The 65,233-nt window shown below is 32.4% G+C and overlaps 6 protein-coding genes across 6 annotated transcripts; all 6 read right to left on the bottom strand.

Annotated features, from left to right (window-relative positions):
- Positions 1-1,947: 1,947 nt before the first annotated feature.
- LOC131939373 (uncharacterized) lies at positions 1,948-5,111 on the bottom strand. Its single transcript, XM_059297659.1, has 4 exons — positions 5,088-5,111; positions 4,258-4,274; positions 4,107-4,143; positions 1,948-3,177 (listed from the first exon to the last, which is right to left on the bottom strand). The coding sequence occupies exon 4, from the start codon at positions 2,958-2,960 to the stop codon at positions 2,250-2,252; it is 711 nt and encodes a 236-aa protein (XP_059153642.1). The 5' UTR covers positions 2,961-3,177; positions 4,107-4,143; positions 4,258-4,274; positions 5,088-5,111; the 3' UTR covers positions 1,948-2,249.
- A 13,840-nt stretch (positions 5,112-18,951) lies between these two features.
- On the bottom strand, positions 18,952-26,998 carry LOC131939409 (uncharacterized). Its single transcript, XM_059297694.1, has 12 exons — positions 26,951-26,998; positions 24,488-24,559; positions 23,533-23,865; positions 22,165-22,256; positions 21,618-21,834; positions 20,861-20,896; positions 20,551-20,637; positions 20,272-20,305; positions 19,991-20,013; positions 19,544-19,586; positions 19,321-19,337; positions 18,952-19,001 (listed from the first exon to the last, which is right to left on the bottom strand). Exons 1-12 carry the CDS (start codon positions 26,961-26,963, stop codon positions 18,952-18,954), a joined length of 1,017 nt encoding a protein of 338 aa, XP_059153677.1. The 5' UTR covers positions 26,964-26,998.
- A 3,422-nt stretch (positions 26,999-30,420) lies between these two features.
- LOC131939385 (uncharacterized) lies at positions 30,421-36,744 on the bottom strand. Its single transcript, XM_059297670.1, has 8 exons — positions 36,666-36,744; positions 35,839-36,123; positions 35,181-35,365; positions 34,630-34,834; positions 33,150-33,542; positions 32,463-32,552; positions 32,327-32,357; positions 30,421-31,692 (listed from the first exon to the last, which is right to left on the bottom strand). Exons 1-8 carry the CDS (start codon positions 36,670-36,672, stop codon positions 31,350-31,352), a joined length of 1,539 nt encoding a protein of 512 aa, XP_059153653.1. The 5' UTR covers positions 36,673-36,744; the 3' UTR covers positions 30,421-31,349.
- A 3,131-nt stretch (positions 36,745-39,875) lies between these two features.
- Positions 39,876-44,084, bottom strand: LOC131939408 (uncharacterized). Its single transcript, XM_059297693.1, has 9 exons — positions 44,014-44,084; positions 42,949-43,171; positions 42,499-42,702; positions 42,177-42,224; positions 41,822-41,914; positions 41,518-41,602; positions 41,187-41,209; positions 40,949-40,997; positions 39,876-40,857 (listed from the first exon to the last, which is right to left on the bottom strand). The coding sequence occupies exons 1-9, from the start codon at positions 44,014-44,016 to the stop codon at positions 39,876-39,878; spliced, it is 1,710 nt and encodes a 569-aa protein (XP_059153676.1). The 5' UTR covers positions 44,017-44,084.
- Positions 44,085-44,326: 242 nt separating this feature from the next.
- Positions 44,327-47,056, bottom strand: LOC131939407 (uncharacterized). Its single transcript, XM_059297692.1, has 3 exons — positions 46,972-47,056; positions 45,461-45,533; positions 44,327-44,676 (listed from the first exon to the last, which is right to left on the bottom strand). The coding sequence occupies exons 2-3, from the start codon at positions 45,507-45,509 to the stop codon at positions 44,327-44,329; spliced, it is 399 nt and encodes a 132-aa protein (XP_059153675.1). The 5' UTR covers positions 45,510-45,533; positions 46,972-47,056.
- A 9,793-nt stretch (positions 47,057-56,849) lies between these two features.
- On the bottom strand, positions 56,850-61,218 carry LOC131939406 (uncharacterized). Its single transcript, XM_059297691.1, has 6 exons — positions 60,884-61,218; positions 60,565-60,656; positions 58,649-58,871; positions 58,041-58,232; positions 57,402-57,500; positions 56,850-56,887 (listed from the first exon to the last, which is right to left on the bottom strand). Exons 1-6 carry the CDS (start codon positions 61,170-61,172, stop codon positions 56,850-56,852), a joined length of 933 nt encoding a protein of 310 aa, XP_059153674.1. The 5' UTR covers positions 61,173-61,218.
- Between the last annotated feature and the right edge of the window lie 4,015 nt (positions 61,219-65,233).

The following is a 65,233-nucleotide window of genomic DNA, read 5'->3' as shown; positions in this document are numbered from 1 at the left end:
TTTTTTATTATATATATATATATATATATATATATATATATATATATATATATATATATATATATATATATATATAAATTTATATATATATATATATATATATATATATATATATATATATATATATATATATATATATATATATATAATTATATATATATATATATGCATAGATATGTGTAGGATATTGTGGTTCTCAAATTGAAGTGGGGTAGTTTGGGGTGTGGCTATGGTTACTGGTGTCGTAAACATTGTGTTACAGACTGATATTTTCCCTTGTCATAATAACCTCCCCCCCCCCCCCAGATTTTTCTATTTAATACTTCATTAAGATAATAGAGGTATAAATAAAATACAGTAGCGATTGTGTTTTGTTTTATTCATTTCGTTTTTGTCCTCCATATATATATATATATATATATATATATATATATATATATATATATATATATGTAATTATATTTACTTAAATACACACTCATAAACACTTATTCACACACACATAGAAGGCGCTTTATAAAAAAAGAAGGTTGGGGTCCGACACATTCCTCATTTTTGGTCGCGTGTCGACTGCTGTTCATTTCCACCAGGTCGCCCAATTTAAACTTAACTTTACACCAAATACTTGACATTACACCATATACTTAACGTCACACCAATTACATAACGTCACACCAAATACTTAACCTCACACCAAATACTTAACTTAACACCAAATACTTAACTTTACACCAAATACTTAACATTAAACCAAATACTTAACTTAAAACAAAATACTTAACTTTACACCGAATACTTAACGTCACACCAAATACTTAACACCAAATACTTAACTTTACACCAAATACTTAACGTTACACCAAATACTTAACTTTACATCAAAATCCTTAACTTTACACCAAATATTTAATGTTACACCAAATACTTGACGTCACACTAAATACTTAACGTCACACCAATTACTTAACGTTTTACCAAATACTCAGCGTTACACCAAATACTAAAAACTGTATGTCACACCAGAAGAAACTTTTAACTTGTATATAAAAAAATTTAAACTAGCGGTGCCTGTTTTTTAAAAAGTTAAGCAAGTTTAGCAAGTAATTAAATCTATATAAAGTTAGTTAGTAGTAATGAATAAAAACAGTTCGCGAGGTCATTATGACTTTGTAAAAATGCTTCGTAAATTTAAATAAATGGCTTCACAGCTTTAAAGACGATTGGGAGAATGTCTTGCATTAAATAAAGGCGCAAAAACCTGAGCAACAAGTCGAGAAGAGCCAGATGTTGCCCCTGTGTCAGGTCCCCTCTCTACACAGCTGATGGACCCAAGAGAGTGTCATTTCCTATACAAATTGACATTAGCTGAGTGACAAAGGGTGAAACGTTAAAAGAAAAAAAATATATTTATACTGCTCAACCATTTTGTTTATTTTATTCAACACATTCCAGGTTGGATAAATAATTTCGGAACAGTATAAAAGTAGAAACATATAAAATTGCAAGGTACGTGTTATACACATACTAATTATTTCATAGGCTTTTATTTGAAGTAGCTTTTTTAGAGAACTGTTAAATGCATGGGATGGGAGGGGAGAAAGCCATTCAACTTGGACACCGGACGGGGTCTAAAATTCCTATATATTTTTCACTAGACGACATAAATTGCCCCCTTTAATGCAAATCAAGCAACGTCTGCAAACATCACATATCATGCAGATAGATACTAATGATAACCAACAAATCAAGAATTACTAATTAATTTGTAAGCCTTAAAATTTAATAAAAATCAAATAAATTACAGCATTATTACGAAGGGAGTTGTGGACGGGATCGTTCAGACACATCATCATAATGTATAACGTGGATTTCTCAACAATGACGATTAGATAGGAATGACTGAACAGAAGCAGATGATTTCAATCAATAGTTATTGCACAAGCTCGATAGACACGGACAACTTCCAGAACTTAAATGAAGACTTTAATACATTCACAACGACAGACGAATACATTCACACCGTAGAACAATATTACGAAGATCGCCCTAACCTATTTCCCTCAACAGCTATATCCTTACGTAGCTCGCCACAATCGTTTATTAATTTAAATCATTTTACAATACACTCACATATTCTCATACCCTTGCAATACCTACAAAAAAAAGCTACATCCTTACGAATTTAAAAAATTAAAATAATGATTAAGTAATGTGTCTGCTTAAAACTACTTAGAAAATAATAAACGTGACTAAACGTTAGCTGTTACACATGTTAAATAAATTTCATCCAAATTGAAAATGTTGCCTAGAAATTTTGTCCTCTCAGATATTGATTGTTTTATATGGTCATATTTTACAGATTCCAAACATTTCTCAAAATCTTCGGATATTTTTTTGCTACTGTTTTCTGCAATCCCGGTTTCACATATTTCTGTTAAACAAAAATCGATAAGGAATTGGATGTCTTCAAATCTGCTTGTTGAAGGATCCATTATAATCTTCAGATTATCCCAGTTTTGACGTAAACATTTTTTTCTTTTTTCTCTCTTTTCAGCTCTTTCGTTACTTTGAAACAATAAAGAAATGTCTTGGATAATGTTTTCCAGCAAAATATCAGTGTATAATTGTGATTTCTCAAATCGCATTTTAAAAGAATTATTCACGTACAAATAATTCATGTCAACAACAAAAGTATGTATGATACGACACACATCTGGATTGGAGTCATACACAAAACACCTTCCATCGCATAGATATTTCAATTGTTTAAGTTCTTTTTGATAAAATGTTCTTTCCACGTCTTCTACTAAAATTAAAATTAAATAATTGAGCACATCTTTTCCAAATGCATCAACTAGCTTGTAAATAATGCGATTGGCTTCTTTGTATTCTTTAGCCGTAAAAACAATTATAAAGGCGCTGTATCCTTCTGGGCTTAGACAGATAGAATTGTTCAACATTTTAAGATAATGTGTTTTATCGTTTGCTTCATATTCAGGAACATTAACCACTTTAAAGATTCGATCTTTGAATTGAAAAAAATCCACTTGGATTATTTTATTGTATGTATCAAATCTTTCACTCTTTCTTTGGAACAGGTTTTTTGTAATGTCGAATTCATTTGTATTGCGTGTTCTTAAAAGTAATAAAACTGACTTCTCATCGTCAAAGGCTTTTCTGAAAAAATAGACATGTTAACAAACTATTGTGTGCAAAACTTCCATACGAAATGAAAGACTCAAGTTGGTTATATTGGCTTATGACCGAACGTTGTGCCTTGACATGAACGTCAAGTGGTTCACCGGTAGAGGCTGCAAAAAGACTGACTAATGCCCACTAGTACAGGGGTCGGCAACCTGCGGCTCGCGAGCCGCTTGCGGCTCTTTTGACGTCCAGATGCGGCTCTCCAGCTCCTTGCACAAATATTAATAGTTATATAATTTCATTTTTACTGAACGGTGGGGTATGACTTTACCCTGCGTTCAGTGGGATGGAAGATAAGCCTGGTGAGAACCAAAGGATAGAAGCGAACGATGCAAGTTATTCAAACCGATATCCAAGCCTGTTAGAAGGCGTTTGCCGTGTTGAGGACTGACTGGCTAATGGGAGACACCTCCTGAGCCGGTGATATCCGTAAAAAAAATTAACAGCTTCTAAAGTGATTGTTCTAGAATAATTATTATTTGATTACTAATTCTACAATTCTGGCGAAACATGTCTATGTTTTTATATGAATAAATATTATGTAATATTTAAAGCTATTTATTTTAAATAACAAATAACTTTATTTACCTAATCCTAATCAAATACCGAATATTGAACTAAAAATGTTGTGGCTCTTTAAAAACTGGGAAAGTTTGTAAAGTGTAACTTTGGCTCTTGCGTATCAAAAGGTTGCCAACCCCTGCACTAGTATATCAGGAGTGAAAGTAATTGATATCTCTTATTAAGTTTAAGTGACAATGAAAGAATGCTAATTTTTTAAATATCATAAAATATTAGGTAAGGCAATAAAATTTATTTAAATTTAATGTGTATAGTATACTGTTATATACGAAAGAAATTTAATATGTAATATAACTAGTGTGTATTTTGTCAATACTTACTTTGAAATTAGAACAGTTTCAGTAACGTCTATCTCAGCTGATTTAGATAAAAATGAGTGAAACGTAATTATAAAATAGTATAATATTAAAAATGCATTACAAACACTTAATATAAAAAAGTCTACTTAATTGCGTTTAATGCATTACTTACTTTTATTGGTATCGCTTCTGTGAAAAGTAGAATTCGAAACAGTGTTAAAATTTGGCAAGATTTTATTGTAATATTATGAGGAATTTTTGTTGTTAGAAAATTTAACATTGCCGTTATTCCGTTCCATCAATATTTATCAAATTTAATTGTGTGTGTGTGTTTATTGAATTTCGTGTTATATGGGGTCACCCATAAATGACGTCACGAATTTATTTTTGACGATTTTTACCTCCCCCCTTCCCCTCCGTCACACGTCGTCACAAAAAGCCAGACCCTCCCCCCTAAAATGACGTCACACCTCAACCTACAACCCCCTCAAAATTGCAGTTGAATTTTTTTTAAACATCGATATTTTTCTAAAATCTTGTCTAAACTATTACAATTTATTAAAACAGTTATCTAAAACGCGAAATAACGTCTAAAATTCGTTTTCTAACGTTGCTTTTTTATAATGCAAAAGTGTGACGTCGCAACATCTGAACCCCCTCATCACACATAGTCACAAAATTACGGACCCCCTCCCCCCTACGAGTGTGACGTCATTTATGGATGACCCCTATTCTAATCTACACTGAAGTGCTTTATTTTAGAGTTAAATGTATTTATTTCTTTAATAAACAGACACATTAATTACTTCAGTTTTCATAGATATTCTCTTTTCATTACAATGTTTCGATCGTTGTATTGTTGTTAAATAATTACAAAAAGGTATTTGATTTTTAAATTCATCTTAACAACGAAATAGTAGTTTACACTATTCAATTTACAATATAGTAGTTACTTACGTAAAGGAAACTACTATTTCTTTTTTATTGCTTTTCAATACTTACTTTGAACAAATAAAGGCTGCATTCTCCTCCACAGTGTATGTTGCAGCTATATACACAAATTATTTATATATATTTATCAACAAATATATATATATATATATATATATATATATATATATATATATATATATATATATATATATATATATATATATATATATCTAATATATAAAACTCAGTTCTGTATGTAATGCATTTGTATATCGTTGGAATTGTACGAATTTAAAAGTTAGAAAATTATCGTGCGCATTTGTCTAAATTTATGAGCTAAAAAATTACTATTGATAGTGTTGGGAAATAATTTTCATTTTTCAAATTATAGTAATAATTGTCGGCATGTTCATTAAACACAAGTTTTAAAAAAAATATCATCTTTTACAAAAATTCTAATTATGTCTTTATTTAGTCCTATTGCACTTACTTCCCTTTGATAAATTAGGAAAAACACAATTACTTCCCTTTATAAAACCATTGCATTCCGTGAAAATAATTTACTTTTTAATTACTTTGTTTTGGTGTTGGGAAAAAAAATAATTACATAATTAGCGGGGATTGATCAAGTGCAAATGTTGTAGGTATTTTACGGATAAGCTTGGAGTATTAAAATTGTTTATTAAATTGAAACAGGCGCGTTCGTTTAAGTGAGTGCAAAAGACTGTGAATAAGTTGGGGTACTATAGTCGTTCATTAAGCTAAAACAGGTGATTCCGCCCCGGGCGTTTATGTTCGCGTTAGTGTTTTCTTTGTGTTTAGGTGGGTTTGCGTTAGTGGTTGCGTTTTGATTTGGTTCGTTTTTGTTCTTTCTTTTTTCGTTTTTGTTTGTGTTTTTTTTTTGTGGGTTTGTATTTGTGTTTTTGGTTGGTTTTGCGTTTGAATTTGGTTTGTTTTCGTTTGCTTTTTCGTTGTTTTTTTTTTTTGTTGGTATTGGTGTTTGTGGTTGGGTTTGTTGTTAGGTTTTTGTTTTCGTTTGCTTTTTTGTTTGTTTTTTCTTTGTGTTTGTATTGGTGTTTGTGGTTGTGGTTGGGTTTGTTGTTAGGTTTTTGTTTTCGTTTGTATTTGTAATTGTGTTAGCGTTATGTTTGCGTTTTGTTGTTTTGGTTTTGGTTGGTTGTGGTTTGGGTGGGCAATGCCGGGTTTATGATGATTACTAAACACACAGGTAATGGTCTTTAACAGGAAGGTTTTTCACAGAAGCCAGAGCAGGGCCTGGCCGGGACGGCTAGTATATATATATATATAAAGCAAAGTGGTCGGGTGCCCGATAGGGCACTTCTCGGCGCCGCAGGCGCGTCAAATTTGGCACGATGGTGCCTTGGGGCGATAGAACACGATGGACGGTGAAGGTTGGCCGAAAAGTCTACGGACAGGGGGTCAAAACTGACCTCGACTGACCGGCGCCTTATATGGGATATATTACGAAAAAAAATTTCCTCCGACGACCCCCCTTGAAATTTTGTGAGGTAGTGGGAGAACGCCTTGGGGTGTCACAAAAAACTCGGCATATCTGGGAAAACTTCGTAAAGGGGTCAAAACTGACCAGTTGTATTTCCCTATATAATCTTTGTATTTTATGGGAAAAACAGAGGGTCATTTCAACGCGGATTTTAGGGTACTTAAACTCAGTATATCTGGCTAATGTTTTGCATACTCTTAGGTAAATGGATTGACCTTTAGGTAAAACTGTCGGTTTTACTCAAAGCCCTCGACGAGGGCTAAAAAGTGACCGCGAGTGAAATTCTCTTTATATGAGCTCTATTACGAAAAAAAAATTGATATTTTGTGAGGTGGTAGGAGAACGCCTTGGGGTGTCACAAAAAACTCGGCATATCTGGGAAAACTTCGTAAAGGGGTCAAAACTGACCAGTCGTATTTCCCTATATAATCTTTGTATTTTATGGGGAAAACAGGGTAATTTCTACACAAATTTTAGGGTACTTACTTTTTGTATAACTGGCTAATTTTTTGCATACACCTCTATAGATGACTGGGCCGTATGGAAAAATGTTGGTCAGCATCAAAGCCCTCGAAGAGGGCTAAAAATGACTGCGATTGAAATTCTCATTATACGAGATTTGGTCTTTTAGTCTATGAACAGGGGCGGTAACTTTTTAATGTAACAATTTTTTAATATTTTGTATACTCTTTTTAAGAAAAAACAAAAATCATAATGTATAGCATTGTTTTAAATGGATATTTTGTTATAAATTAAGTTTTGTATTGTATTGAAATTGTAAAATTAATTGCAAAAGGAATTTAGTATTATATTTGATTCATAATTTTTATGAAAGCCCTTTCAGCTCTAATTACCTTGCGAGTAATAAGTTTGCGAATATTCGATCAATTTACGGACACAATTAAAAGTAGCCCACTGTTTAAATTTAGGCCCTAAGCATTTAACATAACAGCCAATCACCTATTAATTAATCATTCAATTTCTCAACTTTTTTGAAAGCCTAAGCGAAGCTAGGCAGTATGCCTAGTATATATATATATATATATATATATATATATATATATATATATATATATATATATATATATATATATATATATATATCAATAATCTATAATATAACGCTGCCGGTAGAGTGTCAGTCATTCCGTCATTCCGTCATCGATACAGATTTTGGAACCATGTGGAAGTCTCTACCTGGGCGCGGACGCCCAGGTAAACGTGTTGTTCGGCGGCGGCTTAGATGACGACGCGAGTTCGGGGAGGAGTGATGTCTGGGCGGATTCTTAAATTTTTTAAACCGTAACTTAATGTTTGTGAATATCCATATTCACACCAAGGTGCTCGGAAGGAATATATTCGCCCCATTGCGGGGATTCTAATATCCATATCCATACCGTAGCAAAGCACGGGTATAATTTGTGAATATCCATATTCACACCAAAGTGCTACCGACACTGAATGAATATCCGTCCAAATGCGTGGATCCCCAACCGCGCGCAGCGCGGTAAACTCTAAGGTATTATCCATATTTACACCGTAGAGATGCGCGCAGCGCGATAAACTCTGAGGATACCGACACCCGCGCGCAGCGCGGTGCGCTTAAAAAATATCCGCCCCAATGCGAGGATCCGCACCAGTGCGAAGCGTGGTAAACTCTGAGGTAATATCCATATCCACACCGTAATGAAGCACGGGTATAAACTGGTATATATATATATATATATATATATATATATATATATATATATATATATATATATATATATATATATATATTACAAATTAATTACTAATTAATTTTTACCAAAAAAGTATATTAATAGCAGAACTTACGATGTTTAGTCTCAGGTCTGTAATAATAGAAATTTAATTTTTAAGTTGAGATTGTTGTAGATTTTTAAATTTAATTTATGCTTCTTTGATTTTAAAATGCAACCATTAGAATTATCCTATTATTTCTCTGATTATTAAATAAAATTTTTAGTTTTTGTTTAATAATTATAAAATAGAAAATTAAAAGTATTTTAAACTATGCAATTACTCATTACTATTTAATGTGTTGAATTCATTGAATTGAAGCATACCCGAAAGAAACATTGCAGAGCTAGACCTATGGTTTGCACAATACTTTAAAAGTTACACGAGATTAAATAGAACTTACTTGCAATAAACTGCATCATCTAAGATTGATTTAACAGATGTTTGTTTTTCTAAAAAATTTATAGATGTATATATATATATATATATATATATATATATATATATATATATATATATATATATATATATATATATATATATATATAAATGTACTATAATCACTTAAGTATTGATTTAAATGTTATTGAGTTAATTTATTGAAATGATAAATTTGTGTACGTTTTGAAAACTATGATGTTCATAGTAATAGAAACGTATAAAAATGAAAGGAAATCTATATACTTGATCCATATTTGCACCAAAGCGATAACACGATAGATATCATCAATAGTAAAACTAAAACAACCAATGCGTACACTAAGTCATAATCTGAAACAAAAAAAGTTTAAAATTGATTTACACATTAAATAATCTGTTTTATGTAAAAAAGTTACAACATATAAATGAGTCTAAAAAATAAATAATGTATTTAATTTTATAAATAATAATTAATTAAAGCACACTTTATTTTTATTTTCTCGTATAAAGAATATAGAGGAAGTATTGTAATAGTTTACAAAATGCACATGAAATGTTGACAGTTTTCAACGTATTACACCTGAGTACTTCATCATATACGGAGTATATGGGACTTATTTTAATCGGGCAAAAAAAAAATAAATGCAGATTTATCAAAATTTCAGCGTTCTATGCGTAATCGAAACGGAAAAACTGGGCTTTGCAATTCTGTCCGTATGTCTGTGTGTGTATGTGTGTCTGTAAAGACGATAACTTGAGTACTGTTAGAGCTATGTTGATGAAAATTCAAATATAAGTATTTATTTGTTGTTCTGTATCAACGTTTCAGCGATTTTCGGAAATCGGAAGTGGAACTTATCAAACTTTTGGTTTTTCAAAAGCCTATAATTTGACTACTATTTCAGATAGATAAACGAAATTTGACAAGTAAGCGACAGATCAAATTATCTGCATTCTGTTGAATTTTGAGTAACCTCCGTTGAGCGGAAGTAGTAATTTATGCTATTTCCGATTTCTCAAAAAAAAAAACGAATGTGAATTTTTAAAGTACAAATTATATTTCGCACTATTATACACTTTTTGTTTGGCGTTCCCTTGGTGTGCAATTCTTTTTCCTACAAGATTCTATCCTACTTTAAAAACTTTAAAAAATTAAATAAAAAAACAAAGTTTTAATAACAAGCTTTTATGTAATAATTCACTAAAATGTAGAAAATAAATTGTATAATACGATTTGAATAACCATAAAGAAAAGCGTAGGTAACTTTATTATTTATGGGATACCTTTACTAATATTTATGAAGAGACCCACGCTTTTCTTTATATTTATTTAAATGGTAGTGTATAATTTATTTTCTTATTTTTAGTGTATTATTATATAAAAGCTTGCTATTAAGTTTTTTATGAATGTTTTTTTTAGTACTTTACATGTTTTATTTACAATAGAGTTGCATGACTAAAAACCATTGCGCACCTATTGAAAGTGATGACGTGTGTATAACAGGGCGGAGTAGTTGGATAAACTGCTAACTAATTTGGTCAAAATTTTAATTTATTCAGAAAAAAATTAATTAGGTAACCGATTAAATAAAATTTAATGTCATGTTCCATTGTCTTCATGTCTGGACCAACACGGCAACTGTGAACCGAATCTATCAGTTAGAAGTGCCCGAATTTTCGCTCGGGCGTTTCGATCTAGACAGACTGACGACTTACAACTGGCGACAGAGGAAGCAAGTAAAAAATAAATTCATAAAAAAAAACGTAATAATAAATAGCTTTTGTGTAATAATGCACTTAAAAGTAGAAAATAAATTATGCACTACTACTTAAAAAACTACTTAGTTTCTATTGGATACCTTTACCAATATTTAGGAAGAGACCCACGCTTTTCTTTTTAGTTATTCGCTTAACTTTTTTTTCTCTATATATATAAATTTTATGTGGCTAAACTTCAAAGACTTATTCAGAAGTAACTTAGAGATAAACAAAATTAATAATAATATATTATATGTATACGTACAGTCGTCATCATCTTCCCACCGAAGTTTGCAAGCGATTCTATTGTAACCTGTAAGTATTAAAAAAAAATAGTTGTAAGTCAAAAGTTTTGAAAGATTTTGTACTACATTATCTGAAGATAATCAGCACCGTTCGTATTACAGGCTTTCGAATAATCTAAATTTAAAAACTTGCCGAAATTATTTTCTTGCTGCTGTTTAGAAAAATTTGCTTGAAATCCCTTGTTAGCAACTGTTGTGTTGTTCAGAAGCCATTCTACAGACTTCACATCTTGTCTCCCATATAACTTAATGCAGCTACATGCCACATATTGACCCTTATCAACACAAATGTTTCCTTGTACAGCAGGAATTTCTGTCAGATATATATTAGAGATACATATGATTGTTTATGTGTGTAAAGTATGAAATAATTTTTAAAACCAAATTGAACAAACATCTATTAATACATATAAACCAGTTTAGTTGTTGCGTTTTAGCTAAAACTTACCTAATGTAATATCTATTAAAATGTTGACTCCAATACTGTGGTAAAAGCCAATAATATTTGGATATACGTAAATATCTATTTCATTTTTCTTAAAATGAAAATCGTTGGTTGGAATTCTAAAAGTACATTCAGCTCTGTAATAATAAGGATCAGTAGAGATCCTGGTGTTTTCACAGGAAATAATCGAAGATGTTTTACTTTTTATGTCAACCTTCATCTTAAAAGAAAGAATAATGTTAAAATTATGGCTTAAAAATAGGATTTAAAAATTGTGGCATAATTGTTTTTAACAATTAAGTTACACTGTTCTTTATTCATTGTAAAACGTTTACAGTTATAAGCGTGGTATGAAATATTATCAGGACAATACAAGCCAAAAATTGTCTAATTATATCTATTTTACTAGGAATTAAAAACATTTAAAATTATATTTTAGTAGGCAATTTAGAATGGGTTAATATTATACCATAGCTTCAGGATAAATCCTATTTGTTTTACATGAGATGGTAAGTTCATCTGTCGTCCATTTTGCATCACAATATACCTGGTCTGGTTTAGCTGTAGATTTTTTATAGTTGTTGATATTGATGTTTAGGAATATTGAATAATAAAATAACAGGTAAAATCAATTTGGTTTTTACATGTAATAATCTTTTAAAAAGATTGTAATAATATCTTTTAAAAAGATAATAAAAAATTATATTGTTTTTAATCTAATAAATAATTATTTTAAAAACATGCTTTCAGAAATATTAGTATAACTTATTTTTTATAATATTACATTTTGTTTGTTTCAGTTTTTCAGTTTCACTTACCATACACATGCAGCATGCACGTGTATAAGATCTCAGAAACTGGGCTAGAGCTGTGTGTTTTCAGAGTCCACAGTCCCTTCGCGTTGCTGGAACTATTTCTAGAAACATTGGGAATATTTACAATAAACTCTACGCTGTCGTTCTGTCTGTCCACATTTGCATGAAACCAATTCACATCAACAGTGGTACAGTCTCCAGTGTCTACTGGACAGTCGGCCAGTAACTTGTCATCTTTATACCATGACAGCATTAATCCATCTTCAGGAGGTGATTTTGTTGTGAATCTTATTTCAAATGATTTTCCCTCTTCTGTTACATTGCATGAGAAGACTCCTGAAAAAGTTGGAAAATGGTGTAAGTTAAAAAAACATAATGTCAATATGGTTCAAAATATGTTTTAGATTAAAAGAACATTGATTATTGCTGTATGTTTGGTTATGAATTAAAATTGTTAAAAAAAAACACTAAAACTTGTAATTAGCTAAAACTGTGGAGTATTTTCAAAAGTATTTAAAATATTGCTTCTTTATTTAAGTTATTTATATCATTTATAAAACTATCAATCACGGCTCAATATCGTATCGGGAATCAATTCTCCTATTTTTGAAAAAAATTGTAAGTCGAGGTATAATCCTAAATCATTGTCAAATTACTAGAAACACACACACACACAAACAAAAAAAATAAACAACAAAATTATTTTACCAAATCTTGATATTTTAGTGATTAATGTTAAAAGAAAAATAATTAGTTCATTTCGTTTGTTTACAAACGATTCACCGTAACGTTATCACATTTTATTGAATATAAAATACATTAAAATGTGTTACCTAAAATAAATATGTATATCTGTAGAAAAAACACAATTTTCATTCTGGTTTTTATGTTGGAGATATTTACTTTGGATCTGCAAAACATAAAATTTAAATAAAAAATAAATCTAAGTCTTTCTATATATAACTTGTCAGTAGTCTTTTAATTATATATATATATATATATATATATATATATATACATATATGTATATATATATATATATATATATATATATATATATATATATATATATATATATATATATATATAATAGCGAAGTGTTTACTTTAATTCTTGTAGACACTAGTAGGATATAGACACGTTTCAGAATTAATGTCCATTTTGTATTACTACTGGACAAATTCAGGCAAAAAGAATACACAAATAATATTTTTTCTATTACTTTGAAAGTAAATTATACTTTGATAAAATACTAAACTAAAATAAAATGTAACGTTTTCTTGGTTTAATGTGAGCTTAGGACATAATGTTAGAAGAATAAAATATCTGTGTTCAGTTTCTAAGAATTGAATGCCTAAAATGTATTTTGAACAAATATCAACAATTGTGTACATGGATGGCAGATATAAAAAAAAATTATTTTCTAACAAAAGAATGGAGAATGTGTAGAAGGTGCAAATGCAAACAAATGCAGAATTACAGTAGATATTAGCCCGCAATCAATAGAAATGTTGTTTATTCTAGAATACTTAATAATAGCATTGCATATACTTACACGGGGATTGCTTACTGTGTACCATTCCTTTTGTGAAAACAGCTACTTGGCGAGACGTTTGTTATTGCTAGAAGATGTAATTCATTTAAAATCCATTTGTAATCGTTAGCAGAGTTTTTTCCGGGCATCTCTTCGGGAGGGAGGGGGGGGGGGGCGGATGTACTTTTATCAGTATTTGCCCCCCCCCCCCCCCCCCCACTTAGGAAAATTTAGTCACCCCCTCCCGAAAATATCAAATGCCCCCCCCCCCACCCGGAGAAAAAGTGTGAAAGAAACACTGATCTTTAGTCAAGCCAAATGAATTAATAAACGTGTATAGCAACAGAGACTAGAACAGGTAGGGAAGTCAAAGCTAGATACATTTGCAGCCAAAGAAAAAGTAGTGAGGATGATTGACAAAATTGCCGGTTAATCGGAGGCTGGAACTAAAGGTTTTCGATATTCTTGTTTTCTATTTCTAGCTTTTCCATTAACTTCAGATTGTCGGCGCAAAACAAAGGGGCGTATACTATCCCATGCTCTCATACAACTTTGTAGATGCTAAGACCCGTGGGACAAGGAGCCTCTTAAGATTCTTAAGTATTACAAAATACTAAATTATGTCCATTTAGTATGCGGCGTCGTGATTGAGTCGTAAGTGAGCTATGTATCCAAACAATGGGGTCTGAGGGTTCGGAACCCGTGTTTTTATTGTACGAGTTTTTCTTTTCTTTTACCCTAGCTAGTCCCCTGCAGGATATCCCACTGTACGCCACATCAAATACTAATGGAAAGGTTACCCGTTAAATAAAAGTTATTCTATTATATCAAATAATATTATGAATATAAGACGTTTTATTTTTAATAATATCTGTTACATGAAAACTAATACTGTGTTTCATATTATGAATATAAGAATTATTATTTCTAAGGAATTCTGTTAAATCGTAATTAATAATGTAAATAAAAATATGTATATCAGAATCTTTTAAAATTTCTTTTTATGTGCAAATTAATGCCATTGTCGCTCAGTGACCGACATGACTTCAAAATTTTGTAATTCTGACGCTTCATAATTCGTGTTTCGTTACATTGTCAATTGCAAACTACAAGTAGATAATGTACAATGATAAACATTTGAAACAATCTATTAGAGTATAACGCCCATACTGATATCATTATGAAAGTGGAAATGGCCAATACATCATTTACAATTGAGCAATCACAAATTAAACAATTAGATTTATAAGCGAGGACTATGAACCAACTCGAATCGTAGATTTATTAAAAGTAGTTTGAATGGAATAATTAGGTTGTCTGCAACTTACAAACATTTAAATGATCTTTTTTTCTATCATCACTAGTAAAATAAAATGTAACATACCTTGACAAGAAATGAACGCATTGTGATAACTATATGATAGCGACAGTGATGGTTTGATAAAACTGTATCAATTGTAGATAAGTATATATTAATAGTGTGCTGTGGTGTTTCGTATTGTTGTGTATATTTGTTATTATAATCTTCCTCCTGTATTTAACTCTTTATTTAATTTAGTATAGGAATTAGTATATTCGTGTCCATTGTATTGTGCTTAGCGTTGTGTTGTGCATGTACTATTATATTAGACAGAAGAACCCGACAATAAGTAACGCCTTGTAAATTAGTAAGGTTTTGTTTTTTATCGTCGATCGCATATCATACCTTGTTCTGTCTCAAATCTGTATCTTTATAGACTGTATCTAAGGTTTTTATTTTAACGCTGATGGCTTACAGTTGCCCAGTTTTCTTAACAATATTTATCTATATTAGACTGTATCTATTACCATACCCGCTTGAAGCATTCTTCTTCTTCTTCTTCGTCGTTGTTAATTTAGTGTTGGAAGGGATCCCCTCCAACACAATTAAGTATACGTGGCAACTGTTATGCGCCATTGAGGCCATTGACTCTGATTTCAGCCTGCTTTTCTTTTTGGATTTGCTTCCATTGCCTTTGTCCAACCAAGGACACACTACAATGCAGCAGTTGCTTGATTTTGTGGCTGTCTCCAGCTAACAAGCCTCATCTACCCCAGGGTTCCAATTCGAGACTTTTCGGTTAAGCCACCATGAGTTTAACCAACTCGACCACACCGACCCCTTGAAGTATTCAATATTTAATAGCTTGTGTTTTAATAATGTACTCTACTAAATAAAACTTTAAAATGAAGATATTTACGATAATAAAAACTGTTCTTACCACTTGGTTACTCAGTTGTTATAAATAAATGAATTATTATTATTGTTGGTTCCTTAAAACATCTAATAAAAATATGGATGCCCAATGGATTCTACCTGGAAAGGATTAAAATTTGAACTCAAGTTCCTTATCACGACGGTGACACCATGCCATAGGAAAAACAACTTTTTCGCTATAAGCGTTTTCATTTCTCTTTATAAACTTATATACCTTAAAATGTTTCTTATTTTTAGATAAGTATCAGTAGTCAGTTTACTTTGCTTCAGCAGATGTTTATTGATAAAATTACAAAATACATGATTCCCTCTATTATAGCAACACTGCATGACAATAATTATTGTGTTGTAACATTTTAAATTTTATTCTCAGAATATCACAAAACACAAAAGCATATTACGTGCATCAAATGAAATATATCGTCCCATACTATGTTTGACAAACAAGATACCCGAAATAGAGTAGGTCCTGTTTGTTTTATCATTTTATGCTGCCAAATAAAACAGTGTTCTCCTATGCTGTGTCAAAATACAAATATCATGAGCTATAACAATTAAAAACGTTGATATAATAAATACCAGTACAACAAAACACGCTAACCTGCTTAGTATATATTTTGTTATTTAAAAAAAAATTCTGTGGATAAAAAAATAGCATTTCTTTACATAAAAATCGTAAATCATCATTTAAAATATATAGATGTAAAGCAAGACAAAGCGTTAGTAAGTAAAATAAATTTAATAACTGTATAAAAATATTCTGTTCACAAAGGATTTTACATTTAAAAAGTAAAAAATGTGATCAGAAAATGCTAAATTAAGTGTATACTTTATTACAATAGATCTCTAGAAACTTATGTAAAAATTTAACCAGATGAATTTCTTCCAATAATACATTAAATTACATTTCTATATAATATCGATTTGTAATACATAATTATATTTAAGTCAAATGCCTTCGTCTATCTGTAAAATAATGAAATTTACTAAATTTTCTGATGCAGGAGAAGGTACGTACTGCGATCAACTAAACAATTTGTTTTCATACTAAAAAAAAGAAATTATTCAACATAACCAGTACTCAGCTAAAAGTAATATTATAATCAGTTATCTCCAGTATAAGTAAGTATTTGAAGGCAACGCTAAACCGATAAAACTAACAAAGAACACTATCAATGGTTATATTTTAAAGTAAAAAGTTAGAGGGTAGATAGGACCAGAGATTACAGTTAAGAAAACTGTTTTATACAATAAGATACACAGTTATATAGGCAACCGATTGTTCAGGCCCCGGGAATGGCATAGTTGAACATACTAAGATAATGAACTGCTTTTAAAACATTGTGTTCATGTTTTCAAGTACTGATATAAGCACATGAGTCAAAGTTAATATTATTTTTATCGATCTTTACATATAGTTTTGTGTTGTTTACAGGACAATCACGGAGACACTGCTTTTGAATGGGAGAGGCCGCAGCAGAAAAGAATACTTTTTACAAATTGTTTGATAATGGGCAGAGCAATCAGACAAATACTTCAATAAAAACTTGCAGAAAACAAAATGCCATACGGAGTAACTCTTCTTGTTGTCCCTTCTTTAATTTTATGATTATTGTCTATTTCCTTTGCATTTTTTAACAATATCTTCCCACTTTAAACTGTTACGGATGAGAGGTTGTCTTTCTGATAGTAAACATTTTACCAGCTCGAAGCGAAGGCTTTTAAAACTTTGCTCCGCCATTTGTAATGCTTTTTGAGATTCTATGTTTGATACTGCTGGTTTTGAAAATCCTTTAGTGAAGTAATCTAAAATACCTTGCAAATCTTCTGATGTACTACTTGATAAATTCATAATATTTCTCCAATCGCTCAAATTATTTTGTAACTGTCTGATCTCTGTTAGGTTATCCTCATCTTCCCAAAAGGTTTCTTTATTTTTTACACGTTGGAGCAACAGACATGTTAATTTACATATTTTTTCAAATAAAATATTTCCATCAGCTTTGTTTTGTTCATATGCGATTTTGAATTGATAATTGACATAATTATAACTCCAATCATCAATCAAACCAAAGACGGTTTTGTCAATATTTGGACTAGCTTCAAAGCTATACGGCAGACATCTTGTGTCCAATAATTCTTTTAGTGGTTGAACATTCGTTTTATAATCAGATCCGGGATCCTGAGTCGTCATAACGAAAACAAGAATGTAGTTGATAACTTCCTTACCAAACTTATCAGCTAACATGTAAATCATGAGCAATGTATCGTTCACATCCTCTACAGTCGATACTATGATAAATATACTGTAGCCTTCTGGGCTTAAACATAAAGATGATTTGAGATTCTCCTGATATTTAGTCGTGTCTTCAGGGTTGAAGCTCGGTACATCAACAAGTTTAATATCTCTAGAGCCTAAATGAGAAAAGTCAAGTTGAATATCGTTGTTGTGGGTTTTTCTTTCGTCGTTATCCTTCCTTTGTAGTAATTTGTTGGATATAATGTGTTTGTGGCTGTTTTTTGTCCCCATTAGAAGAATTACTGGAATCATCTTAAACTCGTTGACACTGAAGTACAAAAACATGTACATTAAAATAGTTGCTCAACAAGTGCAGTTTTTTTCCATTAAAAATTAATCTAGACAATTTTATGATACATTAATAAAAAATATTACACATTAATATTTTGTTTTGAAAATGATAAAGTTATATAATGTGTCAATTTATTCTCTTAAATATTAAATGTACTCCTCCAGATGAGCAGATTTATATAATACGTGATTGGTGTTTAAAACTGTATTTTCGATTGCGAAAAAGAGCTATTTTACATTCTTGACAATAATTTGATACATATTAAAGTCTATATTTTACTTTGGCAAAATGTGTTTAGTAGCTGTTTTAAATTGTTAGCAACAATAATAAAAAAACATTGCATATACTGCTTTGATTTATTTAAAAAAATAGATAACTAGCCGTTATTTTAAAAAACAACCAATCAGAAAATAAAATGATTATGTATTCACCTATCCAGTGTATAAGATTAAAACAATGACGTTACAGTTAAAAAAAACAACAGGAAATTAATTAATATTTCACTAAGAATTTTCATTAAGAAGCTACAGTTTTAGAAAAAAATACTTACTCCTCCGCCTTTGAAGGAGCCACAGGCCCCTGAAATTCCAATTTGCCTAAAATGTGAATAAGATAAGAAAAACTGATTTCATTTTGAAAATACAAAATAACAAACAAAACATTACTTTTAATAATGCATTATGATATTACAGTGAACTGAACTGATTTAGATAATATTTTCATTATTTTTAGAAACACGTTTTAATTGAGTGCCATTTCATTTAACCAGTACTGTTGTACGTAGTTTGTAAACGACCATTTTAACAACGCTATTAATCTACACGACCTTCACATGTTGAGACCAGTAAATTGTTGGTGACTTTGTTTGTTATCAACAAAGTATCTGAGAGCTTTAATAATGGAAACACAACTTACCATGATTTTCTCGATTTCTGAAGAAATAAAAAAAAAAACTTTGGAAGGAAATAAAAAGTAATTTTTATTGTTATTGTTATTTAATCATTCAACGTTTATCCGTTCCTAACAAACTTTGTTGCATTCTCACTTGTAAAATGGAATCGAAATGTTCAAGTATAACATATGCTAAAAGTTAATATACAAAGTTAAATCAATTACTACTTCTGTCGAAGTTACTTACCGTTCATTAATAAGAACTGTCATTTCCTTCATCTCATGTTTTTCTAAATATTTGATTTTAAAGTTATAAAATGATATTCTATACACAAACATGAAGGAAAGCAAAGGACTGATTTTGTAGACAGAAATTGGAATTGAAAAAAAAGTTTTGGAAACTAAATATTCATTATTACATTTTAAAAATAATTTCATAACACACATATTCACACCTTACACAGACGTACACACATACAGACATACACACATACATACATACACATTCTCTCTCTCTCTCTCTCTCTTACTCTCTCTCTTTTACACACATGTGTGTAACAAACATAAGAATTCAAACATTTCTACTAGAAATAATCCATGCAGTGTTAAATACCCCAAGGTATGGAGACCCCTCATGTTTCTATCACTAAATACACTCAAAATATTTTTTAAACATGTTTAACGCATAAATTACCTTCACTTCGTGTAGGGTGCTTTCTGCAAAGAATAACGCATGTAGTATCAGAGATTTTAGTATTTATATAGTTTACAAATAATTAATTCGTTTTGTATTTATTTATATGTTGATAAAATATTTTTTTATAAATGCAATATGAAATTTTACATGAAATGTTAAAACAACTTCCCAGTGTCCGTTTATTAAATAGTAAAACTTAAGCATTACTTTAACAATTATTTTAAAATAAATTACTGTAACTAAATTGGTATAAAACGTTTAATCTAAATATAACTTACCTTAAACATGGGCACGAATGACCTCGTCGTTTGCCTAAAACACAAGCAGATGTTAGTTTTTAAAAAAAAACCAAACAGACTGCATATTATAGCAATTTTTTGACAAAATATACAACTAAAAATATCAATATCCGTAATATTTGGGTTTCTTATCTGATAAGATAATCTAAAAGTCAAGAATATGTCTAAATATCAATTATGTAGAACTACATTACATTCGATAAAAGTCTAATAGCAGCTATATTACTACCGAATAATGTAGGTAAAGATGTAACATACCTTTTAGGCAACATAGTATCAATAAAATAATGGCAGCTGTAGTTGATATTGACGTTACAGCTGCTAAAGCAATTATAATCGGGCTGACTGAAATATATAAATATAATCTTAAAACGTATATATATATATATATATATATATATATATATATATATATATATATATATATATATATATATATATATATATATATATATATATATATATATGGAACATACATAAAAACATTTTTTCTTTTAATTATGCCATAGTTAGGATAAAAAAAAAACACATTAAAGACTGTATTTTAAAAATTTACTCATGTACGTACTGCTTCTGTGTAGTTCAATTTGGCATTTGATGTAACCTTCATTTGAAAAAAAATAACATTTCGTAGTGTTACATGTTCTATAATATAAAACAATAAGTAATTGAAAAGTTACATTTGGTGGTTATTTTTTTATTGATTTAAAAGCTGTATTTGAAATGTTAATTTAAAGTTTAATTTAAATATATTAATATGTTAAAAAAGTTTCTTTAAATAATTATACTGCTACCTTTAATATAATTGTGATAGATCTTTATGTAAGACATAAAAATCTACATTATAATTTGCATTTATATCAGACTGCGATTAATAGGAATTTTTGAAATCATTTACCTGAGTTGTGTATCCCATTGTGTTTATTAAATCTATAAGTTTGCGGTCCTATGTTGACTACAATCGTATCGTTGACTAACCATGTAACATCAGCCTTGCCTTGGTCGCTATCGAGCCTCTCACAACTACAGCTAATATATGAACCTCGGTCTATGCACGTTTTGACTACTACAGCAGATAAATCTATAATACAAAATACGGCTGATGAACTAATTGAATAATGGGTCTATCATGTTTTTGACATATTTGATGACATTTTCATGATTTTTGTTTATATAAATTGAAAAAGTTAAGAAATAAACTATTCGAATTTTATAAAATCATAGTAGATCCATAATACTAAACGTATAATATTACGTAAACACTTTAAAAAGTTTAGATCAGTATAACTTCTACATTATTTTTAATCAAATAAACTTGCAAGTACCTATATCTATTGAAATGCTAACATCAACTCCTATATCGCTGTGAGATCCAATCGTATTTGGATAAATGTAAACATCCATGTCATTTCGTTTAAAGTTGAGGTCGTTGGTTGGTATTTTTGCTGTACATTCAGCTTTAAAGTAAACCGGGTCGTCCAAAGTTCTAGTGTTATCGCAGGAGATGATGTTGGGTTGTTCTCCATGTCTTCTCACCATCATCTGGGGTTGTATGACAGATGAAAACAATATTTAACGATAATAAGTGCTACAGTGCTTTCTATAGACTGTAAGTAAATAGTTTTGAGGTAATATTTCAATTAATATAACGCAGACATATGCTGTTTTTAAAACAAAATTACAAATACCTAAACTAAAACAATTACACACACACATTCGCACACACACATATATGCACACACACAACCACACACACATACACACATACATACACACATGTATGTATATATATATATATGTATATATATATATATATATATATAATGTATATATGTATATATACACACACATTTTCTTTCAATGTTACCGTACCATGGCCTCAGGATAAATTTTGTTTGTCCAACACTTGATTGTAGCCTCATCTGTCGACCAGGTGGTACGACAAAGTACCTGTTCCGGTTTAGCTGTTAGCATGAACAATAAAACCGGTGATCATTTGATGTAACATACGGACGTAAAACTAAAAAAAATTGTGTAATACAGTATTTAATTTAAAAAAGCTATTTTCTCAGCATCCTATGTAAACATTTAAAAATGTTTGTGTTTTACAATATTTAATTTTAAAAAAGCTATCTTTTTACCATTTTTCGTAAAGAATTATAAATTTTAGTTTATTTTAGTCAGTAATATAATACTTTTGTCCTAAGGATATATTCTATCATATAAAATTATAAAAAAAATTCATGGTACTATTTGTTTTGTTTAGCTCGGGTTAGTCTAGATGCAGTATGACACTGTGTAGTTCCTATTAAACAAGACTACCGTAAAAAAAATTTAAAACTGTGGATATTTTGGTGTCCATTTTTTCTGTGATATGCTCGTTAAATACTTTAATACGCTGCCAAATTAACTGGATAAAGCAGATTAACAAGTTGTATTTATAAGTTTGTTGGCAGTCTGTTGCATGATGTCATACGATACTGTCAGCAAATACACCTTGCTACCCAACCGTGTACACCAGATCTTCAGAGTTTCTTCCAGGCATATCTTCGGGGGGGGGGGGGGGCTAAGCCCCTCCCCGCCAAAAAAAGCCTACCGCCCCCCTCCCCCGAACGAAATGAAAATTATATAGAAAATATATACTTTTAACAGTGTCCGCCAGCCCCCCCCCCCCCCCGAAGAAAGTCTACCCCCCCCCCCCCCCGAAAATTTCAAGTGCCCCCTCGCCAAAAAAAGCCTACCGCCCCCCTCCCCCGAACGAAATGAAAATTATATAGAAAATATATACTTTTAACAGTGTCCGCCAGCCCCCCCCCCCCCCCCGAAGAAAGTCTACCCCCCCCCCCCCCCCCCCGAAAATTTCAAGTGCCCCCTCGGAGAAAAAAGTCTGGAAGAAACACTGCATATCTTTTATAATATTGTATTACGTTGTATTTTTGTTCATATAGAATAGAACAACAAGACTATCGAAAAAAAAACTGTAGCCATTTTAATGTGTCCCCTCTTTCTGGGATATAGTCGTTAAATACTTTAATACGCTGTTAAATTAACAAGATAAAGCAGATTAATAAGTTTGTATTTATCACTGTGTTGTCATTCTGTTGCATGATGTCATATAATACTGTCAGCGAACACACGCTCGCCGTGTTACCCAACTGTGTACACCATGTTTTTTATCAGATTTTATTACGTAGTTTTTGTTCAAATTAGACGACCGAGAGAAATGCGGAGTTTACCTACCATAAACTTGTAAAGAACACATATACAATACTTGAGCAACAGGACTTGAACTGTGTGTCTTTAACAGCCAACTTCCCTTAGCATTATGCGACACCAGTCGAGACACACTGTGAATGTTAACGTTGAAATCGATACTGCTGTTATGTTTGTCAACGTTGGCACTGAACCAGCTGTAATCCACAATGCTGCAGTCGCCGGTGTCCACGGGACAGTCGGCGTACATGACGTCATCTTTCAGCCATGACAGCATCGTACTGTCAGTGGGGAGGGATGACGTGGTGTATGTCAGTTGAAATGGGGCTCCTTCTTCTGCTACGTCACAGGACTTAACACCTTCAGAAATATGAAAAGATTAGTCAATACTATTCAGATACATCAAATGAACACACACACACACAATAAGTACACTCACAAACACAGGCACACTCATCCACACATACACATACATATAGAATACAAACACACACACATTTGTATATAAATATAAGTAAATAAATAAGTAAATAAATATAAATAAATAAATATATTAAAACGTATATATTTAAATATAAGTGTACATTTAATATATTATTTAGATTTCTATTCCTGATTTTATTCCTGTTTAAAAGCAAACTATTTTTTTTTCAAGCAGCATATCTGTAATAACTGATCATGACGTAATAGATTACTTACTTAGTGTTGCACGTTTTCAAACTTTTGTTGATCAAGTAAAAAAAAAAACTTTAAATATGTCTCTATCTTAAACTTGAGCGTATATTGTGTAGGTGTATCATTAAGGTAGATTTGTGCTTACCACTAACTAATCCTAGCAGTTTGTAATGTATATGATGGTTACTTAAAAACACTCAGCAACTTAAAAACCCATAAAAGTACAATAATTGTAATTGTAATCATATAAATGATATTTATTATCACAAGTTAAATTTAATATTGTTAAAAAATAAAAAAAATCTACCTGAAACAATTATAATCATCCGTAGAAAGATGTGAAAACATTTAATCGTCATGGCTGTGAATCCTATCTCGGCTTTAAAAAGAAAGAAAAAGTCAGTTAACATCGGGAAATGAATATAATGAAAAAAGGCAATTACATTGATTACATTTATTTTCCATATACCCTAAAGTGGGGAGGTGTAAGAAAGCGAAAACTTACATAATCTCATTACATTTTTGTGCACGACTACACTACTCTCTGTAAAAATCTGTGTAAGAGATTATAGTATAATTTTATAAAAACTCGGCCCGAGTGCATTTGTATTGATCTCCCTCTTAGTGTAAATATGTTATAAAAGTTTAAGGGAGATCACTCACGCTATATTTTTAATGCTGTAATCGGACATGATTTGTTGATTGTTTTAACCAGTGGCGTAGCGAGGGGGGTGGGGTTGGCGGGAGGTGCGGACCGCACCGGGTGACACCATTTAGGGGGGTGACAACAAGTCAAAAAATAGCAAAATATATAGAGAAAAATGATAATTCCACTGAATTAAGTGATTAATTCGAGTGTTAAATAGTGTTTTAAGAGCAAATTTGACAAATCCCGACAAGGGTGGAGGGGGGGGGGGTGCAAATCGAAAGTTGGGAAGTGTCGCTACGCCTCTGGGGGTGACACCAGTAAGTGCCGCACCGGGTGACACCCGACCTCGCTACGCCACTGGTTCTTACTATGCACCAACACCAAATTTGAAAGCAAGACAATCTGAGGGAGGTATCATTATACATTTTAAAAATTATCCTCTACATAGGACCAGGTGTAGGAGTTTTGACAGGATGAAGGTTAGGGTTAGACGGAGGTTGGGTGTGAGCATAAAGGTGGTTGTGGGGATGGGGCAATTATTTTTTTTAAATGCCGACTTTTAAAAGATTTCTGTTCTTTTGAATCTTTTAATAAATCCCAAGAGGAAGAGGAAAGTAGGGCGGCCAGGGAAATCCTGGAGGAGTACAGTAGAAGATGAGGCAAGGGCTGCCGGGGTTACGTGGGCGCTAATAAAGAAAACCGCCCAAAACCCAGTCCGGTGGAGAGGTGTGGCTGTAGCCCTTGACTCTATAGGGGCCACAAAGGAATGCCAAGTCAAAAACTTTTTAAAAGCTTGCGTTAGGTTGATCTGACCTACACTGTTTACCTTTAAGCCACTGAACAGGAGACGATCCCTAGGGCCACAAAGACATAAGTCAAGTCAAGTTCTTGTAACAAGCGTGCGTTAGGTTGATCTGACCTACACTGTTTACCTTTAAGCCACTGAACACCAGAACACACATGAAAAAACAGGGTACAAGTTCGTTTCAAATCCATTCAACCGAATCACGTGGCTATGCTACTTACAGCTGTACTGCAGGTGGGTGGGTGGGTTTCCGGCACTGTGTACCTGATCGGTTTACACAACTTCTGTATGTAAAGTTAATTATAACAACTGACGTTACAACTACGTAGTTTCTGTAGGCTATTGTTTGATGGGGGAGCGTAGGGGGAGGGTTGGGGCAGTTATATTGCTAATAAACCATCTCCGATCTTTGAAATATATAAACTTTTACGACCGACCTCTCTTCCAACAAACATGTTTGTAGGCAAAGTTCAGCCATTATTTTGTTTGTCCTCTTATCTTTCACACAAAATACCCTCGTGTCTAACCGTTACCAACTAATCCCTTAACAATCATTCACTCCAGCCTTTATACCCGCGTCGACCTTGCGATAACGATAAATAATCACACATTAACTACACACTAGGGTAAACTCAACGCACACACTAACTCTACCCTAAGTTCTAGACTATTCTAGCCTATTTCTATCTAACCTACAACTGACCCGTAACATAACATTTGTATCGGGATAAAGTTAATTACCTAAATAGTAATTGACTAAATTATGATTAGAAGAATAAAAAAATAGTTATTTGCTTTTGTCATTGATAGTATTTATTTGAATATTTGTTCAGATTTTCAATGTTTACAATTATTAGAATGATTTGTGGTTATATATAGCCATGCTATATTTTCCATGTCATGTGATGCATTACAGGTTTTCCCAACAAGTAATAGCTAAATTTATAACTTAGTTTCTACTTCCCTCTATCTGTCTTTACGTATTAAAATGTAACGCTCATTTCATATAAAAATACAAAAATAATTATTTAATAAAATAACCGTATACGAATATTAAAATCAAGCCAGTTATTTTTTCAAGAAAATATGTTATCAGATAATATTCTTGTCTCTTCAAGTCAACAAGAGCACTTTAATAATCAACGAAGCACTTCAGTCTAAAATAATCTAGGCTGAAGCACTACATAGTGCGATTAACTACAAACAAAGTATAGTTGTCTTCTAATAAATAATCCTCAATTATATGAACACAGGTACCCACACACTGAAAAACATGTTGACAAAACACACTGAAAAAAACAAAACAACCTTCTTACCTGGTACAAACATTCAGAAAGTGTGGGTCACATGATAGGATTTCTCCATTCTATTTTTATCTTATCTTCATTGCCCATCAGACTTCCTGGTTATAGCTGCTTTTTCTTTATTCTTTATTTTTTAAATTACAAATGCACATTCTATTTGTACCACATCTAATCGTTATTTTACAAGCATAATCGTAATCAGTGTTTCTTCCAGACTTTTTTCTCCGGGTGGGGGGGGGGGGGGACTTGAAATTTTCGGGGAGGCGGTAGTCTTTTTTGGAGGCGCGGACACTGTTTAAAGTATATATTTTTTTTATAAATTTCATTTCGTTCAGGGGGGGGGGGGGGGGGGGAGACGGGCGGGGGTTAGACTTTCTTCGCGGTGGGGGTTGGATAATGCCCGGAAGAACCTCTGATCGTAATATTTTATTGCATACTTGAACACCTACCTTAGCACAAAGCCACTCCAATAACCGTAACGAAAAACCACAGCATTTAAAAAATATAATGCCACTGTTTGAATACACACGAGGTAGTTAAAAAAAAGGTTAATTGTAATCGCCTCGCCTTAATGGTAAATTAAAACATAGATTCGTACCTCACAGTCAAACACCATGTATCTCTAAGTGCAGCTCTTAAGTAAACTCAATGACACATACCTGATAAAGCTCTGTAGTTAGAGGAGTCAGAGGCCTCGTGAGGCGGGGGTGGGGGTGCGGACCACACCGGGTGACACCATTAAGGGGGTGACACCAAGACCAAAAAATTGCTAGATATATAGAATACATATGTTTTTTACCAGTTCAATGAATGATTTAGCTACACATTATTTAATGTACATAATGACGATTCCTTCAAGAGAGAAAGGAGGGTGGTGGTGACACCATGACGTAAACATGCAAACTATAGAGAAAACGATGCTACATCCAGCTGTATTAACACCTGACGATGGATAAACATCGTTAGTATTAAATAAAAAAACCTTTAAAGCTTTTAACTGGGGGGGGGGGGGTTGGGAGGGATGGTGGGGGGTTGACACCAACCGCAAAATTTACAGAGACAAAAAAGGAGAGGGTGACACCGTGCGATGCCGCACCGGATGACACCCAACCTAGCGACGCCACTGAGAGGAGTACCTTAATATGGTCAGCATGATAGAAACAAATACTTCCAGCTTGGAAACACTTCTCTAGTTTAATCCGTTTATGTCAAACCTTGTAGTTAATTGTTTATATATAAATATTAACTTTTATAAGCTTTTAATTTATTCACAATGTATGTGTCTTAGTTTGTTGTGTGTGGGGGATGTGGTACATTTTGTAACTCAATTTTAATTTTCTAACTGATTTAAGGAGCAACCTGACACGACGGCACAAGACATTTGATGATTAAACCGAGCCAGAGGCAGTACGCGTCTCTCCTGCGGTATTGTAATCGGGTGCTCACGTCCCGACACTTAATGGCTGAGTGACTAAGGGTGATATTACGGTGAGTGATTAACGTGCATTCAAGGCTTTCATACAGCACGTCCCATGGCGAGCTAGGCGGCAATGGAGATAAAACTAGGACCCGCTAAATAACTCAATTTCAGAAAACAAGATCATACCTCTAAAAATATAGGATTGGTAACGTATTGATGAAACCTTCTTAAAATATTTCGTCAGACTTTATTCTAGCCCCGCGACAACGCACGGGAACGGGCACGCTAGTAAAAAATAAAAGTTGGATGCAGTTAGACACCGTTCATCCGAGTACTATGAAACTTTGGTGAGCAGATGATAATACTTCCGAGAAGATTTCTGTGAAAAAAATTGTTATAGGCGGCGCCGGGAGGTTGCGATTTTCGTCAATACACGGTTTGGCGCCAGAGTTCCAGAGCGGCAATGGTAATCTGTTAATCGGGCGTCCTGCATATCGGGTAAGGGGTACTTCTAAATTTATCGGTATAACTGCAACAGGCGCAACCGCCGATAAGATGGGGTGTTATTGTCATTCACTAAATTTAATCATGCGGGTTCGCCGGCGCCACGGCAGCGTGCTATTAGTCGTCTTGGGTTATCCAGTGAGCACAATGGCGACTACGTTAGTTTTAAGGAGCCCGGAGCCGTATGCAGCGCCCCTGTGGTAGTGTAATCGGGTGGCTCTACGTACCTGACACATGGGCGGTCACCGAAGTGTGTTATATACCTCACTATTACGGTTTGTGATGAACGTACACTCAAGGTTTTCATGCGGTAGTGTAGTTAAACCCATGTCCCGATAAATCTGATCCAAGCGCAGGCATTGTTTACATTAAGTTTACATTTTAGTTTTAGTAAACGAGTTCACACGTCTAATAATATAAGGTTAGTAAAGCAATGATGAAACCATCCAAAAATAATGCGTCATACTTTCCACTATCTAACTTTCCGCTAATTAGTCATTAAAATTGAATTGGCGTTAAGAAGTGGCAGATGTCTGTCTTTTAAACATTTCGAGCTATTGATGGGGTATTAAAGCAAATGGTTTAAGTCGTATATTGTGTTGATTATATTTAGAACGAATAATCAATACTAGAAAACAAATATCTAAAAAGATAACTTTATAATAATAGGCTTTAAGCACTTAAAACCCCTCCATCTAAAACGCTTTCTATAATAAAAGCGTTGGTCGCTCATGAGATCTATTATATATTTAGTGATCAAATGTTTTATTAAAGAAATCACATTTTTAATTTTTAAAAATGTATATTTTAAGTTGCATTTAAAGGCTTATTTTTCATACATTTTCTATATTTGTTTTTTTTAATTTGGTCTATTCCGATTCTGGGTGAGTTATCGGACTTTTACATCCAAAATATGTTATTGAGTTTGTCATTTATAATCTCAATCTCCTTTGTCATCAAACAATCTCTGCGTACCTTTTATTTGTATTTGTCGTTGGTAAACATGATTTTAGTGTAAAGTGTAAAGAAAAGGAAATAAAAATTGAAATGTGAAATTTCGTAAAAAAGAGAGTGGTATAATACATATATACGAGCCGACCAGCAATGTATCATGCGTCGCTATTTAGTTGTTTTTTCTATATATATATATATATATATATATATATATATATATATATATATATATATATATATATATATATATATATATATATATATATATATATATATATAAATTAATAAGAAATATTTTGGAACCGTGGTTTTTTTTTTCACGAGTTGAAGATTTATTTACAAAAAACCTATCTTTCTTTTACTAAATTATTTATGGACATCTTTCTCTTTATACACATACAAACATTCAGCAATATATTTCTATGAAACATTTTGCTGCATTTAATTTATAGAAGTCGTCTTATTATTTTCCTATTATTTGTATTTCCTAATGAATAACATCTTTCTGGAAACTACAACTTGACCATACCATTTCACCTAGCAACAAAATCTCTCTAGAAAACTGCAACGACAATAATGTATCTTCTAGTGACAATATCTCCAAAAAATCAACAACTTGATCATAACTTTATCTCTATCTCCGGGTACACCATCTCTATAAAAAACTACCAGTTGACCATAACCATATCACCTAGCAACACCATCTCTCTAGAAAACTACAACGCCGACGACGACTCAGCATGATGGTCAATGTTGCGGTGTGAACCTGCTATATTCAACACTAGTAGTGAGAGAAGGAAGGAAATCATAACCTGTCGCTACTAACGTTATTGAACGTATGGTTCCACTTGACTTAGTAAGCGAGGGAAAATTCTAAGTATAACGTTATAGTTATGTATATCACATTTCCATATTACGTAGAAAGCAACGAAAATAACTGGATATAAAGTTATATATATGTTATACATATGTTTATCATAATTCCATGTTTCGTACTGAAAGTAGATAGTCACTAAAAATAAATAAAAAAAAAACAATAGTGCATTAAATTTTAGAAAATAACTGACTGTCTTTAAATATGTATCAATGAACCAATATTTAAATAACAAAAAAAGAGTAGCGTTGATCGCTTCATAAATCAATTTTAAGAAAGGTAGTTAATACACATTATAGGCACACCCAATTTTTTTAATACAGTAGAATTGCAGGACTAAAAACAATTGCTCAACGAATGAACACAAACAATGTGCTCATATTAGCCCGAAAATGAGTCCTTCATATTAATTGATTCTTTAAAAGTTAATTACACTTAAAATTAAGCCAAATTTTATGTCACATTGTATTGTCTTCCAAATTTGACCCACTTGCCAAGTTTAAAGATATTCGGTCCGGAAGAAATAGTCTAAATTTCGCTCTACTTTGTTGAGCCATGACGGACTACAGACAAAAAGCATGAGGCCGCAAGTTAAATAAAAGCCTTTTAAAAACTTGTTCCACACAGTTGTCTGTCCCCTGTGTTCTCATAGTTCCATACTACTTAGGAATTCTAGGCAGAGACCTGGAATAACTATGATGAAAATCAATCGGGGCCAGGTACCCAACATCATCCATCGATCTACTCATCCTCTTGTGTAGCACCGTCATGGGAGGCAGCCTCCTCTGTCGGTCGTACAGACACTCCTCGCTGTCGAAGTAATCAGTGCCTAAGTTCCTGTAGCTGTCGTCTTTGGCCATTCGCTTCCTCATAGACACATGTTGAACCTGTGTAGTGTGTCGTGGCGGTGTGTCGTCAATAGACTCGTAGATGTGTAGACTCTCGCGTTCTTGTCTGACGGGACGTGATGAAGGGAGAAACAAGACGGAGTACCTAGAGCCGCTGATAGGAAGAAAAATCAACTGTCAATTAAATTGGGGGACGGCGTGGCCTAGCGGTAGAGAGCTACACTGCTAACCCGAGAGTCTCGAGTTCGAATTCGAGTTCGAGTTCGAATCTGGGTTCAAATCAGTGGAACGTCCCTAAGTCCACCCAGCTCTGATGGGTACCCAAATTACGTTAGGGAAACAAAGGCGGCTGGGCATAGTGCTGACAACACTATTCCCTCATATTCCGAGGTCAATGAATCCGATGAACTCAACCTCATCTGTCCCATGTATCTTGGGCACGAACGGGATTAAGAAGAAAAATAATTTAATTGGTAAATATGTCAATAAAGAACACAAAGTTAAATAGTTCTGAAAAGTTCCGCTATTTCCAATGATCTTAAAATCGTCTAGTAATTTATATCTGGATTATTTATTGACTGTAATTTTTTCAGGGATAGTGAGAGTGTTATATTACGATTACAATCAAGCCCTCCTCCTTACGTTAGTTTTAGAGTTATAGAGATACCCTTAAATTTTTCTTCGATACTAGATTTCCAGACGTTCAATATTTTCTTTACACAATGTAAGAAAACTAAAAGGTGACAACAGTAAATATTTATTAATTATTTTAGAAATTAAGAACTTACTTTGCACTAATTTTTCGACAGGTTTGTTTAACTGTTGAAATAAAAAAAAGTAGCTTTGTGATTGTAGTAAAGCTAACAAGGAGGTCTGAAAAGTATTTGGATTAAAACAAAGGAAAATAAATTAGCCTACACGTACCCTGAACACAGTAGACCAACAAACTAACCACGGAGATGGGTACTAGTAGCGCGGTGGCGGCTATGATCAAATGAAATGTCGCCAACGTAACTGCATCAAAAGAGAAAAAAAAATAGAAAAAAAAAGTATGCAACAAAGTGAAAGATTATTAAATGAAATGATTATTAAATGAAATTTGATGACTAATTTAAGTAAAAATAAAATAAACTTTCTGTTTATTATTTAAACAAACATATATCACGATGAATCGTTTATAAGTAATTCTATTTTCGTGTTGTTTTTTTTTATAATTTGGAAGTTGGAAACAAGTAGGTTCGCAACTTGTTGGTTCTGAAGAAATTTACTAATCCAATTCGTCTGTTATTCAGATCGATTATCCACTGATCGGAAATAAACACATACATACATGTTAAATTAATGCCCACTATGTTGGATGGCGTAATCGACTGGTAGAACGCTGAACTGCTAACCCGAAAGTCTAGAGTTCAGATCCAAGTAATCGAGTCTGCAGGACGTCCCTGAGTCCACACAGCTCTACCGTTAGGAAAACAAACACTGCTAGGCATAGTGCTGACGACACTATCCCTTCGATGCGTTGATTGAAACATATTAATTCTATTTCATCTCCCCATGTTCTCTTGGATAAGAAACGAGAAAAAGAAATGAAGGAAATGTTCTTAGACTTACAAGATGTTTTCTGTGGAGTATTTGTCAAAGTTTCTTCGTAGCTCACTGTGTAGTTTGTGTCTTCCGTGTAGTTAAAACTTCTTGCATTGTTTCCCTCTGTGCTTGTATCTCTCCACTTTTGTATGTTGACACGCAGGTTTTTTTCACTGACCCCACACACATCAAAGCCTAACTCTAGGGTAACGTTGTCATGGTTACTGATGGCCCCAAGGGTAGTGTTGACACAGGGTGTATGGGCCATTTCGAGCTGCCCGTAATTTATCCTAGCCCTGCACGGGAGTGGGGTAACCCCACAACAGACTCTCAGATCGTCCAGTGGTGTGGTCAGTTCGAGATCGTCTTGTAGTGTTGAAACAGGCCTTCCATTGATGGTGTAATTTATACTGGATGTGTCTGTTGACGTTCAAATGTTAGAATAAAATCTGATTTTTTTTCAATGTATAGAGTATGACGTGGCGTCACTAAGTCGGGCGTCACCTTGTACGGCGCTGAGGGTGTAACTCCACCCCCTTCAACAATGTTTAATTTTTTGTTTGGGGTCGCCCCTCTCTGCTATTTGATTTTTTAAATTGGATAAATATTGCTTGTACATCACTTTTTTAAATTAGGTGTCACCCCCTCCCTAAACGGTGTCACCCAATGCGGATCGTACCCCTTGCCCGGCCTTGTAATGCTAATACGTATGACTGGTCTGACTAAAGTGCAAAATCTTTTTAAAATACGGGCTCTAAATAGAACTGGAATAATTTAAAGATAGTCTTTAAATAATGATTCAGTTGTTTACACTGTTTTGACTTAAACATAAAAAAGAACATTGCGTTTTTTGTTTAAATACAAAATTCTTCCACCGCTAACTATTATAATTACTTAATTCTCCATATGATGTTAAAGATTTCCCGCGAAAAAATCGATTTAAAAATCATAATGTTAACAGTAATTTGATCATCATCTTTATAATGGGTCTAAAGTTTAAGCATTATCTTACTCCTATCACTACACCTTGTACCAACTGTAACAGACATTAGTCCTATCACTACACCAACTGTAACAGCCATTAGTCCTATCACTACACCTTGTACCAACTGTAACAGCCATTAGTCCTATCACTACACCTTGTACCAACTGTACCAGCCATTAGCCCTATCACTACACCTTGTACCAACTGTAACAGCCATTAGTCCTATCACTACACCAACTGTAACAGCCATTAGTCCTATCACTACACCAACTGTAACAGCCATTAGTCCTATCACTGCACCTTGTACTTATTGTAACAGACATGCCTACAAAACAATTTGACGCTATAACGCATTTCCTTGCCCCCAACACAATTCAGATTTATTTGTCAAAATGTTAGTGCCCGTTGACTCCGACTTCAACCTGTTTTTCTTTCTGAATTAGCGTCCACAGCTTTTGTCCACCTAAGAATAAACTGCAAGGCAGAAATTATTCAATTTGGGAATGTGTGTAGTTTAATTACCGAAAATTTTAGGGAAAGTCTGAACTTGACTGAAAATTGACGATGTACCGCCGACCAGTACACCCTGGATCTGTGCCTCGCTGTATTGGATGTCTGCGGTAAGGTTGACCACAATATGATGCGTGCCATTGCTGTCCGTGTCGGCATGGTAACATCTGTCTTTTGTGGAGTGGTCATTGTCGTTTGACAGACTTACATTGCAAAACTTAAAAATAAAAGTTTTCATAAAAAACATCTTTTATAAGCCTTTCAATTTGAAAAGTAAACAATTTGTTCGATAAATAATAGTCGTAGTACTTTCATTTATAATTGAACTTTTAATACAAAGTAACGATAAATAATAGTTGTAGTACTTTCATTTATAATTGAACTTTTAATAAAATTCGAAGACACACATGATTAAAAACAGATTTAATGAATGGAAACTAAAGTATACTGTAATAATATAAAGCTATTTAAAAAATCGGATATATGAAAGAGGTTAACCGAATTTTTATTTGACTTCATTATCCGATCCAAAAGTAGAATATTAAAAATATTTCGTTTCTTACATCTAAAAATAGCTTCTCCCCATTTCTCTTTACAATAAATTTGACCCTCCAAGATTTGTGGGTCAGATACGCCCTGGCTTTGAACACCAACTTGTCTACATCGTGTCTTAACCCTTCTTTACAAACGGGCTGAGCGTCTTCTGGCTCGTAACTGTTGAGGATTATCTCTGGGCTTTCCGTGATAGCTATGGAAAGTATAGACAGGGCAAGCTAAAAGAATATTGCATTATTAAAGTATAAAGAGTAAGCTAAAACTACTGAAATCATACAATTACAGTTAGACTCAACACTATCCGGCTTTATTTAAATCACTAGCGTACACTTCGTGCGCGTTGCTGCGATCTCTGATTAAAAGAAATTAAAGGAAACATGTTATTGTAACATTCGATTGTTATCAATGATGCAATTTTTAGACGCGTGACCTAATTTTTTTCTATTATATATATATATATATATATATATATATATATATATATATATATATATATGTAATTTAAAATATATATGATTTTTAAAACAATAAATGAACGAGACTTCTAAGAGGTGAACGCACGCACATACACCCCCCCAAACACACACATACTCACACACACAGGCGCGCTCGCACACACGCCCTCATGCACGCACCCACACACACACGCACACATTTAAAAATTACCATGACTTCTGAACTGTAACGTGAGTTCCCCTTCTCTAACATTACAGACGTTATATTTTATAGTTAGCCTGATATCCTCCGTATATCTTGTCTGCGTGACGTTGAAGGAAACACACGTGTCCCCAGTCGACACATCGCCGTGTTGGGTCACCAGTTCTACAACACACGGGGACGGGGAGTCAAGACAGCAGATCTGATTCTCTCCCTTGTAGTCGTTCATCTCATAGACTACAGTCAGACTGGGCAGAAGTTTTCCATTGAGGTGAAGTTTGATGTTAGACGTGTCTCATTGGAAGAGGAAATAAATTAAAGAATAGGCCTACTTTTTAAAATGTTATTTTAATGTATGCTTTTTAAATAAACTGCCCTGTCGATTTTTTTGTAATAGTTAAGAGTTTTACAATGTAGTATTACATTTTAGGGTTAGATATTTGTAAAGGTTAACACAGTTAAACGCCGAGTACAGTGGATGGTAATGTCCGGACTGATAATCTCTAGGCGTAAGCAAAGTTGACATAAATAAATTTGACATAAATAAATTTGACATAAACAAACTGGGCATAAACAAACTTGACATAAACAAACTTGACATAAACACACTGGGCATAAACAAACTTGACATAAACAAACTTGTCAATAAGCTTGACAAGACCATTGAACATTAAACTCCAGAAAGAAATGCAAGCTGAGGTCGAATTGAACTCTTCGTATTGCGAATAAAATGTTTACAAATAATACTTCATTATGCTGGACACAATCGTCTATATTGCACTTCAGGGGAGCCTTGCGCGCAATTGAAAGGTATTTTAAAAAACCTGCAAACTTACTATACATTTTAGGCAACCTTTGGGGTTCACTGAACTGAGATTGATAAGAGCCTCGAACCCACGCCTCGCTGTGCCCTGGTTTCGCTGCCACTTTGATAACCACGTGACTGATGTTGTTGTCGTCGATGTAGTCGCAGTAGCAAAAGAGGCTTTTGGGCCCGTCACACAAAGTATTCACAAGGCAAAGCTGATGTGTTTGAAGGGAAAATAGTTAGTATACTGTTAACTGGAGTGTGACAGTGTGGTCGGGTGGTAGAGCACTCAACTGCTAACCCAAAAGTCTAGAGTTCGGATCTTGGTTCATACTTGAGTCTGCAAGACGGCCATGAATCCACCCACCTCTGATAAGCATTTGATCTACATGAGGGTAGGTAAAAACAGCTCGGCCTAGTGTTGACCACAGCTTTTCTTCATATGCAGAAGTAAAAAAATATTTGAACTCTACATCATATGCCCTAATAATTGTTAGGATGAACGTTTACTGGTGAGGATACAGCTGATGTTGATTTATTTTAAAGTTATCCAACTTTATTCACACCAGACATGCAACTATATAACTCTACAGCACGCTAAATCTTCATTCTTTGTAAGAATTCGTATTTCCAAAATGTTCTAATGGAGACGTATAGTTTTAAAATACTTTACAGTTATGTAATCAGGTGATAAAAGTAAGCGATTTATACATGTATGCTACACAGCTGATGACAATATTTTATGCTAAAGTTGTGATTGTTTCTATCTTGTGGATAAAGAGGTTATCTGTTCGATGGACCCACTATAACACTTAGAAATGGAGGTTTTGTGAGCTAATAAAAAGTCTATAATTTACTCGGCTATCTTTATATTAAACATTTAAACTTTTAGAAAACATAACAAATGCATCAAAAGATTATTTTTGTAATAAAAAATTCAATTTAAATTAGGCCGCACGACTGGTAGAAGTTCAAAAGTAATGTAACATTAGATGAAAAAAATGTTCAAATAAAGCTGTACGGAATTTCATAACATATAGTCCATGTAGTTTCAATGTTCGAGATTTAATAAATCATTGCCTTACGTGTATGTATGTGTCCCCATCCATAGAGTAGTTAAACTGAATAGTTGTTGAGTTTGTTTTAAGATTTGTTGGATTCGCTTGTGCTCTTAGAATCGCTGTATCCTTGCCGATTCTCAGCCCTTCCCTGCATGTTGTGATACTGTCTAGCTGATTATATCTGGCTATAGTCAGGTTTCCTTGGACAAAAGCTGCATACAAATTACATCTTTCAGTGCATTCCATGCGTATCAGAACACATTATATCTTCATCACAGATAATTTTATGATTCCTTTTTTTAAAATTTACCTAGTGTTTTTCAACACTTTATAAATAACTCACCTAGATAAAGCTATGCTTTTAAAGTATTGAAACGTTTAAAAAGGAAAATAAATGTCATTTTCAGATTGCTGCAATTATCTTTTATTACAATAAATTTTACTGTTTAAAAAAATCTACATTTAACAAATGCCATTTAGACATTTTTAAAACAGTATATAAAAAGAATACGATTTAAAGTAGTATACAAAATAATTTTCGTTTTATCAACACAAGTGTTCACTTGCATTTTACTGCCAAACTCTTAAAGTAATCTTTAGTAAAGGTTTACAGCATAAACAATTGTTAAGTGATGTACCAATAAGATGAGAATATCAAAATCATTGTGTAAGTATGCTTACATCTTTGTAAATATTTAAATATTATAATCGTCGCATAGCAAATTTTAAGTAATATTTTAAAAACTAAACTTACATGCAAAAATGTTAAGAAGAAAGATGCAATGGAGATGCATTGGCAACATGTCTGTTACGTTTTAAAGATATGTTACATACATTCCTAAGAAGATAATTTCTTTATATTTCCCTGTCTAGTGAAAAAAAATGAATTAACTGTTTTAAAGGAAATGTAACGTTTGATTCCTTGTAAACAGTTTATCATGACTCATGTAAAATATTTATTACCGAAACAATTCTCCACTTACGAAATCAAATAAAAGACACATTCTGTTTTTGAAAGTTTCGATCACGTTAACACTTAAAAAAAAGTATAACGACGAACCGTGTCATGAGAAAGTAAAGGATAACTCAAACAAACGATGGCCAAAGGTCAGGTGAAATAACTTTTTACAGCATCCATTCTCTTTACGTTTAGATAAACCTAAACTAGGTAGCTGTTTTCCAGCATGTTTTTTTTTCGTACACCTAATTTTTTGTAAACTAATTTACATAATTATCGATAGGTTAAAATATCTATTTTGGTCTTGACTAATAAACTGTATTGTAATGATTTAAATACTGTATATGCAAAAATTGCTTCGTTTATAATAACTTCTTATTTAAGTGGGTTCTAAGATCACAATTCTAAAGTTTTATTAAGAGGCTCAATAAGTCGTCTTTTTAAAATTGTTAAAAAATTGTTAACATATGTAAGAATATAAACATAAAAATTACCATTATAAAATTACAGACTCTGCTGTTTAATTAGTAATTAGACTTTGTTGTTAAATACGTTAGCGTTGGCCATGTATTAATACCTTCAAATTTATTACAAAAAATTAAACGTAAAGCATACACAATTAAAACAATTATAACAATTATAATTTTTTATAACTTTTAGAGTTATTTTATTTCCCTTTTCAAGATGTCAATTAATTTCCAAACAAGAAATGATTCATCGCACTTGAAAGAAAATCAACAACAGCTAAGTGACACTCAGATCCTCCCAGTGTAGTTTGAAGTGTTTCTTTTGATAAAGTGACGTAATTTAAAGGCGTTAGATTTGTTTAAAATTAAAATCTGCCCTTATGTAAATCAATTTAAATAAGAAGAACATCTTTTATTAACTCATGTTTTTAAAATACCTGTTAATGTCTTGAGACTTATTACCTAGTCCTGTTGAAATAGTAGTTTACTTTAAAAAAATGTTTTACTGCTATGTTGCAAAAAAAAAATGAATACCAAAAAGATTTATAATTGCAAGCAAAAGAGATGTATAGCACATTTTCTTCAACAATTTGTAATATTGAGTAAAAATAAATATTTGGTGATTTCACAATTTAAAACAACATTATAATTTTCATAATACATATTTTAATATTTTCTGTATATTCCAGTAATTAAAGTAATAGCTTACAAAGGTATACACTTAAACATTACGTAATTTAATGCTTATGAAATTACCTTAAGGGGAGATATTTTATGTGCGATATGTCGATTTTCTTATCCTTAGAAATTATATTGTCAATGACCTTCCACGCAAAAGTTTGTTCCAATCTCGCTATTCGAGGAGAAATTACTTTTTGTAAGTACACACTTTCCAGTTCCTCAAATATTGCTTCAATATCTTTAATCTCCTCTAATTTAGATGCTTGATTTTGCATTTCGAAAATCGTCAAAATAACTTTAGAATCTTTTTTAATTTCAGTATTTTCGTTTCTACACTTTTCACATAATGTTTTTAAAACTTGAACACACTGTTCTTTAAAGCTTTGATTCATTAATGTTCCTGCCTCTGTCTCTTTACACGCTTGCAGTAATAGTGATGCAATCTTTAGCATATTCTCTAATATTGATTCAGACTTAAGTTTACCTAAATCGTAAATCATTTGAAAGCTTTGACAGACAAAACGATAATGCCATAAGTCAGTTAGTGCAAATATTCCACTTACTAAGTCGTTTTCAGGCAAGTTTTCTAGAATTCTACCTTTGTAAGTATCATTAAAAGTTGAATACTTTCTGTTCTTTGACGTATTGGTTGCACTGTTAATAAAAATAACATGATTCATAACCTCTATACCTAAGAAAAATACAAGAACATCAATCAACTTTTCAATATCATTTGTATCCTGATTCTCATTCATTGCAAGCAGAATTGCATTAAATCCCTCGGGGAAAGCGACAAGGCAATGTTTTAGATCTGTGACAAACGGGTGGATTTGTTTTACATCTAGCTCTGGGCCATCAGCTAATTTAATCAACCGGTTGTCTAGCTTCGAGAATTCAAACTGCATTCTCAAGACATCTGACTTGGCATCTTTGATTTTCGTCTGTAGAATTAGGTTACTAATATTATGTTTTTTACCACCTTTTTTACCACTTTTAGTACCAAGAAGAAGAAATGTGGTTTTGATTTCAAACTGGCTCTCGTCTATGTCGAGTCTAAGAAAAAAAAAGGAAATAAAACTAAACAATGGAACTAAGGTGAACTGCATGGAAAAATATAAAAAAAAACTTATCCTAAACGGCTTACTCTGGTTCTTTAACTGTTTCTGTTGCAAAATCTATACAAACTTGAGATTCTGTAAAATAAAGAACGTGTTGATAGAAAAAAGGTTTACCAATTACGACAGTATACAATTAGCATTACTTTTTGAATAAATTTTGAGTAAATCATTTAGTGTTATATATGGAAAGGAGAAAACTTTATTTCAAAACGTAAGAATGATGAAATAACCATGCAAATATTAATCATATTTTTCCTTGCATACCATTGTTTTCCTGTTGTGTATCTCTGCAAAAATTAAATATGCACAGTTATCAATGAACTAATTTGATTAAGTAATGATATAAATGATTACTGGCATTTATTTATAAGTCTTTGAATTACATATAACAAATAGTACAGTACAGAAGGATTTATGATTTTTAAAAATTACCTATAAAAACATGGTTAACTAGTTTTAAAGACTTGTCCTTTATTATTTAAAATTTGGTACTCTAGATGGAAAATCATTAATTTACAAACATTTTGAGAACTGTATAAATTTGTAATATATGCGCTATGTCAATTTATGTCATATTTGAAAGTAGCAGTAATACCTAAGTGGAGTTTCGTCATGCGAATTTCCTGACATTGTTTTTGTTTTCCGGGTAAATCGGAAACATTTTCCAAAATGTATCCTACCTGTAACATAAATAGTTAAAATAAAGATAAATATCTTATCTCTTATTCTGCAGAACACAGCTAATATTTTATAATTCATCATAAATCTTCCCACAAAGTCAATTAAAAAACATTAATGCCATGTAAAACTGAATTAGAAATATATATATATATATATAAATATATATATATATATATATATATATATATATATATATATATATATATAAAGGTACTTACATTGTTTTGGAGTGTAGAAAAACATTATCACAATAATTAAAATAAGAATTACAATCAGGACAATAAAAAAGTTCAGAACGCTTGAATCTTTATCTGTTAGAAAAAAGGTGTAATAATCGTAAAAGTATGCATACATATACTTACAATCTTAATTATGTATATATATATATATATATATATATATATATATATATATATATATATATATATATATATATATATATATATATATATATATATATATATATATATATATATACATATATAGTGTAAAATAATTAGCACACCTATTAATTAATTAACTTGTAATCATAGATTAATCTAAATTAAAAATAAAATGAATCATCAAACCTACCATTTTTACGATCAGCAGTCTGAACGCGACACGACAACAGCTTTGACTCTGAAGTAATTACAAATATTACAACAACAACAGAACATCCAAATTACACATTATTCTAAAGCTAAATAACAACAAAGTTTTGATGGATTTTAAAATTCATTTCTTAATATATATATATATATATATATATATATATATATATATATATATATATATACATATATATATATATATATATATATATATATATATATATATATATATATATATATATATATATATATATATATATATATATATATATATACTCGCATATAGATAGAAAAGCCTTTACCTACGTAAATATTGGCCCTTCGATTATATATCTCAGCGTCCGTTTCCGACGTATATGTGTAAACATTAGTATTCTGCTTTACTAACGAGTTGTTTAAATACCAATCAAATTTCGATACACCATCTGTAGCATCTATCCTTTTACAACTGCATTTTACCACGTTTGCTTCGTTCTCGCAGTCTTGTTGGACAACATACTTTGGTTCTTTAAATTTTAGTTTTGTGAGTTAAAAGACCAAACGATTACACTGACGTTATCTTATACATTTTAAATTATTTAAGTTAGAAATAGTTTATTAAATAGTTTAATAAATATGCATGTTGTATTCCATTTTTTTTAAATGTTCAAGAAATAATAATAATTTAATGTTTTATAATAATTTTATTGAAAAAAAACGGCAACATGAAATAAAATGAAGGTCTAATCTATATCACAAAAAATAATATTTACCGATATTCAACATGACGACTTTAATAGCCAATGCATTTTCAATGTTATTAAAACCACTGTTATTAGGGTATATGCTGATGTTAAAGTTGTTTTGTTCTAAGTGTAAATTTTCTCTTGGGATAATGACTATACAGGCAGCTTTATAATAGACAGGATTTTCTGAGATTTTATAGTTTTCACAAGGTGTGACTTTAAGCCGGTGACCATTGCTATGAACTGCCATCTGTAAAATCAAAGTGAGAACTCATTCAAAAAATATATACATATATATATATATATATATATATATATATATATATATATATATATATATATATATATATATATATATATATATATATATATATATATATATATATATATATATATATATATATATATTAATGTTGAATGTCTCTCTCTCTCTATATATATATATATATGTATATATATATATATGTATTTATATATATATAGAGAGAGAATATATATATATATATATATATATATATATATATATATATATATAGAGAGAGAGAGAGAGAGAGAGAGAGAGAGAGAATATATACATATATACATATAAATATATATAAATATATATATATATATATATATATATATATATATATATATATATATATATATATATATATATATATATATATATATATACGTATATAAGTATGCATATTAAGTATATAGTATATATATTTTCAATTGCAAAGTGTACATCATTTAAACTTATTAAATAATGAACCATTATAGTATATCTTGAATTGGACTTGTGTTGATTTCACTAAACTATGCCAGGCTACGATTCTAAAGAAGACGATAACACGTTACGATCCCCGGACTGGGTGTGTGTTACAGTATACATAGACGCATTCATATAACCACGACCCCCCCCCTAACTCACGTATACTAATATATATATATATATACTAATATATATATATATATATATATATATATATATATATATATATATATATATATATATATATATATATATATATACATACAGAGAGAGAGAGAGAGCGCACGAGAGAGAGAGAGAGAGAGAGCTAATTGAAAATATTCACAAACCATAGCTTCAGGGAATATCCTACTTGTATTGCATGCAATGGTAAATCCTTCATTGCTTAAACTGGATACACACGCTACAGCAACCGCTTTGGCTGTAGTCAGTAATGTATATATATATATATATATATATATATATATATATATATATATATATATATATATATATATATATATAATGCAAACGACATTTAAAATAAAATAATAATTTTAGCTGTTTAAAATTTTTATTTTTATTTTGAAACGTTAAGGAAAAGGTTATAAGCTATGTCATATTTATACTAGAAGTGCTGTTAGCAATATGTCATGTAAAGAATTATAAGGTAACAATACCATAGGTTTTGAGATCACAGCTATACAAGTACTCCTCTGTAGATTCCAGGCTATGTGTTTTTAGCGCCCAGACGCCCTGTACATTTTTGGGCGTCTCCCGCGTCACGTTGAGGACATCCAAAACAAAATGGAGCAGATTTTCTCTTCGTGTCACCGTGGCGTGGAACCAGCTGATGTCGTTGTTGCTACAGTCTCCAGCCTCCACTGGACACTCGGACACCAGCTGACCATCTTTCAACCATAACAGCATTGTTCTGTGAGCTGGGATGGTTGTCAGCGTGTAGCTCAGCTTGTAGGGTTGTCCTTCTTCAGCGGGTTGGCAACCGTAATTTCCTATACATAATTTAAATTATAAGGTTGTAACATGAAATAAAACTACTTCTAGTATACCTAATTCTCTTACTGCAAATCCATTATTGTTATTTATTGGCGTACGATATTTTACTATCGTGAATATAGTGAATATACTGCTAATAAAATATACAGTAAGTAGATAGTAATGCTATTTGCTTAAAGTTTTATATTCCGTATAGATAAAATTAATAATTTGTTTGTGTTTGGTTGATGTACTAGCAATAATATTTATCATATTTAATAAAAAGGTTTAGTATTTCTGACGAGTCAAGTAGTATTTCATTAAAAAAAACAATACATTTTACACTATTTTCTTCAGTAATGATTATCCATGGCATTGCTAGTTGTACTACTGTTATCATCATCTTCAGTTTCTAACGCAGGGCAACATTGCATGTAAACTTCACGTTAGACCTAGCGATTCATAGGGCAGATAAAGTAGGGTTGTATGTTTCGTGATCTGGACATGCACAAGAAGGGACGATGTCTTCAGCATTATACAAAACCACCTTTACTTTCTCTAACGTGAGTCAGGTACCCATTAGAGCTGAGCGAACTCCGGGACGTCTTGCAGACTCAATACTTAGATGAGATCCAAATTTAGGGTTATGTTAAAACTCTAGACTTTCAAGTTAGGAGTTGAACGCTCTTCTACCCAAACTTTGCGTCCTTGGTTTCATCTAACCCGAATGTTAAGTCTTCTATAATTGTGGCGGTCTCAAGGAGTGGATTTATTTAAAAAAGCAAATTAACTCAGAACTACCTTCAGTGGCATGACTAAATATTAGAATTGCTAAAAATAGTTGCAGCATTCGCGTTTTGTATTGTTGATATTTCTGAAAATGATAAATAATAAAAACAAGTTATGAAATACTATTCGTTTGGAAGGGAAATACTCCAAAACAGGTGTAATAAATAAACTTTCATGAACATTATAAAGGCAGGCACCTGGGAATAAATTCACGTATGGTTGATGAAAGATCTACCCTTTTAAATATTGATACATCATATAGTTAAGAGTGTAAGTGATATAATATATTATACATAATGTTAGAGAGAAATTGATAATTTATTCCTCTTTAAACTCGATCCAATCCCACCCCCCCTATCTACAACAAACTAATGTCAAAAAATTACTTTTAAAAGTACAAAACTGAGGAAGACAAACTTTATGTACTCCCATTGTTAACCCCCCCCCCTCCCCGCTAGAATGTTACGTTACATATGGGAGACAATACATATTAATATACGGTACATTTAGAGGCAACACATGTTAATATACATTACATATGAGAGACAAAACATGTTAATAAACATTACATATGGGAGACAATACATATTAATATACGTTACATATGAGAGACAACACATGTTAATAAACGTTAAATATGGGAGACAACACATGTTAATATACGTTACATATGAGAGACAACACATGTTAATATACATTACATATGAGAGGCAACACATGTTAATATACGTTACATATGAGAGGCAACACATGTTAATATACGTTACATATGGGAGACAACACATGTTAATATACGTTACACAGAGGCGTAGCGAGGGGGGAGGGCGGGGGTGCGAACCGCACCGGTGACGCCATTTAGGGGGGTGACACCAAGGCAAAAAATAGCAAAATATATAGAGAAAAACTTGTGGGGGAGGGTGCAAATCGAAAGTTTGAGGGGGGTGCAAATCGAAAATTTGAGGGGGGGGGTGCAAATCGAAAGTTTGAGGAAGGTGAGGGGGGGGGTGCAAAACTTGAAAGTTTGTCCCCGGGAAGGGTCGCTACGCCTCTGGGGGTGACACCATTAAGTGCCGCACCGGGTAACACCCGACCTTGGTACGCCACTGACGTTACGTATGGGACACAACACATGTTAATAAAAAAAAAACACTGCTAGAAGGTTGACAAGATTACGAATTATCAGCGACACAATTGTGTTATGTGGTTTTAAAGTATTTGAATATTTCTGTATCTTGGCAATTCAAAATTAGATGCAGTAAATATATTAGAGGTGGACTAAAATTAAACTGTACGCACAATCACGTAAAAAACACTCACGCACGCAACCACGCACATACATTATATGTCGATCTATATCTATATCTTATATATAAATATATATATATATATATATATATATATATATATATATATATATATATATATATATATATATATATATATATATATATAGGCCTATACGTATTTGTATATTTAAAAAAAGAAATAAATATACTTAAAAATTAATGCATACACTGACATACTTATCAACTACTCTCCTGTGATATTATTTGTGGACACACAAAAACGAAAAAAACCCTGACAAAATTTCAATGTTAGAAAACTCCTGTCACCCCCACACTGTGACTGCGCGAGGTTTACAGAGCAGGTCGTGTATCTGGGGATTCCCCTAATCACATACCTTAGGAGTGAATACCTCTAGCCTTTCACAAGTAACCAGCACACAACTGTGTTATCCCGCTTGTTATGCGTAACCCGGAACTGCCTTGTGTTATCAGGTTAACTTCTAGGCAACACACCTGTGGCACACTACACCTGTAGTACAAGGCGTGTGGGTGGTGTTTGAATTTCCTGGAAAACGAAAATTCCTTTAAAAAACTTTAAACAAATATATATATATAACTGGTATAAAACTTTTGAGCGTTGAGACATCCGTCACAAGATTGTATGTTCACCCCTCTTTCCCCAACTACAGTCTAGCCTGTTCATGTAGTACTATACTAGTTTTCCTCAATACAACATCATTGACTGTTGTACTGTATACATTTGAATGTACTGCTTGTTCATATATAGCATCAAGACATTAAGATTACCTCGTCAATATTGACAGTATTGATAACTTATTTCTTATTTAAACCAAAACATTAACCATAGAACTAACTTTAATCTTGACTGTAACTTTAGTCCTAAGACAGACTAAACATTAACTTACTTAATGAAAAAGTAAAATAAAATTGATCTGTTTTTGATTTCCCCGGGAAGAAATGTTGAGTTAAGCTTGGTATTTGTAATATCGGATGACGTGCTTAATGTAACTAGTCGGCAGGCAACTAGGGATAAGTGGGATATAGAATTTAGTGACGAGGTGGAAACAGTGTTTCTATCAGTCGTCTATTCCGGGAGTAAGGGTGGGGGGGGGCACCGAAACACGTCTACCGCACCCCCCTATCCGAACGAAATAGAATTTATATAGAAAATATAAATTTTTACCAATGTTCGCCTACCCCCCTCGGAAATGTTAGCACCCCTAGTAAGTTTCGAATGCCCCCCTCGGTCTTCCACCCCGGGAAATAAGAAACAATTTGGGGAGCGTGATAAGCTTACGTGTGACATTTCAGGTCGAGGGTCTGGCATTTTATGACAGTTATGATGGGAAAAAAGACAATACGAGAAGTAAAAATTGTTTAAAAAGCTTGACGTCATTTATGAATGAACCGTCCCCCCCCCCCCGACCCATTAACCATGCACCGCATCTAGACTGTTACAAATTTAGAATCAAGTATTAGCCTCGACTCATTAAGGATAACACAGCGGTTGTTAGCACTATCATCAAGATAGTTGCTTTATTGTCGTGTCATGGGGATACTTTCGTTACAAGCACTGATAAGCAAATCATGAAAAACACCTACTGTTACAACAGGCAGGTTTGAATTGTTAATGTATCTGGAACAGATTCGGATACATTCGTGCAAGGATAGCTAAGGGTAAGCAACACACGTTATTTTTTCCCAGGAAAATTGTTTCAGTCGTTAATAAAATTTAGGACGACAAGGACTTATAGTAGAGTACGGGAAATGGATTCAGCTATGTCCTAGTTTTAAAGAAGCCAATAGTGTTGTTTGATGTATAAATAAATGACGCATTTTATCTTCTTCTTCGATCCTAAAAAAGAAGTTGAACGGGATTTCCTCCAAAATAATTAAGTATTACGTGTCTGCTTTTTATGCAACATATGGACTCTTGACTCCGATTTCAGCCTGCTTGTTTTTCTGCTTTCTTCCGCAGCCTTTAAGCATACAACAAATATCTACAAGGCATCAGATGTTTGGATTGGAGTTGTCTCTCCTACATGGGTCTCTGTCACCAGCTTTCATGCCCCATCTACCCGGGGTTCAAACTCGGAAATTTTCGTTTTACCGACCTGACCACACCGACCCCCACGCATTTATCTAACTGTGGCAGTACGAAGCCAGTGTCATTAAAAAAAAAACAAACTGGCAAGTCAAATCTGTTAAAAAACAAAGCATGTACATACAATTTGTTAGTCAAAACATGATCTCAAGCACCCTGGTAAAAAAAGTTCTACCTGACTGTGGGACCACACGTTTGAATTAAATACATTGTACAGTTTAATTGGAGCTTTGAATAATAAAAAACACCCTATTTTGCAATATACATTTTATTTTATAAAATATAGTTTCAACACAGCATCAAGAATACTAATAACAATAGTATATTTACTAGTATTTGGCAAAATTTAAAAATTGTCGTTTTAAAAAAAAAATCAAAGCTATATGTTTTGTTATATGGTAAACCATGAATTATGCTTGAATGAAATGTATGTATTTATTTATGATTTTAACAACATCCAACAAGGAAACCCGAGTTTTTATTTTACAGGTGAGGAAGTGCTCAACATAATTTCCTTGACACATGCTATTTTAATGAAACATTTAAACACAAAAAAATTCAACAACACACGACTACAACTTTAAAATTTGAAAATGGTTTCTTATTTTCACAGAAATAAACAAATACATATGCCTACTAGTATCTAAAAAGAAAGGAAATAATAAATAATTGGCTGCTGCAAAATGATATTTCAATCAAAGAATTGTATATTTAAAAGTAATGGCTAAATAATTAGCAATAATGAGGTTTAACCAAGAATTTGTTACCCATTTTTGGCGTTATTAATTTATTTTAAAAATAAATGCTTGAGTTCAATTATCTGTACGGGTGATTAAACACATAACTCACGTCAGTTAGTTAGTTAGTCAGTTAGTCAGATGGTCACTTAGCCAGTTAGTCACTTAGTTTGTTAGTCAGATAGTAAGATAGTGAGTTAGTAGGTTTATGAGTTAGTCAGTTAGTCAGTAAGTTATTCAGTTAGTCAGTTAGTCAGTTAGTCAGTCAGTTAGTCAGGTAGTCATTTAGTCACTTAGTCATTTAGCCATTTAGTCATATAGTCATATAGTTATTTAGTCATTTAGTCATTTAGTCATTTAGTCATTTAGTCATTTAGTCATTTAGTCATTTAGTCATTTAGTCATTTAGTCATTTAGTCATTTAGTCATTTAGTCATTTAGTCATTTAGTCATTTAGTCATTTAGTTATTTAGTCATTTAGTCATTTAGTCATTTAGTCATTTAGTCATTTAGTCATTTAGTCATTTAGTCATTTAGTCATTTAGTCATTTAGTCAGTTAGTCATTTAGTCATTTAGTCATTTAGTCATTTAGTCATTTAGTCATTTAGTCATTTAGTCATTTAGTCATTTAGTCATTTAGTCATTTAGTCATTTAGTCATTTAGTCATTTAGTCAGTTAGTCAGTTAGTCAGTTAGTAAGTTAGTCAGTTAGTCAGTTAGTCAGTTAGTCAGTTAGTCAGTTAGTCAGTTAGTCAGTTAGTTAGTTAGTCAGTTAGTCAGTTAGTCAGTTAGTCAGTTAGTCAGTTAGTCAGTTAGTCAGTTAAACAGTTAGTCAGTTAGTCAGTTAGTCTGTTAGTCAGTTAGTCAGTTAGTCAGTTAGTCAGTTAGTCAGTTAGTCAGTTGGTCAGTTAGTCAGCTAGTAAGCTAGTAAGCTAGTAAGCTAGTAAGCTAGTAAGCTAGTCAGCTATTTAGCTAGTCAGTTAGTCAGTTAGTCAGTTAGTCAGTTAGTTAGTCAGTTAGCCAGTTAACCAGTTAACCAGTTAACCAGTTAACCCGTTAACCAGTTAGCCAGTTAGCCAGTTAGTTAGTCGGTTAGCCAATTAGCCAGTTAGCCTTTAGCTAGTTGGCCAGATAGTCAGTTAGTTAGTCAGTTAGTTAGTCAGTTATTTAGTCAGTTATTTAGTCAGTTATTTAGTCAGTTAGTCAGTTAGTCAGTTAGTCAGTTAGTCAGTTAGTCAGTTAGTCAGTTAGTCAGTTAGTCAGTTAGTCAGTTAGTCAGTTAGTCAGTTAGTCAGTTAGTCAGTTAGTCAGTTAGTCAGTTAGTCAGTTAGTCAGTTAGTCAGTTAGTCAGTTAGTCAGTTAGTCAGTTAGTCAGTTAGTCAGTTAGTCAGTTAGTCAGTTAGTCAGTTAGTCAGTTAGTCAGTTAGTCAGTTAGTCAGTTAGTCAGTTAGTCCGTTAGTCTTTAGTCATTTAGTTATTTAGTCATTTAGTCATTTAGTCATTTAGTCATTTAGTCATTTAGTCATTTAGTCATTTAGTCATTTAGTCAGTTAGTCAGTTAGTAAGTTAGTCAGTTAGTCAGTTAGTCAGTTAGTCAGTTAGTCAGTTAGTCAGTTAGTCAGTCAGTTAGTCAGTTAGTCAGTTAGTCAGTTAGTCAGTTAGTCAGTTAGTCAGTTAGTCAGTTAGTCAGTTAGTCAGTTAGTCAGTTAGTCAGTTAGTCAGTTAGTCAGTTAGTCAGTTAGTCAGTTAGTCAGCTAGTAAGCTAGTAAGCTAGTAAGCTAGTAAGCTAGTAAGCTAGTAAGCTAGTCAGCTATTTAGCTAGTCAGTTAGTCAGTTAGTCAGTTAGTCAGTTAGTTAGTCAGTTAGCCAGTTAACCAGTTAACCAGTTAACCAGTTAACCCGTTAACCAGTTAGCCAGTTAGCCAGTTAGTTAGTCGGTTAGCCAATTAGCCAGTTAGCCTTTAGCTAGTTGGCCAGATAGTCAGTTAGTTAGTCAGTTAGTCAGTTATTTAGTCAGTTAGTTAGTCAGTTAGTCAGTTAGTCAGTTAGCCAGTTAGCCAGTTATCCAGCTAGCCAGTTAGCCAGTTAGTCAGTTAGTCAGTTAGTCAGATAGTCAGTTAGCCAGTTAGCCAGTCAAGGAGTCAGACAAAGTCCGACTACCATTAAAAAATGTCAAGCATTCACAAAAATCAAAGGGTGAAATTTACAAAAAAATTAGTGAAAGTTACAAGATTTACAAAGCAGTTCAAACATAAGCAATAGTTGGTTAGAATTATCCCAGGGCTTTGAGACGGCAATAGATTTTGATTTATGGGTAGTAATGGCTCTGGTTTCTGATCGAAATATCATCAGGCTGAAGAAACCACGTTCAATCCCCTGTTGTTCCATAATTCGTTTTGCTCCATTAGTACTGACTCACCGATTTAATAACACAGTCTTGGTTGTCATGCCAACCTTCCGTATTTCAGGTTGTCGGGGATTTATCTTATCTAGTGGTGATAACTTTATTTTACTAAGCTTTAACAGTTGGGTTGGTCATGTGACATATCGTTAAATATGTTTTGAATGGCGACACTTTCAAAAACATGTATTTTTACATATGTTGTAGTGGTATAAATAAATATATCAACAACATTTAGAGAGCGTAATAACTTTAGTAAACACAAACCGAAAGCGTACAAAGTTGAATATTTAGGTTAACTTTTCAACATGCAAAAGAAAAGCTAAGCATGTTCAATTAAATTTTTTTATGTCAAACAATATGGCTTTGGTTATTTATTGACAAATTGTGACAGCCTCATTTTGAAATTGCTGTCTAAAAGCTTGTCCTCGTCTTCAATGATTGACCTGACGTAGTAATTATGGACGTTTTTGTAACTCTCTTTGATAGACTGCATTAATAATATTTTACATCTTCTCATTGGCTTAGTGTTAAAATAAATGTTTTTGAAACATTCAATTAAATGTGTAATGTCGTTGTGTATACTGGCGTCGATCTTGATTTGTCCAGTAACATCTGTTTTTATTTTACTTCTTCTCTTATCAATGATATAATAGTTATTGTCTGCTTTTTTATTTTTCTCTGTATATCCTTCATCACAACGTAGTATCATTTGTTTGTCTTGGTATTCTTTCCATACAGTTTCCAAATGATCGACAAGTTCTGTAGGTTCTGGTTGCATTCCATGCGGTTCTTTCCAAACTATTTCTAGTAGTAAAGCAATATTTTTTAAAATGCCCTCATACAGCATATAATTCAATAAATGTTGATTGTTTATCTTTATGTGTTGAGTAGTACTTTCTTGTTCCAACTTGTTTAGAAAAAAACTCAACGATTCCGTTTTATTTTCTATATCGTAATGAACGAATTTTTCTTCACATATGCTTTTAACTTTTATATAATCATCTTCTTGCAGCTTTACGTTTTTTAATTCAGTTTCATAAATAACGACAGGAATAATATATTTCATATTTAATCCGAAATTTTCATGTAATATGTTTGTCACAGTGTTATGTCTATATATATATATATATATATATATATATAAATATAAATATAAATATATATATATATACACCTATTGTTTGGCGTTTACTTGGTGCGCAATTTTTTTCTACGAGATTCCATTCTATTTTTAAAAGTTTAAGTAAATAAAAATGGATTAAACATATTGTCTATATCCCGAGTTGCCATCCCCCGTAGTGTTATATAAGAATATTCGAGAAAGTTTAGGGGAGATCACTCGAAGTTTATTTTTATATTTTGATAAGTAATTGCTCAATGATATGACGAACCACTGAAACATCTTATCGTGATTGCGGGTTTGTAATGGTTAATTTAGGTTTAAAAAAATTTGGTTTACATATTATCTTCAAGTTGTATATAATCTTTAGAAAACTAGCATTCAAATTAATGTGAGCATACAGTTAAAGGATCGTTCATTGTTTTAAATATATCACATTACCCATTTTTCTTGAAACTGTTAGGGGCATAAAAGGGTGAGTTTACAAAACTATTATTAACTAGATCATCACATGTTCTAATGAAATTGAACAATATTTTTCAGGAAGGTAGCCGATGAAAATCTCGCCAAAATAACATCGTCAATATTACTGTTGGGTACTTTGAATAGTAACAAGGAACTGTTTAAGAGATCAATTCTTCAAAAAGAGTACTGTATTAAAACAACAAAAGACAACAATAAAAAACTAATAGTTGATTCAAAACATGGCGACATACTGTTTGAAATGAGTAAGCCATTTTTTGGAAGTTTCCCTGCTATTTCACTGCCAGATTTAGACAACATACAATTACACTATACGCAACACGGTGATCATATAATTAAACTAGTTGACGGGCCTGCGTTCGATTCTAAGAATATAGAAGAATTTATATTTTATACAAAATCATGTTTTGCCTTAAGTGTCGAAGGATACAACGCAATAGTTGTGGCCTTCACGAACGACAGAGCAGATGATTGTAACACTGTGACAAACATATTACATGAAAATTTCGGATTAAATATGAAATATATTATTCCTGTCGTTATTTATGAAACTGAATTAAAAAACGTAAAGCTGCAAGAAGATGATTATATAAAAGTTAAAAGCATATGTGAAGAAAAATTCGTTCATTACGATATAGAAAATAAAACGGAATCGTTGAGTTTTTTTCTAAACAAGTTGGAACAAGAAAGTACTACTCAACACATAAAGATAAACAATCAACATTTATTGAATTATATGCTGTATGAGGGCATTTTAAAAAATATTGCTTTACTACTAGAAATAGTTTGGAAAGAACCGCATGGAATGCAACCAGAACCTACAGAACTTGTCGATCATTTGGAAACTGTATGGAAAGAATACCAAGACAAACAAATGATACTACGTTGTGATGAAGGATATACAGAGAAAAATAAAAAAGCAGACAATAACTATTATATCATTGATAAGAGAAGAAGTAAAATAAAAACAGATGTTACTGGACAAATCAAGATCGACGCCAGTATACACAACGACATTACACATTTAATTGAATGTTTCAAAAACATTTATTTTAACACTAAGCCAATGAGAAGATGTAAAATATTATTAATGCAGTCTATCAAAGAGAGTTACAAAAACGTCCATAATTACTACGTCAGGTCAATCATTGAAGACGAGGACAAGCTTTTAGACAGCAATTTCAAAATGAGGCTGTCACAAGTTGTCAGTAAATAACCAAAGCCATATTGTTTGACATAAAAAAATTTAATTGAACATGCTTAGCTTTTTTTTTTGCATGTTGAAAAGTTAACCTAAATATTCAACTTTGTACGCTTTCGGTTTGTGTTTACTAAAGTTATTACGCTCTCTAAATGTTGTTGATATATTTATTTATACCACTACAACATATGTAACAATAAATGTTTTTGAAAGTGTCGCCATTCAAAACATATTTAAAGATATGTCACGTGACCAACTGTTAAAGCTTAGTAAAATAAAGTTATCACCACTAGATAAGATAAATCCCCCACAACCTGAAATACGGAAGGTTGGCATGACAACCAGGACTGTGTTATTAAATCGGTGAGTCAGTACTAATGGAGCAAAACGAGTTATGGAACAACAGGGGATTGAACGTGGTTTCTTCAGCCTGGTGATATTTCGATCAGAAACCAGAGCCATTACTACCCATAAATCAAAATCTATTGCCGTCTCAAAGCCCTGGGATAATTCTAACCAACTATTGCTTATGTTTGAATTGCTTTGTAAATCTTGTAACTTTCACTAATTTTTTTGTAAATTTCACCCTTTGATTTTTGTGAATGCTTGACATTTTTTAATGGTAGTCGGACTTTGTCTGACTCCTTGACTGGCTAACTGGCTAACTGGCTAACTGGCTAACTGGCTAACTGGCTAACTGACTAACTGACTAGCTGACTAACTGACTAACTGACTAACTGACTAACTAACTGACTAACTGACTAACTGACTAACTGACTAACTGACTAACTGACTAACTGACTAACTGACTAACTGACTGACTAACTGACTAGCTGACTAGCTGACTAACTGACTAACTGACTAACTGACTAACTGACTAACTGACTAACTGACTAACTGACTAACTGACTAACTGACTAACTGACTCATAAACTTACTAACTCACTATCTGACTATCTGATTAACTGGCTAAGTGACTAACTGGCTAAGTGACCAACTGACTAACTGACTAACTGACTAACTGACTAACTGACTAACTGACTAACTGACTAACTGACTAACTGACTAACTGACTAACTGACTAACTGACTCATAAACTTACTAACTCACTATCTGACTATCTGATTAACTGGCTAAGTGACTAACTGGCTAAGTGACCAACTGAGTAACTGAGTAACTGAGTAAATGACTAACTGACTAACTGACTAGCTGACTAGCTGACTAGCTGACTAGCTGACTAACTGACTAACTGACTAACTGACTAACTGACTGACTAACTCATAAACTTACTAACTCACTATCTGACTATCTGATTAACTGGCTAAGGGACTAACTGGCTAAGTGACCAACTGAGTAACTGACTAACTGACTAACTGACTAACTGAGGTGAGTTATGTGTTTAATCACCCGTACAGATAATTGAACTCAAGCATTTAGTTTTAAAATAAATTAATAACGCCAAAAATGGTTAACAAATTCTTGGTTAAACCTCATTATTGCTAATTATTTAGCGATTACTTTTAAATATACAATTCTTTGATTGAAATATCATTTTGCAGCAGCCAATTATTTATTATTTCCTTTCTATTTAGATACTAGTAGGCCTATGTATTGGTTTATTTCTGTGAAAATATGAAACCATTTTCAAATTTTAAAGTTTTAGTCGTGTGTAGTTGTATTGTTAGTTTTTAAATGTTTCATTAAAATAGCGTGTGTCAAGGAAATTATGTTGAGCACTTCCTCACCTGTAAAATAAAAACTCGGGTTTCCTTGTTGGATGTTGTTAAAAGCATAAATAAATACATACATTTCATTCAAGCATAATGCATGATTTACCATGTAACAAAACATATAGCTTTAATTTTTTTTAAACGACAATTTTTAAATTCTACCAAATACTAGTAAATATACTATTGTTATTAGTATTCTTGATGCTGTGTTGAAACTATATTTTATAAAATAAAATGTATATATATATATATATATATATATATATATATATATATATATATATATATATATATATATATATAACATTCTTTTCTTACCGGAATTCTTCTGAAGCGTCTGTATCTGGCTTACCTATCAAAGTATTAAAAAACGAATTTAATCAGTTATAAGATGATAATGTTCAATGCAAATGTAATTATATGTGTGTTGGAGGGAGATTATTTGCAATCCAGTTAATTAATGGAAAAGGAATTGAAGATACATGAACTCTAGTGAAATCTGTTAAGGTGTTATAAGTTAAGGCATATTGTAAAAACAAAATTCCCATCTTATTTAATACGTTATGAGAAATGAGCAATTAAAAAACTCATAAACCCTCGCGTGCACCGGTAATACAGAGAACTAAAATTCTCTTTTAATAGCACACATATAAAATATGAAGCGGGGGCTAATGTGCAGTGTCTGATCTCCGTGATTAGTTATGGTTCGGTTTTTAACCAATTTTCATTTTACTTGTTTACACTCTGTAATTCGATAAGTTAATTATGATGCAAGATTGTTCGTTGGAAACTAGAACTAAGTCACATTATCGAGTAAATGCTGTTTAATGGTCACAAAATCGGATGAATAAAACAAAAGATCTTACACTTTTTTTTGTAAACCAGATGTGCGGTTATCAGTAAAATAGAAATCGCTAAGATAGTTGAAACAGCGATCAAAGCACCGTTGTCACAGTCAGTAGGACCTATAATAAAGTTTAGCTAATGGTTAGAGACCGGAAACATTGTGTATATATATATATATATATATATATATATATATATATATATATATATATATATATAAATAAATTTTAAAATATATATATATATATATATATATATATATATATATATATATATATATATATATATATATATATATATATATATATACATTTTCAACACATTTTATAGATGGACTATTTTCTAATCCGCTAATTAACACAATAGAATGAAATGTTTAGTTCACCAAATTAAAATATATAAGATACCTTACCGTCTGTACAAACAACAGGACGCAAGGCACACGAAATATTATTTGTCACTGCAAATTTAAAAACAAGTTCGCATTCATTGTAAAAACCATATATATATATATATATATATATATATATATATATATATATATATATATATATATATATATATTATAACTGTATATATATATATATACATATATATATATATATATATGGTCTATATACATTTATATATCTATTATAATAATCTTAACGTATACTTACAGGCGTTAGGAATTGTCAGCGCGCTGGATAGCTTATTTGTGAATGTGTAAACATCAGACTCCTGCTTGACCATCCTGCTGTTCATGAACCAATCAAAATTTGAAAAACGTTTTCTGGAATCTTGTCTCTTGCAACTGCATTTTAGGCCATTTCCTTCTTCCGCACAGTTTTGCATTGTTACGTACTCGGGCGCTTAAGATAAAATTATACCGTGTTAAAATATTTTTTTATACATTAATTTATCAGCTGAACTGCTTTAAAATAGATGCATTAATATATTGATTGGCAACAATTTAAATACATTTTTTTGAATATATTAATGAATAGAGAGCAGTAAAGTTTTTTTTGTAAATAAACACCACTTTAACACTCGAACTTTAAGTGTGTTTATATTGGAGCAGGACAAAAAAGTTTACTTGTAAGTTGTATGGATTAAGAGAAAGCCACAATGCTTTATAAAAAATTATATATTCAATATGATTTACTATCAATTTTTTTATTTGTTAAAAACATAGCATCAGCAAATAACTAAACCTTTAATATGTTATATAAAGTGGTTTTTTTTGCATGCAGCTTTTCTATAAAGTTGGTAATGAAACATTATTTACCGATTTGCAGTGCTATGAATTGAGTTGTTCCCAAAATATTTTTTTTCCTGAAACCTATGACATTTGGGAATATACTGATGGTTAAGTCATTTCGTTTTAAATACATATCTTCTGTTCGGATGATCACTTTACATGTAGCTTTATAATATAGAGGATTTTCAGAGATTTTATAGTTCTCACAAGAAGTCTCTTGAAGCTGGTAACCATTCCTATAAACATCCATCTATAAAATGTAGTAATTTTTTCTGATTAAACAATTTAACTAGCATTAGGTGATTTATGTGTGAATAATATGAATACAAACTCACGTATATTCAACTTCATATGTATGAAGCCTATATATCTATATAAATACAAATCAAAGTATGTGTGTCTGTCTATCTGTCTGTCTTTCCGTCTGTCCTTTATGCATTTCTTAACCTTTCATTCGATTGCCATAACACTTTGGGGTTTTTCCTACTGGTAATAGTCAAGGGGAGGTTTTTGAGAGAAAAAAAAGAAGGGCGGCACCCTGGCAGGGGAGGGGGGGGGGGGGGGTGCTTTGCGATTTTTCTGTATAACGGCATAAATAAATTTAAAAAAATTCATAAAAAACGTTTTAATTACAAGCTTTTATGTAATAATGCACTAAAAAATAGAAAATAAAATACAGACTACTATTTAAATAACTATAAAGAAAAGCGTGGGTCACTTTAGTATCTATTGGATAAGAAAAGCGTAGGTCACTTTAGTATCTATTGGATACCTTTACTAATGTTAAGGAAGACACCCACGCTTTTCTTTATAGTTATTTAAATGGTTCCATGACAAATGATCTCAGGATAAATGATCTCAGACAAAATATCTCAGACAAAATATCTCACGGACAAATAATCTCAGGACAAATGATCTCAGGACAAATGATCTCAAGGACAAATGATCTCATGGACAAAAGATACCAGGACAAAATATATCAGGACAAATGATATCATGGACAAATTATCTCAGACAAAATATCTCAGACAAAATATCTAGACTGACGACAAACTGTTGACTGACGACTGACGACAGAGGAAGTGAGTTAAATAAAAGCTTGTAAAAATTGATTGCGGTTTGGCACCCAGAATTACCGCGAATCTCTCTTAGCACTTGGTATATGTTGACTGACTGTTCTGCATTGGGGGACAGGGGCGTTACGTAATTCAACGGAAGAACTTGAACAGTCGCATCCGCAGGCGGTACAGCGGTTAAATGAAACGGAGCGCCCCGCCCCCATGATACACTACGAATACGCTGGGCTACTATAATCATTCGCTAAATCAAATATAGTGTCCTCCGGCGCTCCGGTAAGGGGTGATTTGACGCCACAGACTCCCCCGTCAGCACTATATTCGTTTTAAAAGGTGAGATGCACTATGGGCGATATGGACTACTATAATTATTCACCTTTGGCGTTTATGTTTGTAACGCTGTCTGCGTTGCGTTGCGTTTAAGTTGGTTTGAGTTTGTGTTTGCTTTTGTGTTTTTGTTTGTGGTTGCGACTGTTTTTGCTTTTGCGTCGGCGTTTGTGTTTGCGTACGCATATTTGTATGTGTACGTGTAAGCGTTTCTGTTTATGTTTGCATTCCTATTTGCGTTAGCTTTGTGTTTGCGTTTGTGTTTGTGTTTTGTCCTGATATATTTTGTCCTGAATTCTTTTGTCCGTGACATCATTTGTCCTTTCGATAATTTGTCTTGAGATCACTTGTTCTGAGATCATTAGTCCGTCGGGTATATTTTGTGTGAGGTCATTTGTCCTGTCAACATATAGACAAATAGTTATGTAAAATGATTTTAAAAATAAAGAAAATGTTTTGTAAACGTTACCGGATAGTTTTTATTTGATTACTTATTTCTCGTCAGCAAATTCGACGTTATACAATGTATAATATACATACCATAGCTTCAGGGTATATCCTACTAGTAAAACAAGAAGTTGAAAATCTTTCAGGGGATAAATCAGATAAGCAAGTCATATTTTCCGCCTTTGCTGTTTTCAATACAAATTATAGTAATATGTCAAAATGTTTTATATAAAACAAAAAGTTTTAACTTTTCAAGTATGGCAGTTAAAGTTTAAAATATTAAAATATTTGAAATATAATAATTAATAAATTAAAGGCCTTATATTAAATATATATAAGTGATTTTTTCTGAAATGAAAAGTTATATAAAATAAAATTGTTATCCAAGAAGGAGACGATTTTTAGCGGTTACCATATACATTCAGCACACAACTATAAACATCTTGTGCTGTAGGTTCCATGGTGTGTGTTTTCAATGTCCAGATACCATTGGCGTTTTTTGAATCGTCCCTAGTTACGTTCCTAATATTCAAGATAAACTGGACGTCTTCATCATTTTTTACCACTTTTGCTTGTATCCAGTTAATGTCGTTGTTGCTACAGACTCCAGCCTCCACTGGACACTCAGACATCAGCTGACCATCTTTATACCATAACAACACTTTCCTGTACTCGGGGATGGTTGTCAGTGTGTAGCTCATCTGGTAGGGTTGTCCTTCTTCAGCGGGTTGGCATTTGTCATCCGTTACAGCTAAAGCAACAATTATAATATTATATGTCAATTTAGACTTACAACTTATGCGACAATTGATATTAATATTAACAGCATAACATTTTGTACAATAATACTTTTAGTTTTATAACTCTTCCAAAAATGTTTTTTGGCTAAAAATCACTTTTCATTATTTTAGATTGGCATCGGGATCAGGACGATTATCAGGAAAAAATAGTCCTACTTGTTAGAATTCTAAAATATGTGAAAACATCGCACCCTTTATTTATGCACAGATTTTCATATTATTTATCATAATTTTTTTCTATGAAAACAATCATAATAACCTCTTGCCAAAGTTTCAGTTTTGCAAGAGAAACAAATACTGAAAATATGGCATATATGAAAATAACGAAGAGAATAATAATAATATTAAGTATACATTTATGTACACATTAATGTTATTTACGCTTAGTGACCGACAGGGCTTTAAAAGTTTGTAACTCTAACGCTTTCTAATTACTTGTTTCATTGCATTGTCAATTGGAAAGTACGATTAGATAAAGTAATCGCTGTACAGTAATAAACCTTTGAAACAATCTTTGAGTATTATAACGACTATACTGTTATCGTTTGTAAACTGGAAATGGCCTATAGATTCTTGAAATGGAGCACTCGTAAATCCAAGCGAGGATTATGAACCAACTCAAATAATTTTAAAAGGCACGTGGTTTAACTACAATTTACGATGATTTATTAGGACCGCTAGGTGATACCTGTGAACTAACATAGGTTTGCCGAGGTAAATCGGCGCTTGATTAATTAAGGCAAAGATTTACATATATATATATATATATATATATATATATATATATATATATATATATATATATATATATATATATATATATATATATATTACCCTTTTTAAAAAGATTATTTTATTATCATTAAAAACATATTTGTTTACGTCAGTCTTTTATGCTTTATCTTTGGATTAGTCTCTGTTATGATGTGTTACATAGTTGAATTATAAGTTTGTTAGAATAATGTCATACAAGTGATACACAATAGTAAATTATCATAAACAGTTATTGTACACATTGGAATACGGCATTGGTATTCCGTTGACTGGTTGATTGAATAATGAAACAAGCTATAGGAAACAAATGGGTTTCGCAGATGTGCGCTGTCATCTTGCACATAGTCAACAACAAATGCAGAGTAAATTTAACTGGTTGAAAAAACAGTAATAACAGGTTTAATGATAGGGGCATGACGTTCAGATTAAAATAAGCAGCAATGAAATGCTTTTTCACTTTCTAAACCAATGTGGAATTCAAATGAATTGTCAAACAAAATTCAATACATATCTACAGCTGAATGTGAAGTACTTTTACTTTGTAGCGTGGAGCTAGGTGATTACAGAGAATAAAATAATAGCAACGAAAAGGTGGTGGTTAGGGCACAATATCACAAAGACAGTAAATAACATCACTAAGCAGGTGCTTTGCACGGGGAAAGAGGAAGAAGGCGAGACCAAAAAGTCGTGAAGGAAATCGTTTGAAATTATCAGGGGTCGATCTTCATATAAATCAATAGAGTTGACGCTTATGTTTTGTAGGAAGCCGAAACGGATAAAAGGAGGAAACTAAAAGAGTTAAGAGCAGTGGTTCTTAATCTGGGTTCGATCTATCCCAAGATGTGCTGTGAGTCGCTCTCAGGGCTTCGGCGGAGGTCAAGACACACACCCGACCCATGTGAATTATAATCGGATTTAGCCAGTGAAGACTATATAACTATTAAGACGTGTGCGGTGAATGCGAATATGAAACTGGTGGGGTTCGGTACCTACAAAAAGGTTAAGAACCGCTGCTTTCGTGAATAGTTTGTAGAAGGCACAAGCTTAGTTGGTCCAAAACTAGTACGGCCTATACCACAGTGTTAAATTATCAGTTAGGTTGAACAATGTAACAAAGCAGAAGCAGACGTAGTGTTGTACTAGTTTACCATAGTTATCTATATGAAAATTGCAGTATCAGGACTTGTTATGAAACAGGCAATAAAAAAATAAATTTCTATTCTGTACAATATACTACTTTTTAGTAAACATGTCTATTAGGCGACTTGAAATGAAGAAAGCCGTGTTGTATTATTTTTAGCTCTTAAAATTTCGGCCAAAGATTATCGACTTCACAAAACATTTCCGACCGTATGCTACTTTACTGATCATATAGTGACACAAAAATCTGTGATATTTATTCCTCTTTAATATGGTGAACCAGGCAAGATGTAATGCAATCTAGTAAAAAGTATCTAATCTCTCACGTTGAAGTTGAGAGTATCCTAAGAATCGCGTCATTTAACATAACTGGCTAGTGAAATCGTACATTACAATTTAATAAATTGGTTTATATTCTAAGTGTTAAACAATTTATCTACTCACCGTTCCGGTGTAAATTTTTTACATTTGCTGAAAAGCCCCACCCCCCCCCCCCCCTCTTTTTCTTATTTTATTGTTACACAATATTCTTTAATACCTTTTTTTTCTAAGTGTTAAAAGAGTTATCGAATCACCAATCAAGTACAGATCCTTGCTATTTTTATTGACGCAAAAGCCCCCCCCCCCCACCTCACAAAATTGGACACAGTTGGCAGAGCGGGTTGTAACGTCAGTAACTTTTTAACGGTTACTCAGTCGTACAATACACGTTACCCAATCGCTGTTTCTTATAAGTAAAACAAGTTACCTACTCACCAGCCCAGTGTAAATCCTTCCGATTTTAGTCAGCGGAAAAACGCATCCCCCCTCCCCCCAAATCTAGGAAAAAACGGAAAGCAGTTTTTGTCGGCCGCTGTTTCTTAAGGGGATTTATTTTACAGTTATGCAATCAACGTAGAAAATGGTTAAATTAGTATGTAAAGGCTTGTAGCTTTTCTTACATTCTTAACTTTGTCTTTTTATAGTTCGTAATTGCAGTTTAAAAGGAGCTTTTAAATTTTTTTCTACCCCTTTTGGCGCCTCCCCTATATAAGGCGCCTGCGGCGGTCGGCCCTTCTCCCCCTCGTTAGTTACAAATCTGCACTCATTGCAATTGAGTATGTGATGGGCATAGTCTAGAGAGGACAAGAAACACGCGATCTCAACTTAATTGTAACTTATTGAAACGTGGTTAAAGTGAATGATTAGGTTATTGACAATTTAAGAACATTTATATTTCAATGATATTTTTTTTTCTATCAACGCTAATAAAAAAAATGTAACATACCTGACCAAGATTTCAACGCATTGTGTTAAATATGTGATAGCGACAGTGATGTTTTGATAAAGCAGTGTCAGTAGTAGGTATGTGTAGCCTATATATACATGTGTGTTATATATAGATTAGGCAAAATAAAATAGTGACAAGTTCTTATATTGTCGTCATGTATTCAATCATAATTGTTACGTCAATGACATATAGTTTCCCCTGATTGTGTGTGTAGGGTGCTCGAACAACAGGTACCCTCTTGTTGTATATAGTTGTAGCCCTTGATTGAGTGTATTCACATAGCACTAGACTTGTTCGCGTGAGGATTGACTGTTGAGAGAGCGTAGGGTGTGGAGAAGAACAGCTAGTAGACGAGTGTTGTTGACGTTTGTGGTGTGGTGTTAAGTACTGTTGTATCGCCTTTTATAAAATTATCTATCTCTTGTATTAATCTCTTCATTTTTATTTATTATCAGCATTAGTATTGTCGTATCCGTTGTAATGTGCTATACGTTGAATTGTCCTATATCAGGAGTCGTCAACTTTTTAGACGGAAGAGCCAAAAGTTACAACTACTTTTTCGACTTGTGCATCGTTACGTGCATGTATTACTGGAACTCCAACGCTTCCAACCTGCTCTTGAGTTTTGTGAACTTACCACGCCTCAAATGTTTGGTTTTCAAATCCAGCCATTTCATTTAAGCGAACCAGCATCAATTCCAAATGGCTGAATGTTGATCTCATCTGTATTTCTGTGAGATGATTTAAAATAAACCCCAGAGTACTTGCGTTTGTTTTG

The sequence above is a fragment of the Physella acuta genome, unplaced genomic scaffold (genome assembly GCF_028476545.2).
Source record: "Physella acuta isolate Inbredline_101_S28 unplaced genomic scaffold, ASM2847654v3 ptg000276l, whole genome shotgun sequence".
NCBI lineage: Eukaryota > Metazoa > Mollusca > Gastropoda > Physidae > Physella > Physella acuta.
Note: the sequence above shows the minus strand (reverse complement) of the source record. Positions and strands in the feature narration are given on the sequence as shown.

What these genes read in the sequence shown, in the direction of transcription:
- LOC131939373 (XM_059297659.1), bottom strand. Translation starts at nt 2,960, where the DNA reads ATGTTGAACAATTCTATCTGTCTAAGCCCAGAAGGATACAGCGCCTTT.
- LOC131939408 (XM_059297693.1), bottom strand. An exon ending in TACACAACAGGAAAACAATG is followed by an intron (nt 40,998 to 41,186) that starts GTATGCAAGGAA and finishes TTTATTTTACAG; the next exon opens with AATCTCAAGTTTGTATAGAT. An exon ending in GAAACAGTTAAAGAACCAGA is followed by an intron (nt 40,858 to 40,948) that starts GTAAGCCGTTTA and finishes TTTTTTTCTTAG; the next exon opens with ACTCGACATAGACGAGAGCC.
- LOC131939407 (XM_059297692.1), bottom strand. Translation starts at nt 45,509, where the DNA reads ATGCTGCAACTATTTTTAGCAATTCTAATATTTAGTCATGCCACTGAA. An exon ending in ATTTAGTCATGCCACTGAAG is followed by an intron (nt 44,677 to 45,460) that starts GTAGTTCTGAGT and finishes AATTATGTATAG; the next exon opens with GAAATTACGGTTGCCAACCC.
- LOC131939406 (XM_059297691.1), bottom strand. Translation starts at nt 61,172, where the DNA reads ATGAGCTACACACTGACAACCATCCCCGAGTACAGGAAAGTGTTGTTA. An exon ending in TTGTGTGCTGAATGTATATG is followed by an intron (nt 60,657 to 60,883) that starts GTAACCGCTAAA and finishes TATTGAAAACAG; the next exon opens with CAAAGGCGGAAAATATGACT. An exon ending in TCTGGTTTACAAAAAAAAGT is followed by an intron (nt 56,888 to 57,401) that starts GTAAGATCTTTT and finishes ATACTTTGATAG; the next exon opens with GTAAGCCAGATACAGACGCT.
- LOC131939385 (XM_059297670.1), bottom strand. An exon ending in GGGAGAAGCTATTTTTAGAT is followed by an intron (nt 34,835 to 35,180) that starts GTAAGAAACGAA and finishes TTTATTTTTAAG; the next exon opens with TTTTGCAATGTAAGTCTGTC. An exon ending in GACTTTCCCTAAAATTTTCG is followed by an intron (nt 33,543 to 34,629) that starts GTAATTAAACTA and finishes GAACGTCAACAG; the next exon opens with ACACATCCAGTATAAATTAC.
- LOC131939409 (XM_059297694.1), bottom strand. An exon ending in GTGTTCTTTACAAGTTTATG is followed by an intron (nt 22,257 to 23,532) that starts GTAGGTAAACTC and finishes TCATGCTAACAG; the next exon opens with CTAAACCGGAACAGGTACTT. An exon ending in GATACTATGTTGCCTAAAAG is followed by an intron (nt 20,306 to 20,550) that starts GTATGTTACATC and finishes CTTGTGTTTTAG; the next exon opens with GCAAACGACGAGGTCATTCG.